The 71,932-nt window shown below is 45.2% G+C and overlaps 1 protein-coding gene across 1 annotated transcript; it reads left to right on the plus strand.

Annotated features, from left to right (window-relative positions):
- Positions 1-9,107: 9,107 nt before the first annotated feature.
- LOC142365580 (zinc finger protein 131-like) lies at positions 9,108-51,281 on the plus strand. The gene is made up of 8 exons (XM_075446477.1): positions 9,108-9,484; positions 15,374-15,545; positions 16,131-16,269; positions 25,597-25,698; positions 26,902-27,046; positions 33,982-34,667; positions 40,502-40,632; positions 50,000-51,281. Exons 3-8 carry the CDS (start codon positions 16,146-16,148, stop codon positions 50,600-50,602), a joined length of 1,791 nt encoding a protein of 596 aa, XP_075302592.1. The 5' UTR covers positions 9,108-9,484; positions 15,374-15,545; positions 16,131-16,145; the 3' UTR covers positions 50,603-51,281.
- The last annotated feature ends 20,651 nt before the right edge of the window (positions 51,282-71,932 follow it).

The raw sequence follows: 71,932 nt of genomic DNA on the forward strand, positions 1-71,932 counted from the left end.
CAAGAGTCAGCTAGAGAAAGTTAACATTATGTTCATAGAACACCGTCAGCTGCTTTAGAAACGTACCTACCCAGTGTTATCCTAAAAGTTACCTCAACTTTTACCTGTTTACTGTGCCTTATACTTTTTCAGGTTTATAGCATATACTTTTTAAAACTATAAATATAATGTAAGATATAGAATAAATATAAAATAAGAATATCGATAGAATTTTTAAGACTTTAAGATAATATTTTAAGATTATATTATATATATTTCAGATTATATTTTAGCTAATTTACAAATGCATTTGTTCAAGGCGTCTTATATTTGTTATCGTAAGATCTTAATATTTATATTTTTAAGTTATAGTTAAGATTAATTAAGGTTAAGTCTAACATAATATTTAATTTTAAGTCTTAAGTTAAATACTAAGTTAAGTATTACAACTTTATATTTCATATTAGCCTATTTAGTTAAGCATAAGGAGGGGGAAAATGTGGGTAGTTAAGGCTTGGCGGTCTGAAGATGTCGCGCTGTACGGAAAGGTAGTGTCCCCCCCCTGTCCTAATAGCCAATAGCGTTTAACCCGTGAAGTAAGCAGACGGAAATGATGCTGTAAACCTAGGCTATATAACGCTGTGTTATTTATCAATAAACGCCATTTGCCGTCCACCACATTGGTGTCTGCGTGCTGATGACCCGAGCGGCCGAGGGGTGGGTCGCCGAGCCGTCCCTGAACCAGGTCGCCACGCCAACAAAGGCGACAGGTATCTGCGACCCACACTCAGAATGCAGTGGGTATGCCTACAGTCGGCTAGATAATTGCACGCCTTCTAGAAGTATTAAATGCTTATTGGTTGAATAGAATGGAATAGCTTTAATACTAGAGTATATAATATAACTTTTGTGAATACTAACTGTAATACTAACTAACTGTAATACTAACTGGTGAAAAAAAAAAAGACAGACCATCACTAGCCTCAGATTTCCAAGTATTTCCTGTTCTCCTGAAAACTTCACATTTTTTCTGAAAATTATAATTATTAAGTAACATACATTTCTTTGTGTGTGTTTTGGATGAAATAAGTATAACAGAAGTCTCCAATCTTCTGATATTACAGTCCTATATTTTATGTTCCACAGATGTAGTCCTTGAAGGTAACAATGAAGGCAAAGTATTATTTCTGTAGTACGCTGGCAATGGGCCAGCAAAGATTGGGGACCATTATATCTGACAAACATATTACCCCTACCTTGACACTGGCAATTTTCCTATTTTTCCTACAGCTTTGGTCTCCTAGGTTTTGGGTGGTTGGGGGAAAGGTCAAAATCAGAGTAGTAGAACTGCAATAGCATTCCAGAATAAAGGCCACAGTATGCAACACAGAGCAAATAAAACAGTGTTTGAAAGAAAGAGGAGAAGTGAGAGTAGAGAAGAAGATATGATGACATCTTACCTGAGGACACCTTTGGAAGTCACCTGCACAAGCCATCACATTATTCCACATCACTCCAAATAGCAAAGACATGAAAAAATCTGTCCTGCAAAATTCACTAGCAGACATTATTGGTTGCTTCCATGAAATTGCCTTTATTTCATATGTTCACATGTGCCTGGATGGATCTCTTGGCTTGTCTGAGAATTCACACCGAACAGGCTTCATATCATGTTCTTAAACTACAGGCAATAACAGCAATACTCACTTTTGAATCTCCTCACCATCCAGTTCCAAAAGCATTGGCTCAACTTGTGGAACTTGAGAAGTGACTGAGTCCTGGTCCTGACAAGAAATTGTCATCACACCATGCCTCAAAATCTCTCCAGTCAATAGAGGTTTGCATGGCTGCTCATTTGTAAGGACTCTTGTAGACCTACAGGAGAGAGAGAGGTCCCAGTTTGGCATTTTACTTTGGTAAGTCCTCATCTCTAGCTGACCTTCATTTTCATTTTTTTTCTGGCTGTCTCTTGGCAGGAAGACATGTTCAAAATATTACTCACATACGTCTTATATTATTTACTAGTTATTATTTACATATCAGGCATATAACAGTCTTAAGAACTGAATTTAAGGAGGCGGTAGTATCCCCAGTAGAGCCCAGAGTCAGTGTCTCATGGTGGAACAGCTGAGCAGCTCCCACACCCATCTTTGACTATCAGAGTTTTAACCAGCCCTCTAAACTGCAAGCTGAAGTTTTCTGAACTTTTGCTTGTCGGCAAAAAAAGAAAAAAGAAGAAAAACAAAATAGGGATTTGTGCTGATCCTGCATCACAGTCATTGCCAGATTTCTTGTAAGAACTCAAGAAGAGGAAACGGAATATGAATGTGAAGTGAAAAAAACTTGTAGCACTTTAAAAATCATGGCGATAAAGCTGCAGAACATTCTATCCAACACAGTTAGCAAGCATTCAGAAGGAGAGACAGTCCAGAAAACTAAATGCATAAGTGATCCAATGACTGCAATAATAGTAATAATTAACAATAAATGCCTTTTAATTATATTCCCCTTTTCATTGCAAAGACTTCATGATGTCTTGCTTGTAAATGCTTTAAGTTAATGATAAAATTTCTGTTGATTCTTTAACACAGACACATGCCCGATGTAAGTTACAAAATATATACTTAAAGGATCATGTGGGATTTCAGATATCTCGTTCTCCTGAAGCCAAATGTAGGACTTCATTCTTCATTGTTCAGGCAAATCATTGTGCAGTCAGTGGCTCAGGCACTGTTTGAGGCTTACAATGTGAATCGTTCATGAGGCTGGTCTTAAGAACTTAAATGACAGAACGGACAGAGGCCGGGTGCTCTTTCAATAGCACGTATGCTTTGGTACCTGCTCCATCTGTGTGGCTGCTAAGGGAGTACTTAAACTGCTGTTATAATCAGCACAGTTACAGTCAATGTGCCACATAGCACCAAAGCTGCCCGGTGGAAAAGGACCTGGGGATGCTGGTCAACAGCCAGCTGAACATGAGCCAGCAGTGTGCCCAGGTGGCCAAGAAAGCTAAGAGCATCCTGGATTGTATCAGGAATAGTGTGGCCAGCAGGACCAGGGAAGTGATTGTGCCCCTGTACTTGGCACTGGTGAGGCCGCACCTGGAGTACTGTGTTCAGGACTGGGCCCCTCAGTACAAGAAGGACATTTACGTGCAGATGTGGCACTTCGGGACATGGTTTAGTAGGCATGGTGGTGTTGGGGTGACGTTTGGACTTGATGATCTTAGAGGTCTTTTCCAACCTTAATGATTCTATGGTTCTATGAGATGCTGGAGCGTGTCCAGAGAAGGGCAACAAAGCTGGTGAAGGGTCTAGAGCACAAGTCTTATGAGGAGTGGCTGAGGGAACTGGGGTTGTTCAGTCTGGAGAAGAGGAGGCTGAGGAGAGACCTTATTGCTCTCTACAACTACCTGAAAGGAGGTTGTAGTGAGGCGGGTGTCAGTCTCTTCTCCCAAGTAGCAAGTGATAGGACACAAGTCTAGCCTCAAGTTGTGTCAGGGGAGGTTTAGATTGGATATTAGGAAATCTTTCTTCACCAAAAGGGTTGTGAAGCATTGGAACAGACTGCCCAGGGAAATGGTGGAGTCACCATCCCTGAAAGTATTTAAAAGTTTGCACTTAGGGACATGGTTTAGTGGTGGATTTGGCAGTTTTAGGTTAATAGTTGGACTCGATGATCTTAAAGGTCTTTTCCAACCTAAATGATTCTATGATTCTATGGTATTTCACAGATGGATGGAAGGCTGTGCTAGAAAGAAAAAAGTTCTTGAAGGAAAAAATCTTCCCCTAGATATTGAAAAGAATTATTTCCAGGTTGCCCACTTCCCACTTAATTGCTCTTAATATTATCTTAATTGCATGTGGAATGTTTTCCTGATTGTCTCTAGGTTCTGAAGTAAACTTTAATCTGTAGTGAATGTTTTATGAACCTATCAGTCAGATGTTATTTCTCCCAGCAATAATATAGTCCATAGGTCTACAGCTTTCTAGGAAGATTACATGGCCTGAAAGGAGTAATCTAAAATTATCTGATAATGTTTCTGCATGTATAATACATAGAACTGCAGCACTGATAGTGGGCTAGGTCAAAACTTTTTATGCCAGTTTAGCTTTAATCCTTTCCAGACATTTCTACTCATGATGCACAATGCATACCCATACAAAAATGGCATGGTATATATTTATTTTAACAATAAACATCTGTAACTTTTTAACACAGGTTTTCCTTAAGAGGTTTCCCACACAAATACTGACCTAACCAAGACCTGCTGAATTTATATTGGGAGTTGGACTAGATGATCTTTAAAGGTCCCTTCCAACTCACGCCATTCTATGAATCTGTGATTCTATATTCTAGGATAAAAGGAAAAAATAGCAAAGTACTTAACACCTACTGTTATTTAAGCACTAAGCCACTATACAGTTCTTTTAGGCATGCTTCTCATAACTCTGCAGAATCCGAATCACTATGGTTTATGAAACTGATAAACACTAAGTTCTCAGACTTGCTTCTTCTTCCAGATATTTAAAATAATATAAAAGAAAATATTTGGATAAGAACACTATAATTCAACCATCCTCTCTTGCAGTGTTCACCAGACACTGATCTCCCTGATTTCACTAGTCAGCTGATTTTTGTGGGATTACATAAATATGAAACTTGCACACAGTAGATCAGATTTAGCATGGAGCTTGTAGGGCAACAGACAATACTGAGTAGATGTAAACACACATCCTGTACTAGTTGTGCATTTCCTCTGAAAACATAAAGATAACAAAGGAACAAGTTGACATCTTTGTGTCACAGATGTAAGGTTTAAGGATTTTTAACATCAATTCACAATTCAGCATGTTACAGTTTTCAAGCACTGCATTTTACAGTTATCACTGTTGTTTTGACTTTCATTAACTATATCTTCCCTCTTGAAATAGTAACAAGGGGAGGAGAATTAACAGAACAGTTCTCTATCATGCTGTCTGCGGCACAACCCATATTTATTTTCCTTTAAAAAATTTAAACAGTCACTGGTATTGTTTCACTAGGCATACCTATCAAAGGGGCTCTACAGAAATGTTTTTCTCTTGCATAATAGAACACATCTGGTTTGCTCTAGGCATGACAGTAAAGTCCTTTCATGCACGGAACAAGTCATTGTGGAACGGAGACATGTTGAGTCTTCCAATACAGAGAAGATTTCTTGAAAATGATTGATATCACTACAGGAACAAGCAGTTGATTTCATAAGACTTTTTTTAACAGGAAGGCCATATTGTAGCTATTGGAATTCTGCACCTCCCTGGGTGAATCATTTGGTTGTAATGCAGGGCAGTGTAGTGGGAGATCTGGGTGTGTATGAGTGCACTAAGCAGCTTTCAAAACTATTTGGTGAGCCAGACAGAACTCTCCAGCAAGCTGGGTGTAGGTCACAGGCTGCTAGGTGGATAGCCTTGCACTAGATAAGCTAATGGTCCCTTTTGGCCTTCGTTTATAATCTGAATCAACTGCTTTTGGAAAATAGTTATCTACTCAATTCTGAACATAAGCATGCCTTCTGAATTCTTGGTTTCACATCTGCAGTTTATTAATTCCTTCATTTCTTCAGACAATAGAGGTTTTTTATTAAAGAGGGGAAATGTATGATTCACAGTTTTCTATGATTAGTTTAGTATTCATTTTTGTCTGTTTGCTACTTCACAGCTCTCCCTGGGAGAGGCTACCAACACTCAGTCTGGCTGAATGTTCTCTACCTTCTTCAACACTGCCATGAGAAGCTCAGAGCTGGAGGAGAACATCTGTGCTGTGGTATTATTCCCAAACTCAGCTGAATGTTGTGTTCAGAAGGCTTATCAGGTTATCTCAATGAATACAGATTTCTCCAGAATGTCACTGAGGTGATTTTGGAAAAGGAATAAACATAGGGAGTTTTTTGCCATAGAAATGGCTAATACAGATTAAATTAGAGATATGGATAAAAATCATTTGGATGTTTGCTTAACATTTTTTTCCTTGTGTAAATAAAATGCACTATAAACCAGGTTATTTTGAGACTTACAACTAAATTATATTGTTTTGTAACATAATTCTCAGAAATCCTAGAGGTAGTGCTGGGAAACACCACACCCATCTCTAAGAGAGAAAAAGGAGAACCTGAAAAGTTATAGCTCAATCAGTCTAATTTTATATTTGGAAAGCTATTAGGAAAAATTATGAAGTGTTCATTTAAAAGCTCCCATCTAATCTGACAGAACAATTAGAAGGGTGAAGTCACAGGAAAAAAAGTAAAGAAACACTATGGAAAATGCCACGGAAAAAAAAAGCAAATGGTCAGAAAAAAAATAATGAAAAATAAGCAAACCACCAACATTGTCTGGATAGGCAGAAGGTGCTGGAGTGAAAAATCTAAATTTTTTTTAATTTTTGTGTTGTGGTTTGGTCCTATAGTGGTAACTTTAGCAATATTTCAATTTGAGTTACAAGCTATTGGAGATATAGTTCTTCAGCTAAAAACTAGATCTATAATGATTTAAAGTGAACCTTTATATCTTTTAAATGCAGGAGGCATCAACATTCCTCATGTACTCCCATGTACCAGAAAACAAGAATGGGTGTGACAGACAACTCCTAGATTGAAAACAATTGTTTGAACAGACCTACTAACAGGAAAATTAATATTATTACATTAGCAAAGCCATTAAGCAGTAACATGTGGAAATAAAAGGGACATAAATTTGACTTCAAACTTTTTTATATTACATTACAAGCCACCAGTATTGATAAAACTGGCAATCTTTCTGAATTACTGTATTATAAAGCACTGCGCAGACTCTTAGGAGTTTCTGTATTAAAGACTATATAAAAATGAATTTGAACTTAATTTAATGTCTATTGTTTATGTTTTGTTTGATGTTGTAAGATTTCTATGCTGAATGATAATCATGTAGATTTGGCACTAGGGAAAAGTGCTGGAGAAGTTAATAAAATAAGTTCATTCACAGGAATTATGCGGGCAAGCTCATAAGAACAGTCATTGCATATGGCAGCTCTTCTGTTTTCATGACTGACAAAAGCTGTCAAAGGGATGATCATTGTGCCTGTTTTGACAATTTAAATTATTATGCTTATTTATTTGGATGAATATGTTTTCATCTGGTGACAACACATGAAGCCTGGGTGACTATGCCCTGAAGACTGTGGCCTAGAAGAGAAATTTGCATTTCATGTTGACAACATTCAGACAGGATAGCAGAGGGGCTGGTTACAGCCAGTACCACTCACTCATCTTTTCTTAAGGCACCTCAGCCAAATAAACCAGCAGCTCAGCTGGTGTTGCTCAGCTGTTTTCTTCAGCTGTGGGGACTTGGAGCTACAGGAGCAGAGCTGGGCACCATGGAAAGGAAAGCTTAGACTTGCTGAGTAGTATTTCAGTGCAGTTTTTGACGCCACTTAATGATACTCACTTCAAGTACCACTCAATTTAAATTATAAAAGAAAAAAAACATGGTGTGCATGCCCTGCATATAAGAATGGTTATATAACATAGGGAGGTTGGTTCAATGAGGGGAGCTGAAGAGAATCATGTGTATTGATTCATGCTGGTAAGGGCTGGGGGTGTAAGTGCTCCCAGGCCCCCTGCCAGTCAGGCTTCCAGAATATTTTGGCAGCTCACATTAAGTAACATAGTCACTTGCACAAAATACAGCAACATAACTTTCAAAAGCATATCTAGAAGAAGAAACATATGCATTTCCCTTCAGCAATCAGAACGCACCCATGTATTTGATCTCACAGTTGTTGTGCGATTTGGTATACTAATATAGAACTTGTTTAGCATAACTTGCTTAGCATTAGTAGCTAAATTTGCTAAAGCCTTAGGCTGCAAGCTGTGAACTTTCACCTAAATATGTTGAACTTTTATCTAGTCAAGTAAAAGAAGGCTCCAGGGCCGGTTCAAGCCAGAAGATAAGGAAGCTACATTCATTAACAGAAGCTGCAAACCTTAGAGATAAGAAACGGCCCACCTAGAGACAATGAAAGGACCAAATGAAGAATGGGAAGACCCCAGACCCTAATATTAATGCCAGTCCAAACTGTTGCATGAGGCGTGGGGAATTTAGATTGTAAGTGTATAATTGCCCAGGGATTTCTTTGTTGTGTTACCAGAAAGCAGCAAAATAACTCACTCTCTAAAACTGAAGTTTGGAGTTTTAGAAAGCAGGCATTCTTTACTGCAGCGCTGGATGCACAGGGGATAGCTCTGCCCAAATGTGCGTGCCGAAAAGACACAATTAGTAGGTATTTATGCTATGTTAATATACATATTCATTACATTTCCGAGAAATGCTTATCATATTCATGATTTTTCCAAAAACTCATTAGTATATGCTAATGTGCCTCACACATGTCTGTTGGCGCTTCTGGGTGGTCGTTGAGGGTCTTCAGATGAAGGCTCATACTCTTCATCACAGTGTCCGCTGGTTGCCCTTTGCTTCTGCGCAAACTCAGTTCTAAGATCACGTCTACCATGTCTTTCAAGGTTGCTTCGTTCCAGTCTTAAGGTCATCTTGCAGCCTCCTTATCTCTGTAGTTCCACGCATCTGCTCTCACAAGGCCGAGCTGCCTATTCAGGAGTCTCTTATCTTACAACCTTCCCAAATATTCACAAAGAACCAAGACTTGCTTTGGTTGTGCAATGATTCTGACGACCTAAAGTGATAACTTTTATCTACATCTGCTACATCTGTTACATTTGCTACATTCACAGGTATCAAACCCTGTTATGTTGGCGTGTCTAATTTCCATAACACAGTAAGGGCAGTCAAATATTGCTGACACTTTGTTACAAGGGCAATTCGCACGGACTTGTTGGTTTATTTATGAAACTGGTGAACGCACAGACTTGAGGTCTGGGAAAAACGACGGTGTTTAATCTTATCTTAATGGTGAATTTAATTGCATTTTTCTTTCATGTCCAGAAAGCAGGAGTGCCCCTCCCAGGGGCGGAACAGCTGTGGCCACCTCCCCGCTGCCACACCACCCTCCGACGGGGCACCAGGCAGCCGCCACCGACCGCTCCCCCGCCCACCGTCCTTCCTGGCGGAGTAGGGCGACCGCCGCAGCTTTGGGCTAGGACTGCACAAATTCCCGCTCTGCAGGGAGCGCCGGCGGCACGGGGGTATGCCAGCCCTGTGGGAAGGGAGCGAGGCAGGCTGCCCACCCCGCTGGGCTCCACGGCCCGCCCCGGCTGCAGCTCCTCATCGCGACGGTGACACCGCCCACCCTCAACGGCCGCTCCCCGCCACCCCCCCTCCCCCCAGAGTGCACCGAGCAGTCAAACTGCGCCCCCTGTCGTGTGAAAGGTGACTCTGCCGTCACTTCTGCCGCGTGGTGCAGGCCGGGAATGCGAGTCACGACTGGCCAACGCCTGCCCCGCTTTTCAACGTGCTGGGGAGCAGGAAGCGGTAACGCCGGAGCGAGTGCGGCAGAGGGCGAGGGGCTCCTCGCGGTGAGTACCTAGCGGAACCGCCTCCCCATCCCGCGGAGGACCGGGCCGCGACTCGGCCGGGAATTGAAAAAGGATCGATTTAATGCGCGTTTTGATGACGTAATAACGACTAACGAGGCGGTGATACTGCTAAACGCATGGCTCGGGCCGGCACCGGTCGGGTCCTCTCCTCGGGGGCGCCCTCGTGGGATACTCGCGTCTGCTGACGGTCGCCCGCGCCGTTCTCAGAGCGCCCATGCCCGGCGGGCACTCGGCGCTGGCTAGGCCTTCCACCTTCTCCCGCTCCTGGCACTCGGCGGGCGCTCATTGGCTTCTCCGCCTGGGGCGGGCTCTGCCGCTGCCTTACGACTGGCAGGGGTCACGCTGACTGCCATCAGTGTCCGCCAATGGGGCTGCGGCTGGGGTGCGGGAGGCTGCGACTGACTACTGGGTGCGCGGGCTGAAGCTTGGAGGCGGCGCGCGCGGCCGAGAGGAGCTCCGGCGGGGCAGGGCCTCGCCTCACCTATGAGAGCTCTGCGGAGCCTTGGGCTGGTGGGGATTGCAAGGGGCACTAGTGGCAGGTTGTGGTGCTGCTTTGCAGCCGCTATGGGCAGTGAGAGGCCTCTCCTGCCCCTTGGCAGTACGGCACACAGCGTGTGCTGTGCTCGGCTCGGTAGGGCGTGAGTGCCTGGGCTGCCTCTGCCTTAGTGGGAGCGAGGCTTTGTCTGTGGCTGAGAGAGGACTGAGGGGTTGGCTCGCATCCTTGCTCTGCGGTTGTTATTTTTGAAGAAAAATATATAGCAAAGTGCACAAGAAGTTCTCACATACGTGTTTATCTTGAAGCAACCACTGCTGTTACCCACCAAGCACCTCTCATTCTCCTTTCCTGAGATGGCTACAACAAGATGGCAGTGGTTTGGCCAGTGCTCAGTCTGCTGATCCATGTTGTCTGAATTGCCATAACTCTGCTCTGCCTGCCTGCATTTGTGTATGATCCATGTAGGCAAAGAAAACAAATGTCTACTGCCTAAAATAAGAGGAGTTCCTGTTGAAGTCCAGGAGTATGGAAATAATAAGATGGCTTCATTGAGGTAGATTTATAAGAACAGATCTGAAAATTGCATGTATATCATTTGAGATGCGTCCACTGTCAGAAGTTGATAAGGTTAAGTTAGTATTCATCTTCCAAGAAAATCCAGGCAAATAACTGAATTAGTCTAGTTTCCATCACTCATCAATGACCGTGCATGTAAGAGTCAACTTGAATCACTTCTGTCTGCCTTCCTTGGCTTCTTGGTTTTTCTCTGAGGACTGTGCCTTTCACTTCAAGTTTGCTGATGACACAAAACTGGGAGGAGTGGCTGATACACCAGAAGGCTGTGCTGCCATTCAGTGAGACCTGGACAGGCTGGAAAGTTGGGCGGAGAGGAGGGGCAAGTGTGGGTTCCTGCACCTGGGGAGGAAAAACCCCATGCACCAGTACAGGCTTGGGGCTGACCTGCTGGAGAGCAGCTCTGCAGAGAGGGACCTGGGAGTGCTGGTGGATGACAGGTTAACCATGAGTCAGCAGGGTGCCCTGGTTGCCAAGAAGACCAATGGTATCCTGGGGTGCATTAGGAGGAGTGTGGCCAGCAGGTCGAGGGAGGTTCTCCTCCTCCTCTACACTGCCCTAGTGAGGCCCCATGTGGAGTACTGCATCCAGTTCTGGGCTCCCCAGTTCAAGAAAGATGAAGAGCTACTGGAGAGAGTGCAGCGGAGGGCCACGAGGATGGTGAGGGGACTGGAGCATCTCTCCTACGAGGAGAGGCTGAGGGAGCTGGGCTTGTTTAGCCTGAAGAAGAGAAGGCTGCGAGGGGACCTAATAAATGCTTATAAATATCTGAAGGGTGGGTGTCAGGAGGATGGGGCCAAGCTCTTTTCAGTGGTGCCCAGTGACAGGACAAGGGGCAATGGGCACAAACTTAAGCACAGGAAGATCCGTCTGAACATGAGGAAGAACTTCTTCACTCTGAGGGTGACGGAGCCCTTGAACAGGCTGCCCAGGGAGGTTGTGGAGTCTCCTTCTCTGGAGATATTCAAGACCCGCCTGGACAAGGTCCTGAGCAGCCTGCTGTAGGTGACCCTGCTTCGGCAGGAGGGTTGGACTAGATGACCCACAGAGGTCCCTTCCAACCCCTACCATTCTGTGATTCTGTGATATTCCTCATGTGCACTACAGGGACTTTATCCCCTTCTACAGGGCGATAGGGCAGGGCCAGCCTGGTGGATGGATCCTCTGGTGTTAACTAACCAGGTGGCTTTTGCTAAATGAGAATCCCTGTGTTTGAAGGTCCCACCCCCCCATTGCTCTCAGAGTAGTTTTTAGCAGCCCATTGTATCATCCGATTTTCCCAGAGGCTGGTGCATGGTAGGGGATGTGGTACACCCACTCAATACTGTGTTCTTTGGCCCAGGTGTCCATGAAGTTGCTTCAGAAATGAATCCCGTTGTCTGACTCAATTCTTTCTGAGGTGCCATGTCTCCATAGGACTTGCTTTTCAAGGCCCAGGATGGTATTCTGGGCGGTGGCATGGGGCGCAGGGTAGGTTTCCAGCCATCTGGTGGTGGCCTCCACCATTGTAAGCACATGGCGCTTGCCTTGGTGGGTTTATGGGAGTGTAATATAGTGAATGTGCCAGGCCTCCCCATATTTATATTTCAGCCATCGTCCTCCATACCACTGATATTCAAGACCCGCCTGGACAAGGTCCTGTGCAACTTGCTCTAGGTGTCCCTGCTTCGGCAGGGGGGTTGGACTAGATGACCCACACAGGTCCCTTCCAACCCCTACCATTCTGTGATTCTTGCTCCAAAGTAGTCATGCTCTCTTTGAACATATGCTGTTCTGTTGGGCTTTTTTCTGCAATATCACTGAGTTTAAAATGAGAATATTCAGTGAATGCTGCAGCTGTATTTAGTTATGTGATAAATTCACACTTTTTTACTAGTTTTGTGTTAATTCAGGACAATAAATTGCCTATAATAAGTTGTTGTTTTCTTATTAATGATTTTTAGTGTTCTGAGAAAGACTAAAACTTTTTCAAATTTCTTAGATTTTGGATGGGGCTTGCTCTGTTATTTTGAGGGGTTTTTTTTTTGTAAGATCTTCCTACAAACATGCAATTTGGAAGTAAATTTTGGGTAGGTGGAAATCGTTAGATTTTGGGGGTCAAAATTTTATTTGGTTTAACTTTTAGGGAATTACACTTTTAACTGCAAGTCATCTATCCTTGTATGATGTGTCAAAAATGGGCAAGAAGAATTAAACAGTGAAGTAAACAGCTGACAACTTCCCACATGAGACTTTATGTGGAATACCAGATGGTGGACGAAAGGCAGGAGCTGCTGGTCATATGTCTTATACCCATCATTATATATGAGGTGAAGGCAGCAGCAGCGTTCTCTCCCTTTAACCTCACCTTCCCCCTTGCCCTCACAAGATCCTGATATGTATTTCAGCATCTGCTTGGCAAAGCAGTGACAGTGGATAGAACTAGACTTCCATAAGCAGTTGCTTCTGCTTTTCTTTTTTCATGCTCTTGGCAAATTGACTTCTCTGTGGGTCATTTTTTCTGAGATGCAAGAAAGAGTGTGTTTTGTGGTAAAAATAGGAATTCCACGATTTGCTTTACTTGATGTCTGTTAGTCATAAGAAAATAACTTTGCTTTTATCATAACCAGGAAATTCTTCTCCTCTCTACTTCTGTTGAACCCCGTATACCAGTATGTGTGTTTGTTGGAAGTGAGGTAGAATTTACACAGCTGCACAGGGGAGTTAGCAAGCATGGTGGCATCAGCTCAGATGTGGTTAGTACACTGTCCTGGGTTTGGCCAGGACAGGGTTAATTTTCACCGGACTCCAGGAAAGGGCACAGCCGGGGGGTGGGGGCTGACCCCACCTGGCCAGACAGAGCCCGGTATTCCATACCATGTGACGTCAAGCTGGGTTCCGGTGGGGGGGGGGGGCGCGGCGGGAACGCTCTCGCGGCTTCGGGGGGCGCGGCGCTGGTCCTGTTCGGAAGAGCGGCTGTCTGGGTCGTGCGGTTCGTTGTTGTGTTTTCTCCTTATCTGTATCGTTGTTGTTCCTGTTCCCTCTGTTTGCTGTTCTGTTAAACTGCCCTTATCCCGACCCACCGGTTTCTGCCTGTTTCTTTTCATTCTCCTCCGCACGCCGGTGGGGGGAGGGGCGGTCGCGTGGCGCTTTTGTTGCCGGCGGCAGCCGAAACCAAGACATACACATAAGGAACATCTTTGTGCTCAGGATTTTCCAATTCCAATTGCACACAAATATCTGCACCAGAAGTTAAGGAACACCTGCTTCTAGCACTCTGAAGATAACTGCTTCTTTGCCGCACCAGAATTTTTCATCTCTATATTCAATGTCTGGTTTGATACTAGCTGCTCTCCTGACTTTGTCTGTTATGGGTTTGCATTGCAAGGTTTTGGTAGTGGGGGGGCTATAGGGGTGGCTTCTGTGAGAAGCTGCTAGAAGCTTCCCCCATATCTGATAAAGCCAGTGCCAGCTGGCTCTAAGACGGACCCGCCGCTGGCCAAGGCCAAGCCAATCAGTGATGATGGTAGTGCCTCTGTGATAACCTATTTAAGAAGGGGAAAAAAACTGCGGGGAGAAAAAGGAAGTCGAGAGAGAGGAGTGAGACGATGTGAAACAACTCTGCAGACACCAAGGACAGTGAAGAAGGAGGGGGGGGAGGTGCTGCAGGCGCCAGAGCACAGAGTTTTCCCCTGCAGCTTGTGGTGAAGACCATGGTGAGGCAGGCTGTCCCCCTGCAGTCCATGGAGGTCCACGGTGGAGAAGATATCCACCTGTATCCCATGGAAAGGACCCCACGCTGGAGCAGGTGGATGCCTGAAGGAGTCTGTGACCCCATGGGGAGCCCGCGCTGGAGCAGGTTTGCTGGCAGGACTTGTGACCCCATGGGGGACCCATGTTGGAGCAGCCTGTTCCTGAAGGACTGCACCCTGTGGAAGGGACCCATGCTGGGGCAGTTCATGAAGAGCTGCAGGCCGTGGGAAGGACTCATGCTGGAGAAGTTTGTGGAGAACTGTCTCCCGTGAGAGGGACCTCACGCTGGAGCAGGGGCAGAGTGTGAGGAGTCCTCCCCCTGAGGAGGAAGGAGTGGCAGAGACAACGAGTGATGAACTGACTGTAACCCCCATTCCCTGTCCTCCTGCACCACTCAGGGGGAAGAGGTAAAGAAACAGGAGTGAAGTTGAGCCCGGGAAAAAGGGAGGGGTGGGGGGAAGGTGTTTTAAGATCTGGATTTATTTCTCATTATCCTACTCTGATTTGATTGGCGATAAATTAAACTCCCTTTTCTCCCCACGTTCAATCTGTTTTGCCCATGACATTAATTGGTGAGCGATCTCTCCCTGTCCTTATCTCGACCCTCGAGCCTTTCATCATATTTCCTCTTCCCTGTCCAGTTGAGGAGGGGGAGTGATAGAGCGGTTTTGGTGGGCACCTGGCATTTATCTAGGCCAAACCAAAACACTGTCTTTTGTCCATACTAAGTATAACAATATAGTGAAGGGTATGTCTCAAATTCCTTTAAGACTCATTCAAGCCTAATCACTGTCTTCTCTCAGAAACCATGTGTTCTTCAAAGTGAGTTAGACTGTGAAAAGATACAAAGTTTCTGTATTAAAGTGACTTTGAAATGTTTTTACATTTTCTATGACATCCTCAGTGCGAGAACCACGTGAATGGAAGTTGAAGATGAGTGCTGTTGCACAGATCTGAAGTCATTTTGCTGGGAGTTAATTAGTGAAATGCTTTCATTGAAAGACTTGGACTCTCTCCAGAAATTCTTTTGCATAAGCAGCACACTAACATGTGTGTCTCATCCACAGGCACAAAGTTCTGCTAAACCTCTTCAGGTTTGAGAACCTCTGCAACTCCCACCCCCAGCTATGTTTGTTGTATAAGTAAGGGAGGAAGAGCCATCAGATTACAAGCCTACATGTCTCTTTCAAAAGGTTGGCAAAGAGTATTTCGCCTCGCAGGGGGAGAAGTGTAAGAAAGGTGGGTGAATAAGCAGCTCTGCTCTTGGGTGTGACAACACATTCAATCCCTGGCAACTCCTATGTACTCAGAAGCTGAAAAGTGTTGCTTTTTTATATCCTTATTTAAAGGAAGTAAACATCTTGTGTTCACTAGATACAAAATGTGACTGAAGTATGAAAATTTTCAGAACTGTTCTTCCACCAAGTGGATTGGTAGAATTACAAGAAGTAACTTTATAAAGATTCTGACATTATGCTGCTGAGATGTTTTAGAGTAGTTAGCTGTGGAGATGTTGCATCCCTGCAGTATTTGCTTTGAGGGAGATGGGTCCCTGCTAAATATCTGTATAATAAAGAAATGCACTTACCCACTTTGACTGTTTTTCATGTGTATAAATAGAGTCATACTCCACTTCATTAACCCTAATGTTTCCTACCTGTCAGCTAAAATCAGATAAACCTGTTACCAAGACAGTTTGGTATTTCTATTGGTTTTGTAGTCCCTGAAAAGTGCTAGTTAGTTCATGTTTGTATACTAACCTGACTGTGCATAGTATTTACTGAGTGGCGCAGTATACTTACTGTCCTACCACATCTTTTGCAGACTAGTCCTTTTGCCATGGAAGACAAAGAAATGATGGAATGTATCCAGGAATTCCCTGAACACTATAAAGTTATTTTGGATAGACTGAATGAACAACGTGAGCAGGACCAGTTTACGGATATCACTCTGATTGTCGATGGTATGTATAGGCCCAAGAACCAGCTGGTACACAGAGAACTCTGAAAGCTGTGCTGGGAAGCTGTTGGGTTTGTCACAAGTCAGCTGTCAAACTGGGTTGCTAACAAATTCTTGGTTCTGTATTGGTGTGCGAGTTGCTTGCAGAGTTTCATTTAAAATCTTGGGCTGAACAGAGTCTCCAGCAGTGATTAATAATTTTGCTTCTGCTTTTCCAAACAAGGGGCTAAATATTCGCAGATAGAAGCCCACTTTGAAACTGCTGTACTATATTTAAAGTGTCGTCTAAGGATTTCCAAAACATTGTAAAAATATCTTTCCCTAACTTGAGCTAACTGTTTGCATGCAGAGAGCTTATAAAAACATTGGTTGATTATTTCAAGCTTTTTTTTTTTTTAAACAAGATTGCCTTCTTGCTTCTCTGGTATCTGCCTACTATTTTAATATATAGTTAAAATCGTAGAATCATTGAATGGTAAGGGTTGGAAGGGACCTTAAAGAGAAAGGTCCATGGAATGTGGAAAGAGGGGCAGGCCACTTGGGAAGAGTACAGGAATGTGGTCAGAGCATGCAGGGATGCGACGAGGAAGGCCAAAGCCCACCTGGAATTGAAGCTGGCAAGGGATGTCAAAAACAACAAGAAGGGCTTCTTCAACTACATCAGCAGCAAAAGGAAGGCTAGGGACAATGTGGGGCCGCTGCTGAATGAGGCGGGTGTCCTGGTGACGGAGGATGCGGAGAAGGCAGAGCTACTGAATGCCTTCTTTGCTTTAGTCTTCAGTGCCAAGACTGGCCCTCAGGAATCCCAGGCCCCGGAGGTAAGAGAAGAAGCCCACAGAGAGGATGACTTTCCCTTGGTCGAGGAGAACTGTGTGAGGGATCACTTAAGCAATCTGGACGCCCACAAATCCATGGGCCCCGATGGAATGCACCCACGAGTGCTGAGAGAGCTGGCGGATGTCATTGCTGAGCCACTCTCCATCATCTTTGAGAGGTCCTAGAGGACAGGAGAGGTGCCCGAGGACTGGAGAAAAGCCAATGTCACTCCAATCTTCCAAAAGGGCAGGAAGGAGGACCCAGGGAACTACAGGCCGGTCAGCCTCACCTACATCCCAGGAAAGGTGATGGAGCAGCTCATTCTAGAGGCCATCATCAAGCAAGCGGAGGAAAAGAAGGTTATCAGGAGTAGTCAGCATGGATTCACCAAGGGGAAATCATGCCTGACCAATCTGATAGCTTTCTACGATGGCATGACTGGCTGGGTAGATGAAGGGAGAGCCGTGGATGTTGTCTACCTCGACTTCAGCAAGGCTTTTGACACTGTCTCCCATAACATCCTCCTAGGGAAGCTCAGGAAGTGTGGGCTGGACGAGTGGACGGTGAGGTGGATTGAGAACTGGCTGAATGGCAGAGCTCAGAGGGTTGTCATTAGGGGTGCTGAGTCTAGTTGGAGGCCTGTAACTAGTGGTGTCCCCCAGGGGTCAGTACTGGGCCCAGTCTTATTCAACTTCTTCATCAATGACCTGGATGAAGAGTTAGAGTGTACCCTCAGCAAGTTTGCTGATGACACAAAACTGGGAGGTGTGGTGGATACACCGGAAGGCTGTGCTGCCATTCAGCGTGACCTGGACAGGCTGGAGAGTTGGGCAGAGAGGAACCTGATGAGGTTCAACAAGGGCAAGTGCAGGGTCCTGCACCTGGGGAGGAACAACCCCATGCACCAGTACAGACTTGGGGCGGACCTGCTGGAGAGCAGCTCTGTGGAGAGGGACCTGGGTGTCCTGGTGGACGACAGGTTAACCATGAGCCAGCAGTGTGCCCTGGCTGCCAAGAAAGCCAATGGGATCCTGGGGTGCATTAGGAGGAGTGTGGCCAGTAGGTCGAGGGAGGTTCTCCTCCTCCTCTACACTGCCCTAGTGAGGCCCCATGTGGAGTACTGTGTCCAGTTCTGGGCTCCCCAGTTCAAGAAAGATGAAGAGCTACTGGAGAGAGTCCAGCGGAGGGCTACAAGGATGGTGAGGGGACTGGAGCATCTCTCCTATGAGGAGAGGCTGAGGGAGCTGGGCTTCTTCAGCCTGAAGAAGAGAAGGCTGAGAGGGGACCTAATAAATGCTTATAAATATCTGAAGGGTGGGTGTCAGGAGGATGGGGCCAAACTCTTTTCAGTAGTGCCCAGTGACAGGACAAGGGGCAATGGGCACAAACTTAAGCATAGGAAGTTCCGTCTAAACATGACGAAGAACTTCTTCACTCTGAGGGTGACGGAGCCCTTGAACAGGCTGCCCAGGGAGGTTGTGGAGTCTCCTTCTCTGGAGATATTCAAGACCCGCCTGGACAAGGTCCTGTGCAGCCTGCTGTAGGTGACCCTGCTTCGGCAGGAGGGTTGGACTAGATGACCCACAGAGGTCCCTTCCAACCCCTACCATTCTGTGATTCTGTGATCATCTGGTTCCAACCCCGCTGCCATGAGCAGGGACATCTTCCACTAGACCAGGTTGCTCAGAGCTCCATGCAACCTGGCCTTGAACACTGCCAGGGAGGGGGCATCCACAGCTTCTCTGGGCAACCTGTTCCAGTGTTTCACCACCCTCATGGTGAAGAATTTCTTCCTAATATCTAATCTAAATGTGCCCTCTTTTAGTTTACAGCCATTCCCCCTTGTCCTATCACTACGCACCCTTGTGTAAAGTCCCTCTCCATCCTTCCTGTAGGCCCCCTTCAGGTACTGGAAGGCTGCAATAAGGTCACCCCGGAGCCTTCTCTTCTCCAGGCTGAACAGCCCCAACTCCCTCAGCCTGTCCTCATAGGAGAGGTACTCCAGCCCTCTGATCATCTTCGTGGCCCTCCTCTGGACCCGCTCCAACACATCCATGTCCTTCTTATGTTGGGGGCTCCAGAGCTGGATGCAGTACTCCAGGTGGGGTCTCACCAGAGCAGAGTAAAAGGGCAGAATCACCTCCCTCGACCTGCTGGCCATGCTTCTTTTGATGCAGCCCAGGATGCGGTTGGCTTTCTGGGCTGCAAGCGCACATTGCCAGCTCATGTTGAGCTTCTCATCCACCAGTACCCCCAAGTCCTTCTCCTCAGGGCTGCTCTCGAGCCACTCTCTGCCCAGCCAGTACTTGTGCTTGGGATTGCCCCAACCCATGTGCAGGACCTTGCATTTGGCCTCGTTGAACTTCATGCCGTTCACGCAGGCCCACCTCTCCAGCCTGTCAAGGTCCCTCTGAATGGCATCCCTTCCCTCCAGCGTGTCAACCACACCACACAGCTTGGTGTCGTCGGCAAACTTGCTGAGGGTGCACTCAGTCCCACTGTCCATGTTGCCAACAGAGATATTAAACAGCACCGGCCCCAGTACCGACCCCTGAGGCACACCACTTGTCACTGGTCTCCACCTGGACATCGAGCCGTTGACTGCAACTCTTTGAGTGCGTCCATTGAGCCAGGTCCTTATCCAACGAGTGGTCCATCTGTCAAATCCATGTCCTTCCAATTTAGAGACAAGGACATCAAGCGGGACCGTGTCAAATGCCTTACACAAGTCCAGGGAGACGATGTCAGTTGCCCGCCCTTTGTCCACCAATGCTGTAACCCCATCATAGAAGGATACCAAGTTGGTCAGGCATGATTTGTCCTTGGGCAATAGGGTACAACAGCTTACTTCTCTTTTTCTATGTGTTCTGAAGACATAAGTATTAGTTTAAAAGGAAGATGGAGATCTAAGTGCTTATTATCGCATTAGAAAAGGTGGTGTCCGATAGATCACCTAAGATTGCTTCTTATTCCAAACACGTCACGGAATCACAGAATGTTAGGGGTTGGAAGGGACCTCTGTGGGTCATCTAGTCCAACCCACCTGCCGAAGCAGGGTCTTCTACGGCAGGCTGCACAGGACCGCGTCCAGTTGGGTCTTGAATATCTCCAGAGAAGGAGAATCCACAGTCTCTCTGGGCAGCCTGTTCCAGGGCTCCGTCACCCTCAGAGGGAAGAAGTTCTTCCTCATGTTCAGGTGGAACTTCCTGTGCTTCAATTTGTGCCCATTGCCCCTTGTCCTGTCACTGGGCACCACTGAAAAGAGCCTGGCCCCATCCTCCTGACACCCACCCTTCAGATATTTACAAGCATTTATAAGGTCCCCTTTCAGCCTTCTCTTCCTCAGGCTGAACAAGCCCAGCTCCCTCAGCCTTTCCTCGTAGGAGAGATGCTCCAGTCCCCTAATCATCTTTGTAGTCCTCTGCTGGACTCTCTCCAGTAGCTCCTCATCTTTCTTGAATTGAGGAGCCCAAAACTGGATGCAGTACTCCAGATGGGTCCTCACTAGGGCAGAGTAGAGGGGGAGAAGAACCTCCCTCGACCTGCTGGCCACACTCCTCCTAATGCACCCCAGGATCCCATTGGTCTTCTTGGCAACCAGGGCACACTGCTGACTCATGGTTAGCTTGTCATCCACCAGGACACCCAGGTCCCTCTCTGCAGAGCTTCTCTCCAGCAGGTCAGCCCCAAGCCTGTACTGGTGCATGGGGTTGTTCCTCCCCAGGTGCAGGACCCTGCACTTGCCCTTGTTGAATTTCATCAGGTTCCTCTCTGCCCAACTCTCCTGCCTATCCAAGTCTCACTGAATGGCAGCACAGCCTTCCGGTGTATCCACCACTCCTCCCAGTTTTGTGTCATCAGCAAACTTGCTGAGGGTACACTCTAACTCTTCATCCAGGTCGTTGATGAAGAAGTTGAATAAGACTGGGCCCAGTACTGACCCTTGGGGGACACCGCTAGTTACCGGCCTCCAACTAGACTCAGCACCCCTAATGACAACCCTCTGAGTTCTGCCATTCAGCCAGTTCTCAGTCCACCTCACTGTCCACTCGTCCAGCCCACATTTCCTGAGCTTCACTAGGAGGATGTTATGGGAGACAGTGTCAAAAGCCTTGCTGAAGTCGAGGTAGACAACATCCACGGCTCTCCCTTCATCTACCCAGCCAGTCATGCCATCGTAGGAAGCTATCAGATTGGTCAGGCATGATTTCCCCTTGGTGAATCCATGCTGACTACTCCTGATAACCTTCTTTTCCTTCGCTTGCTTAATGATGACCTCTAGAATGAGCTGCTCCATCACCTTTCCTGGGATGTAGGTGAGGCTGACCGGCCTGTAGTTCCCTGGGTCCTCCTTCTTGCCCTTTTGGAAGATTGGAGTGACATTGGCCTTTCTCCAGTCCTCGGGCACCTCTCCTGTCCTCCAGGACCTTTCAAAGATGATGGAGAGTGGCTCAGCAATGACATCTGCCAGCTTGTCTTTGAGTGGATGAGCATTTTTAGGAAGGTACGCAGTGTCTACTAGGACAGACCTAGCTAAAGGAGTACTACCTGATCCTTAAAAGGATAGCAAGAATCTCAGAAGGAAAAGGGTCCTATAGAGCCTGGACTTGAAAAAATAAGCGAATGAAGAAAAAATTACTCTTCTGGAATCACCGTAGTTTCACTGACAAGTTTTGTGCAAGCATTATCCTCAATGTTTGTTCCTGCTCTAGTATTACCAAATCTATGTGTTGAGCTCAAAACTGATTTCTTGTGCAGCAGTGTAGTTCTAATCCATGTTGCTTCTCTTACCTCTGTCCCATGGAGCCTTATGAATTTTCATGCCTGCACCAGGGAGAAGGCAACACAGTGATGGGGAATACGCAGTCTGGAAAACAGGAAGAACAGAGCAGAACTACTTCTGTTCTGCAGGGGTGTCGTGGTTTGGCCCTGGCTGGCAACAAAGGACCACGCGGTCGCTCTATTGTCCCTCCCCCAAGTGGGGTGGGGAGGGAATCATAGCACCCCAAGTGGGGTGGGGTGGGAATCATAGCATCATTAAGGTTGGAAAAGACCTCTAAGATCATCAAGTCCAACCATCCACCCAACACCACCATGCCTGCTAAACCATGTCCCGAAGTGCCACATCTACACGTTTTATTAAACACCTCCAGGAATGGTGACTCCACCACTTCCATGGGCAGCCCATTCCAATGCCTGACCACTCTTTCGGTAAAGAAATTTTTCCTAATATCGCATCTAAACCTCCCCTGATGCAACTTGAGGCCATTTCCTCTCGTCCTATCGCTAGTTAGTTGTGAGAAGAGACCAACACCTGTCTCACTACAACCTCCTTTCAGGTAGTTGTAGAGAGCGATAAGGTCTCCCCTCACCCTCCTCTTCTCCAGACTAAACAATCCCAGTTCCCTCAGGCGCTCCTCGTAAGACTTGTGCTCTAGACCCTTCACCAGCCTTGTTGCTCTTCTTTGGACACACTCCAGCATCTCAGTGTCCTTCTTGTAGTGAGGGGCCCAAGCCTGAACACAATACTCCAGGTGCGGCCTCACCAGTGCCGAGTACAGGGGCACGATCACTTCCCTACTCCTGCTTGCCACACTATTCCTGATAGCAGCCAGGATGCCATTGGCCTTCTTGGCCACCTGGGCACACTGCTGGCTCATGTTCAGCTGGCTGTTGACCAGCAACCCTGGGTCCTTTTCTGCCGGGCAGCTTTCCAGCCACTCCTCCCCAAGTCTGTAGCATTGCATGGGGTGGTTGTGACAGAAGTGCAGGACTTGTTGAACTTGGCCTTGTTAAAACTCATACAGTTGGCCTCAGCCCATCAATCCAACCTGTCCAGATCGCTCTGCAGAGCCTTTCTACCCTCAAGCAGATCGACACTCCCACCCAGCTTAGTGTCATGTGCAAACTTCCTGAGGGAGCACTCAATCCCCTCATCCAGATCATTGATAAAGATGTTAAACAACACTGGCCCCAAATCTGAGCCCTGGGGAACACTGCTTGTGACCGTCCGCAAACTGGATTTAACTCCATTCACCACCACTCTCTGGGCTCAGCCATCCAGACAGTTTTTTTACCCAGCGAAGTGTACACCCATCCAAACCTTGGGCAGCTAGTTTCTCCAGGAGGATGCTGTGGGGAACAGTGTCAAAGTCTTTACTGAAGTCCAGGTAGACAACATCCACAGCCTTTCCTTCATCCACTAGGCGGGTCACCTGGTCATAGAAGGAGATCAGGTTGGTCAAGCAGGACCTGCCTTTCATGAACCCATGCTGGCTGGGCTTGATCCTCTAGTTGTCATTCACATGCCTGGTGAGCGCACTCAGGATGAATTGCTCCATGATCTTACCCGGCACCGAGGTCAGGCTGAGAGGCCTGTAGTTCCCGGGATCCTCCTTCCGGCCCTTCTTGTAGATGGGTGTTACACTGGTGAGCCTCCAGTCATCTGGGACCTCCCCTGTTAGCCAGGACTGCTGATAGATGATGAGAGTGGCTTGGCCAGCTCCTCCCCCAGCTCCCTCAGCACTCTTGGGTGGATCCCATCTGGCCCCATAGACTTGTGAGTGTCCAGGTGGCATAGCAGGTCGTTAACTACTTCCTCCTGGATTATGGGAGGTTTATTCTGCTCTCCATCCTTGTCTTCCAGCTCTGGGGGCTGAATACCCTGGGAATAACCAGTATGACTATTAAAGACTGAGACAAAGGCGACATTAAGTACCTCAGCCTTTTCCTCATCCTTGGTGCTTGGTGGCAATTCCCCCCCCCCCCCCCCCCCCCCCGCATCCAATAAAGGATGGAGATTCTCCTTGGCTCTCTTTTTGTTGTTGATGTATTTGTAAAAGCATTTTTTGTTGTCCCTTACAACAGTGGCCAGCCTGAGTTCTGTCTGGGCTTTTGCCTTTCTAATTTCTTCTCTGCATGACCTAATGAGACCCCTGTACTCCTCTTGAGTCGCCTGCCCTTTCTTCCATAGGTGGTAGACCGTCCTTTTTTTCCTGAGTCCCAGCAAGATCTCCCTGTTCAGCCAGGCCGGTCGTCTTCCCCATCGGTATGTCTTGCAGCACATGGGGACAGCCTGCTCCTGTGCCTTTAAAACTTCATCCTTGAAGAATGTCCAGCCTTCCTTGACCTCTTTGCCCTTCAGGACTCTCTCCCAAGGGACCCTCTCAACCAGTGTCCTGAACAGGCCAAAGTCTGCCCTCTGAAAGTCCATGGTGGTGGTTTTGCTGACCCCCCTCCTTACTTCACCAAGAATCAAGAACTCTATCCTTTCGCTAAGCCCAAGACAGCCTCCAACCACCACATCTCCCACCAGTCCTTCTCTGTTAGTAAACAGCGGGTCTAGCAAGGTACCTCCCCTGGTAGGCTCATTTACCAGCTGCATCAGGAAGTTATCTTCCACACACTGCAGGAACCTCCTAGACTGTTTCCTCTCTGCTGTGTTGTATTTCCAGCAGATGTCCGGTAAGTTCAAGTCCCCCACAAGAACAAGGGCTAGCGATTGTGAGGCTCCTGCCAGCCTCTTGTAGAAAACTTCATCTGCCTCTTCATCCTGGCTGGGTGGTCTGTAACAGACTCCCAGCAGGATGTCTGCCTTGTTGGTCTTCCCCCTCATCTTTACCCATAAGCATTTGACCTTGTCATCACAATCACTGAGCTTTATACAATCAAAGCAGTCCCTAACATAGAGCCTTGTTTTGTTTGGTGTCATAGTTTAGCCCCGTGAATCACAAAGCTGCTCTATTGCCCCTCCCCCCAGTGGGGTGAGGAGGAGAATTGGAAGAAAAAGGCAAAACTCTTGGGTCCGGATAAGGACAGTTTAACAGAACAGCAAAGGAAGCAAACAGTAACAACAATACTACTGATAAAAAGAATATACAGAACAAGGGAATACACAGGGCAATTCTCTCACCACCCGATGCCCAGCGCACTCCCAAGCAACCATTACCGCCCCCCCCCGCCAGCTCCTCCACTTAGAACCGAGCATGACATCACATGGTATCAAATACCCTGTTTGTTTGGCTAGTTTGGGTCAGCCTCCTGGCTTCTTGTGAAAATTAACCTTATCCCAGCTGAACATAGGACAAGGGGTCTTTATGCTGGCAGAAGTGATGATAAAATACATCTGTATGTAAGAGCAGCAAAAACCAAGGAGAGCTTGGATAAAACCTGAGAGCTGAGCCCAAGACATACAGGAAAAAGTTTGCACGGGAATTTCCCATAACTTAAATATCTGAAAAGAGAAACACTCTGGAGTAAGTGAGTCCTCCAGCTGATTGAGTTGCAGAGCTTCAACAAGGTCAATGATGTCAGCAAGGGTCTGCATGAGATGGGACAGGCTAGCTGCCGTGGTATCCCGTGTTACAAGGAGACATACTAAGTGACTATATGCTGATGAAATAAATTTGTAGACTGGGTGGTTCTGCAGCCTTTCTCTTCTCTGCATCTGCACTTATTCTGCACTATGAGTAAGGAAGGTGTTATCCTAAACCAAAATTTTTGTCTCTTTTTGTAGGTCACCATTTCAAAGCTCATAAGGCTGTTCTTGCTGCCTGTAGCCAGTTCTTCTACAAATTCTTCCAAGATTTCACTCAGGAGCCCTTGGTGGAGATTGAAGGTAGTCTGATTCATGCAAATAAAAACCTTCAGAGTTGTGTGCCCAGGCTCAAAATGAATGTAGTATCCTTGGTATGGGCTTAAATGCATGCTTGGTCATATCGATTAGCTTTCTAGATCTCAGCTCTTGAGTTGTTCTGAGGTAGTGTCGTGGTTTAACCCTGGCTGGCAACTAAGCACCACACAGCCAAGCTCGCTCATTCCCCTCCAGTGGGATGGGGATGGGGGATGGTAGAGAATCCGAAGGGTAAAAATGAGAAACAAACTCATGGGTTGAGATAAAAACAGTTCAATAATTAAATATTTTTTTAAATGGTAAGGAGAAGAGAAAAAACAACAAAGAGAGAGGAAAATAAAACCCAAGACAAGTGATGCAAAAGAAAACAATTGCTTGCCACCAACTGACCGATGCTCAGCCAGTCCCCAAGTAGTGGCCCCTCCGCCCGCCTTCCTCCCCAGTTTTATTGCTGAGCATGATGTCATATGGCATGGAATATCCCTCTGGTCAGTTGGGGTCAGATGTCCCAGCTGTGTCCCCTCCCAACCTTTTGTGCACCTCCAACCTACTTGCTGGTGGGGCAGTGTGAGGAGTAGAAAAGGCCTTGACTCTGTGTAAGCACTGCTCAGCAGTAACTAAAACATACCTGTGTTATCAGTGCTATTTTCAGCACAAATCCAAAACATAGCCCCATACAAGCTACTATGAAGAAATTTAACTCTGTCTCTGCCAAAACCAATACAGATAGCTATTGACACTGGAAAAAAACTTCCCCTGAAGAAAAATTAAAAAGAAAAAGATGCCTTGGCTGGCGTGCAAGAACAGGATAGATGTGGAGCAATACTTGCCTGGTAGGCAAGGAGCAATACTTCAGCTTCCGGTAGCTTGCTGCTCAGAGGTCTCTTGAGAGAGAGGTCATATTTTTATGTTTAAATTTGTACTTTTTATTATTCTATACAAACAGCTTTTTGTCCATCTTATCCTTCCTTTTATCTTTGTGATGGCATGACTCTGTAGTTGTTCCAGATTCACATGTTTCTACAGTAGACTTTTTATTTCAACATGAGCCTTTCAAGGGGGCGTCTTCACGAGACTGGCTGTCAAAGTACTGTGATCAAAATGGTGAGCAGGCAAGAGTGTAAGATTCATCAGATAGATGAGACTGAGGAACTGCTAAAAGAGGCTGTTTTTCTTGCTTGTAAACAGGTGTAAGTAACATGGCATTTCGTCACCTAATTGAGTTCACCTATACAGCAAAACTAATGGTCCAAGGTGAGGAAGAAGCAAATGATGTTTGGAAAGCAGCTGAGTATCTACAGATGTTGGAAGCAATCAAAGCTCTTGAAATCAGGTAAACACATAAGCCTCTTTTTCTTCCCAACACTGAAATGTAGAGTCTTAAGAATCCTTTTACGAGAGCTGGTTGCCAGTATTTGCAGTACTGTTCTTTATCCTAGAACCTCCTAAACTTGTGTGGGACTCTTGTGTATACTCTTCTACTGTAAGATATGGGTCAGAATTATAAAGGCTAAAAAATGAACGTCGCATTCTTTGGGCTGGAACTCAATGACAAGTGACATGGCTGGTAAATGTTGCAGACACTGTAGGGCTGTGACTTTGTGGTAACTAATACCAGGTCTCTGTGCTATCTGACTGCCCACACCTGACTGAGAGCTGGGTGTACAGTGACGATGTCTCTCAGGTAATTAGTCCACATTAACAAGTTTGTGCTGATGTTTTGATTTCATGCAACTTTCTGCTTTCAAGAGAATAGGCAGTTATTTTAAAACTTCTTGTTGCAAAATTAATCTCTCAAACTTCTTGAACAAATGTAATTGTTATAATTGGTTTTATGTGTGATCAGTACTTAATCAAATGCTGCTGTGGCACCTTTTATCCAGTATGAGGAATTGTACTCCATTACCAAACTCCAACCTGAGAAAAGCAGGTGCCATTCCCATCGTGCTGTTTTTCTTCCTCTTCCTTACCTTTCACAAAGTGCTGTCCTCGCTCCTTCTGTATGCTACACTGTTCTTCTGTCATGAAGGAGAGGGAGGGGCAATAAATGCCTCCCAGCATTATGGTTATCCTTGCATTCTCTTCTAGACCTGCTGAAAGGTCTTTGTGTTCAGACTAAGGAAAGACTGTTGCTTCCTCTTGTCCTGGGTTTGGCCAGAACAGGGTTAATTTTCACCGGAATCCAGGAAGGGACACAGCCGGGGGGTGGGGGCTGACCCCACCTGGCCAAACAGAGCCTGGTATTCCATACCATGTGACGTCACGCGGGGTTCCGGTGGGGGGGGCGGCGCGGCGCGGCGCGGCGCGGCAGGAAGGCACTCGCGGCTTGGGGGGGCGCAGCGCCGGTCCTGTTTCGGGAGAGCGGCTGTCTGAGTTGTACGGTTCGTTGTTGTGTTTTCTCCTTATTTGTATCGTTGTTGTTCCTGTTTTCCCTCTGTTTGCTGTTCTGTTAAACTGCCCTTATCCCGACCCACCAGTTTCTGCCTCTTTCTTTTCATTCTCCTCCGCACGCCGGCGGGGGGAGGGGCGGCCGCGTGGCGCTTTTGTTGCCGGCGGCAGCCGAAACCAAGACACTCTTTATCTCCCCATAGACACACTAGCTAAGGAGAGTGGCATTGACCCGGAGTTCCTCTAGTAGCCAAACAATGTTTGGTTCTTTTTTTTTGTTTTAAAAGCACCTGCTTTAAAAAAAAAAAACAAAAACACCCACAAACAAACAAAACCTTCGTGACATGGTACAGTGGAAACTTGGTTTTTGACATCAGTGTTGGTTTTTTTGAATCAACTTATTCTGTGCTTATTATGTGGATTGGTAGCAGAGCTAAATAAGTATGTTTTGGGGTTTTTTTTAACAGGAAAGATGGTATTTTGCATTTCTAGTCCTACCCTCCAACCCCACCAACACCCTTTTTTGACATTATTAAGATTAAGCACGGTATCACCAAAATAATTTTTTTTCTTTTTTAATTCAGGAATAAAACAGACCTTTGCTGTCTGCTTGAGAAATTTAAGAGACACTTGAAACTGAAAAATTATGCTCTGGTTGGTGTCACTTTGAGTCTGTGTACACCAGTAGAGCTGTTGAGCCAGGATTCAGATCAGTCCATCAAGCTAAACTGTCCAGCCTGCAATTATTTCCCACTGTTGTATAATGTTATGCAGTTTGTTGGTTATGCATCGCTAGTAAACGCTGTAATTCTTATGTTACAAGGAAACAAATGTTTTGCTTATTAAACACATGTGCAAGCCAGTCTATTCTTAGAGCTATTTCCATTGTTCATAGATTTTGAAAAATTTATTTTTGGTAGGGTTTTTTTGGTTAGAAAAACAAACGTGAGTACCACTGTCAGTCTTGGTTTTCTCCTCCACAGTAGGAGGGGGAAGAATTGCAGTACAGTGCTTCTGTCTGAGCTTTGACTGAAAGGGGTAAGCTTCCAAAAGTTCAGCTAGAGATTATTATAGAACTAACCATTTGTGTAATGCATCAGAGCTGCACATCACATAATCTAGACTAGAAAGAAAACAACCAGCTGTTATTCCTTGAATTACAGTGTGTTGTATGTGTGTATCCCCATTCAAAGTTTCACACCTGAGCCACACAACGTGCTCATGGACATTAGTCTCCTCTTTGCTAAGCAGATTATTATTTTGGTATGTGATCCTGGAGCTCCTTGCAGTAATGTGCAAAGTAACTGTCACCTTCTAGACATCAGAAATCCAGTCTAGATGAAACTATAAGTTTAGCTGCTCTGTCTTCCTGTATCTGAATATAGTAAGGTGCAATTTAATGAGCTGTATCCTGCATTAGGTCATTAGCCACTTATCTCTGCCATATGACATACAGATATTGGAGAAAAACCTTATCTCTCCTATTACTAGAAAACCTGAAAGTGATAGGGAGTAGGTTACATAAAAGGATTCATCAGGCTGAAAAGGAAGGTAAAAGCACAAATTACTCTTGTCAGTCTGATTTGAGGGGAAGATAACCACTCATTTTCGAAACTGATAATCAGTAGTAAAACCTCCAGCATGTAAGTGCTGTGGATAATCATGAGGGTGTGACTTGAAAGCATTGGCCCACTCAGCTCTGTCTGAGATGGGATACTATCCCTGACATCTTGGAGGAAGGGGGTTGTGTGTTTATGGTGCAAGGAGAAGAGGAACAGAGCTGGGGGTTGTGTTTAAGCTCAGAAAATTAAACTAGAATACTCTTTCCACATCCCAGTGGCTTTTTTTTTACCTCAGCTGTTAGCTGTGTGCTTTTCTGAATTACAAAATGTTATAATAATCGTTGTGTGAAGTCACAGCTGTAGTGTTTCTAACAAGCTGTAAGCTCTGCAGACAATTGCATGCACTCCAGAGCTTAAGAGGTGAATAGCGTAGGAAGGATTTGAATCTTATTTCTGAGTAGGCAGACCAAAGAACTCCTTCCTTTGGGGAAGTTTTCTTTCCAAGTGCAGAATTTCACAAGTTTCTTAGATAAACTTTCTTTCTTAGATAAAATGTTATTAGGCTAACCGGCCTTTCTTCTTGGTAGGTGGTTGTGGTGAGTTGACCCTGGCTGGATGCCAGGTGCCCACCGAAGCCGCTCTATCACTCCCCTCCTCAACTGGACAGGGGAGAAAAAATATGCCCACGGTCTGTGGGTTGAAGATGTTGATGAATTTATTGGGCACCAGTTGCTGAAACCAGGTCCAGTCCCATCACCACTGTGCTTTGCTCCGCTTCATCAAATCCCATCCTTCATTAGTTTTGGTGATTCTTACTGTAATACTGTTGATATAACATAGAACAACTATAGCAGTGATAACACACAGTGACAGGGTCATTTAGCAGTTAACATCGTACAATTTAATTTATTGGCTATTCTCACCCAAAATCAAATCCCTATGAGGTACACATCGGATTTCCCCATCCTTCCGCATCACCCACCAGGTGCACCCAGGTCCTTGAGCAAAAGCAATCCTGTGGACAGGATTAACTTTGCCTGAGGCAGGACCAACCCAGACTGTCTTCCCTAACATATTCCGCATGTGCACTACAGGGACTTTATCCCCTTCTACAGGGCGATAGGGCAGGGCCAGCCTGGTGGGTAGATCCTCTGCTGTTAACTAACCAGGTGGCTTTTGCTAAATGAGAATCCCTGTGTTTGAAGGTCCCACCCCCCATTGCCCTCAAAGTGGTTTTTAGCAGCCCATTGTATCATCCGATTTTCCCAGAGGCTGGTGCATGGTAGGGGATGTGGTACACCCACTCAATACTGTGTTCTTTGGCCCAGGTGTCCATGAAGTTGCTTCAGAAATGAATCCCGTTGTCTGACTCAATTCTTTCTGAGGTGCCATGTCTCCATAGGACTTGCTTTTCAAGGCCCAGGATGGTATTCCGGGAGGTGGCATGGGGCACAGGGTAGGTTTCCAGCCATCTGGTGGTGGCCTCCACCATTGTAAGCACATGGCGCTTGCCTTGGTGGGTTTATGGGAGTGTAATATAGTGAATGTGCCAGGCTCCCCCATATTTATATTTCAGCCATCGTCCTCCATACCACTGAGGCTTTACCCACTTGGCTTGCTTGATTGCAGCACATGTTTCACATTCATGGATAACCTGTGCAATAGTGTCCATGGTCAAGTCCACCCCTCGGTCACGAGCCCATCTGTATGTCGCATCTCTTCCTTGGTGGCCCGAGGTGTCATGGGCCCACCGAGCTATGAATAGTTCACCCTTATGTTGCCAGTCCAGATCCACCTGAGCCACTTCAATCTTGGCAGCCTGATCCCCCTGCTGGTTGTTTTGATGTTCTTCAGTGGCCCGACTCTTAGGGATGTGGGCATCCACGTGACGCACTTTTACAAGCAGCTTCTCTAGCCGGGCAGCAATATCTTGCCACAATGGGGCAGCCCAGATGGGTTTGCCTCTGCGCTGCCAGTTGTTCCTCTTCCATTGCTGCAGCCACCCCCACAAGGCATTGGCCACCATCCAGGAGTCGGTGTAAAGGTAGAGCACTGGCCACTTCTCTCGACTGGCAATGTCTAAAGCCAGCTGGATGGCTTTCACCCCTGCAAACTGGCTCGACTCACCTTCTCCCTCGGCAGTTTCCGCGACTTGTCATGTAGGACTCCATACAGCTGCCTTCCACCTTTCCCACAATGCGAAAAGACCCATCCGTGCACAAGGCACACTGCTTCTCATTTTCTGGCAGCTCATTATACAGTGGGGCCTCTTCAGCATGAGTCACCTCCTCCTCTGGTGATATTCCAAAATCTTTGCATTCTGACCAGTCCATGATTACTTCCATAATTCCTGGGTGACTGGGGTTCCCCATTCGGGCCCGCTGGGTGATCAGTGCATCCCAATTACTCCACGTAGCATCAGTGGCATGATATATAGAGGGGACCCTCTCTTTGAACATCCAGCCCAGCACCTGCATTTGTGGTGCTAGGAGGAGCTGTGCTTCCATGCCAACCACTTCTGAAGCTGCTCCAACTCCTTCATATGCTGCCAGAATCTCTTTCACAGTTGGAGTATAGCAGGCCTCAGATCCTCTGTATTCCCGGCTCCAAAACCCCAGGGGTCGACGTCGAGTCTCCCCTGGTGCTTTCTGCCAGAGACTGCAGGTTGGGCCATTCTGCCCGGCTGCGGTGTAGAGCACGTTTTTAACATCAATTCCTGACCGGACGGGCCCAAGCACTACTGTATGAATTATTTCTTGTTTAATTAGCTCAAATGCTTGTTGTTGCTCAGGGCCCCATTCAAAATCATTCTTCTTCCAGGTCACATGATAGAGAGGGCTTACAATCTGGCTGTAATTTGGGATGTGCATCCCCCAAAACCTTGCAATGCCTAAGAAAGCTTGTGTTTCCTTTTTTCTAGTTGGTGGAGACATAGCTGCTATTTTGTTGATGACATCCATTGGGATCTGACAACGCCCATCTTGCCATTTTATTCCCAAAAACTGGATCTCTTGTGCAGGTTCCTTGACCTTACTTCTTTTTATGGTGAAACTGGCTTTCAGAAGGATCTGAACTATTTTCTTCCCTTTCTCAAAAAACACTTATGCTTTATAGCCCCACGCAATGATGTCGTCGATGTACTGTAGATGTTCTGGAGCTTCACCCTTTTCCAATGCAGTTCTTCCTGGGCTCATTTTCACTCCCGATTTTCTCCACCTCCTCCCCCCAAGTGGTGCAGGGGGACAGGGAATGGGGATTATGTTGTCTCTGCCGCTCCTTCCTCCTCAGGGGGATGACTCCTCACACTCTTCCCCTGCTCCAGCGTGGGGTCCCTCCAACAGGAGACAGTCCTCCACAAACTGCTCCAGCATGAGTCCTTCCCATGGGCTGCAGCTCTTCATGAACTGCCCCAGCATGGGTCCCTTCCACAGGGTGCAGTCCTTCAGGAACAGGCTGCTCCAGTGTGGGTCCCCCACAGGGTCACAAGCTCTGCCAGCAAACCTGCTCCAGAGTGGGCTCCTCTCTCTCCACGAGTCCACAGGTCCTGGCAGGAGCCTGCTCCAGTGCGGGCTCCCCACGGGGTCACAGCCTCTTTGGGGCATCCACCTGCTCCAGCATGGTTTCCTTCACGGGCTGCGGGTGGAGATCTGCTCCACTGTGGACCTCCATGGGCTGCAGGGGGACAACCTGCCTCACCATGGTCTTCATCACGGGCTGCAGGGTAATCTCTGCTCCAGCGCCTGGAGCACCTCCTCCCCCTCCTTCTTCATTGACCTTGGTGTCTGCAGAGTTGTTTCTCTCACATAGTCTCACTCCTCTCTCCCGTTGCAATTTCCATTGCGCAGGTTTTTTCCCCCGTCTTAAATATGTTATCACAGAGGTGCTACCACCGTCGCTGATTGGCTCAGCTTTGGATAGCGGTCCTGGAGCTGTCTGACATTGGCTCTATCGGACATGGAGGAAGATTCTAGCAGCTTCTCACAGAAGCCACCCCTGTAGCCCCCCCCCCCCCGCTGCTACCAAAACCTTGCCACGCAAACCCAATACGGTGGTGCATATCATTCATGAGGGGCTATTTAAAACACTTTTACCTTATGTCAAAGGTTCCACCGTTTTAACCGTACTATTCTACAGCTCTAAGGAGTTCTAGATTAAGGACAAATTAGCTTCTGAAATGCATGCAGGTCATGTGTTCGTTCATCATTCAGCTTCTTTGAGAAACAGCTAGAGAGTGTTGGATGCAGAAGCTCAGTATTAGGCAGGAATTGCTACGTCAGTGCTTATGGATCTTAACTATGTTTGTGCAAATACTTTGCAGGAACAAAGAAAATTCATCACTCTTAGAATCAAATCAAACACAAGGTAAAAATAAACTGAAAAAGAGGAAGATAGCTGAAACCTCTAATGTTATCACAGAAACACTGCCATCTGCAGAATCGGAGCCTGTTGAAATTGAGGTTGAGATTGCTGAGGGGACAATTGAAGTGGAAGATGACAGCATCGAAACACTTGAAGTAGCTTCTGCAGAGCAATCTATAAAGTACATACAGACAACGGGTACATCAGATGAATCTGCTTTGGCTCTTTTGGCAGATATCACCAGTAAGTATCGTCAGGGAGAGACAAAATGCCAGATCCAAGAAGAAGGTGATAGTGCAACTGATCCCTCGTGCAAACAGGTAGAAGGTATTGAAATCGTGGAACTTCAGCTGTCACATGTGAAGAATTTATTCCACTGTGAGAAATGTAACCGTTCGTTTAAATTGTTTTACCATTTTAAGGAACACATGAAAACACACTCTACTGAGAGTTACAAGTGTGACATATGCAATAAAAGCTACCTACGAGAGAGTGCTTTGAAACAGCACCTCACCTGTTACCACCTTGATGAAGGTGGTGCCAGCAAGAAGCAAAGACCTGGCAAAAAAATACATGTATGCCAGTACTGTGATAAGCAGTTTGACCACTTTGGACATTTTAAAGAGCACCTCCGGAAGCACACAGGTAAGAGCACTGCTATGGTTCTGTACTTGTGGCTTTGGCTCTAGCATTGTGGGTTTTTGCATGTTTTGGGGAAACAGAGAATATGCTGAAGAGAACATGTGAGTCCTGAGTGCTAGAAATACTTGACTTCTAGTTACAACTAAAATGCTGGTTTGTTTCTTATTTTATTTTTTTGTTTTCCATTGATATAAACTTTGAGGGATTGAGGTGGTTAAAAATAGGCACCTAAAACCAGAAAGCACTAATGAAGCTTCTCTCTCAAGACTATTAAATCTTAAAGATTTTTTTCAAAATCATTTCTTAAAGCATGTTTTCTTCTTCAAAAGTACCAAACTGAGTAGTTACTCTTATTTTCACAATTCTGCTAGTAAATGTTTCTGTTGAAATACGATCTGAACTGTGAGCTTCTCGGTGGAATACACAGTTTAAAGGGTTTCTTTAATTAACAGAACTTCTGAGCAAATGTCTATTAATGCATTAGGCATAAAATACCCCCCTAACAACTCTCTCTTATACCATCTTGTTTGTACCATTTTCTTTGTTAATTAACACAGCAAAACATTTCTAGTTACTGTAGTAGACTCTTCTTACTGTAAAATCTGCCTCTCTGAAATCTGGATAGTATCTTTTGAGTAAAAAATGACTTGTGCTCCTTCTTCTATATAATATGGGAGGTTAAGGTGCTATTTCTTCATCTCGCTGAAAAGTCTGTACTATCTGAATAGGTACTGAACATTATATAGATAGCTCTCTGAATGTAGAATATATGTTGTCCTGATCTTTCAGATGTTTTTGTTTAATATGTCAGTCATGAGTCATCAGTAAGAATTTAATGGAGGGTAGCAGTCCTATTTCTTTCACAGCTTGCTGTTGTTGCTAAAGCCTTTTAATTGGAACGTCTTTGCATCTGTGTATGGGACTGCTGAGTATTGATATATGTCTACTCCCAATAGCCCCTTAAAAGTTGCATTTATAAAAAGTCTTTGGAAAATCCTTACTCCCTATGAAGTAGGGAGTGTTTCTCCATTATGACCAAGCCAAATACAACCTACTTAACAAAAGTCTTTTCAGAGAAAAGTTTGTGGCGGATTAACAGAGTAACCCAATTATCACAGTACGTTGGTTGCTGTTGTGACAAAGGATTTGGGGGATGAAGCAACTTAGCATATCACAGGAGATGCAGAGTACTTTCTAAATATTTATTGATACAAGTATAACACACAGAATCTAATTACTTCCAGTTCAGCATTTTGAAAGCCTTAAGCTTAAAATTAAATCAGATACTACCATTTAACTGTGCTCTCCTAAGGTCAGTGGAAAAACTTCCACTGAGCCAAAGGCTTTCTAAGTTCTTAATTCTGTATTCAACCAGTGCTATACGAAAATGAAATTAAAAGGCCAGGGAGAAAATGTCCTACAAAGTATTTGATCCTGTTGCTGCTTAATCACAACACCAGCAATAACATGAAACTAGCAACTGGAGCAGAAACAGACACCTTATCAAGGTTGGTAATTCTTTTTGATGTAGGAACTTGACATTACCAATGGCTGTTATCTTTGTCTCAATAAAAGAAAGGAAGGAGAACTATGGAGTTTCTTTCTCACACGTGCGTACAGTGCCTTAAGCAGCTTCTGAATCTCAGGAAAAAAATCCTCAAAATTGTCTTGTATGTCGTGTAACTGAACGTACTAACAAAGTCATCTCCAGAACTTATAAAGAGGGAAGTTTTTTGGCCTGATCTAATGATTCTCTTTTTTTCCCTTTATGAGAATGAATGAGATTTCACTTGCCAATCGTAAGTAACTCATAAGACAGAAATTCTGCAAGGCTGCGCTTAAATAATATATATCTGCTGAGTTCAGTAGCTTTAATTTGTCTTACACAAGAAGAGCAATTTCCTCATACAGAAATCAATCTTAGAATGAAGCTACTGCTCTCAATATGCTTGTCTAATCCTGGTATTTTGCAAAGCTTATATCCCAGAAAGAGACACTGAACAGCTTTGATTCCCTCTGAATTTACTGGGAATTTTGACTGCTGAATATTTCTTAAAGTTAGGCCTTCTTAATTTTTTTTTCTTTGTTTTCCTTTTATGGAGAGTGTGTGTGTGCTCACATGAGAGAAGGTGGAAGTGAAGGAGTTGTGACGTGCTCCAAGCAGCCAAATTAATCAGCCCTTGTCTGAAAACCCTATAACTCAAGTAATTTGTATGCAGATTATACAAACTTCTTAAGAAAAATTAATCAAGGTCTTTGCCATTCTTCATAAATCTAAAATATGTCTTACAGGAAGTATACTTTGAACTGCAAATAACATCTTCCATAGGAGTGGATAAATGGACTCTTTACATACCTTGATCCTAAATGATCCTAAGAAGTTCATTTGATAAATGCCTGCCTTGGGGGGGGGGGGAAACAAGCAAAAAACCCCAACTAGGCTAACTATTTCTCTCTAAACCAAATCTAAATAACGATATGGCAGCTTTATGGTTATGGTTGAATTCCCTGGTATTTCTTACATATTAGGCAAATAAAAGTCACTGTGTTGTTATGAATGTCTTTTGGTTAAAAAATATTTATTTTGGGCAATCTCCTTCCTGTGGCTGTAGGATTATAAAGGACCAGCACAATATTGGACTGTCTTAGGTCAGAATTTCTGTCCTGTGAGTTACTTATGATTGGCAAGTGAAATCTCACCCGTTCTCATAAATGGAAAAAAGATAATTGTTACATCAGGCCAGAACCCTCCCTCTTTATAGAATCTCACTTAGATGAGACTAAACTTGTAGTTGGATGACACCTGGAGGAAGAAAAGCAAGTTGTCACCTTTAGCAGAAGAGTTTATTCCCCAGTTCGCCAGTGCATTTCTCAAGCTAGAGGCAGGCTGACAGCTCTCTGTGTTTTCCATCGCTGCTGTGACCGGTGCAGCCGAGGTCGCAGCATTGATTTGCACTGTGCAAGAAGTCACACAATGTCTTTTGGCCTTTGGATATCACCACTGTTGTCTTTCAGTTGTCACTTTCAGATACTTTTGGCAGAATACATTGAAGATTATTGAAGAAATTGAGTAAGAATAGAGTAAATCTGTTCTTGACTGGGCGGTGCCTTGCTCCAAGTAACTTTTTAAATGTGACCAGACCGCAGGGCAGGTGAAGGTCTGTGGAGTGAGTTTTGGTCTGTGGTGTGAGTTTTCATAGAATCATAGAATGGTAAGGGTTGGAAGGGACCTTAAAGATCATCTAGTTCCAAGCCCCCTGCCATGAGCAGGGACATCTTCCACTAGACCAGGTTGCTCAGAGCTCCATCCAACCTGGCCTTGAACACTGCCAGGGAGGGGGCATCCACAGCTGCTCTGGGCAACCTGTTCCAGTGCCTCACCACCCTCAGAGTAAAGGATTTCTTTCTTATATCTAATCTAAATCTACCCTCTTTCAGTTTAAAGCCATTCCCCCTTGTCCTATCACTACATGCCCTTGTAAAAAGTCCCTCTCCAGCTTTCTTGTAGGCCCCTTCAGGTACTGGAAGGCTGCAATAAGGTCTCCCCGGAGCCTTCTCTTCTCCAGGCTGAACAACCCCAACTCCCTCAGCCTTTCCTCATAGGAGAGGTGTTCCATCCCTCGGATCATCTTTGTGCCCCTCCTCTGGACCCACTCCAACAGGTCCATGTCTTTCCTGGGCTGAGGGCTCCAGAGCTGGACACAATACTCCAGGTGGGGTCTCACCAGAGCAGAGTGGCAGAATCACCTCCTTCGACCTGCTGGCCACGCTGCTTTTGATGCAGCCCAGGACACAGTTGGCTTTCTGGTCTGCGAGCACACATTGGTGGCTCATGTTGAGCTTTTCATCCACCAGTACCCTCAAGTCCTTCTCGGCAGGGCTGCTCTCAATCCCTTCATCCCCCAGCCTGTGTTGATACCAGGGCTTGCCCTGACCCAGATGCCGGACCCTGCACATGGCCTTGTTGAACCTCATGAGGTTCACATGGGCCCACTTCCCAAGCTTGTCCAGGTCCCTCTGGATGGCATCCCATCCATCAGGCATGTCAACCACACCACACAGCTTGGTGTCGTTGGCAAACTTGCTGAAGGTACACTCAGTCCCACTGTCCATGTCGCCGACAAAGATGTTAAACAGCACCGGTCCCAATACCAACCCCTGAGGAACACCTCTCGTCACTGGTCTCCACCTGGACATCGAGCCGTTGACTGCAACTCTTTGAGCGGGACCATCCAGCCAATTCCTTATCCACCGAGTGGTCCATCCATCAAATGTCTCTCCAATTTAGAGACAAGGATGTCATGTGGGACAGTGTCAAATGCTTTGTTCAAGTCCAGGTAGATGACATCAGTTGCTCTTCCCTTATCCACCAATGCAGTAACCCCATCACAGAAGGCCACCATATTTGTCAGGCAGGATTTGCCCTTAGTGAAGCCATGTTGGCTGTCGCCAATCACCTCCTTATTTTCCATGCACTTTAGCATAGTTTCCAGGAGGATCTGCTGCGTGATCTTGCCAGGCAGAGAGGTGAGACTGACTGTTCAGAATTTCCCAGGTCTTCCTTTTTAGAAATGGGGGTTATGTTTCCCCTTTTCCAGTCCAAGTTTCCCCTTATGTTTCCCCTTTTCCAATTCCAAGTTTTGTTCTGTAATATCCTCTTGGCTCAACAATGTATTTGTTTGCTCACGCAAAGTCTATGATTTTTGATCTACAAGACTACTGGCAGTTCAGCATCTTCTGCATTACCTGTACAACAGTCTTCAAAAACATAGCCTTTTATAACCATTAAGGGGAATATTCCCACCATGTAACATTTTTCCGTGGCCTTTAGGTATATAAGCGAGAATTATAGGCTACTTGTGGATTTCTTTTGAAAAGCTAGTTAGGCACTTCTGAATATCTTTATTTCTGAAAATGCAGGTTTATTGGCTTTCCATTTCAGTAGTCAATAACTACTGCATTCCTGAAAATGTAGGCTTTTAAACTTAAGCTAGCTAGAATAGATTCTTACGTTACTCACTGAAATGTCTCAGTCTCTTTTGGAGTTCATCAAGTAGTTTGTTTCAGTAGTTATGTTGGTATCGGTACCTCCACAGATTAATTATCAGACTTTCAGAAGAAACACACCATTCCTAATTTTTTGTACTTTAATTTCCTTGAATTTCATTGCATTTGTGCATGATGAAATTATTAAACAGAGACAGCAGTTGTTCTTTGTTACTACTTGATGATGGTAATAACAATATGGTACCTTGGATGAAAGTTTTGGGATTTGTTTTGTTTGTTTTAATACTGATGCATTGTTACTTCATGGTCATTATGTACCAACTTCTTTTTCTGGAGCTCAGTTTCAGCTCTCAAGCATAAGCTGTTATTGTTCTTGAAAATAAACCTTTGTATTATTTAAATACTTCCTTCTTTAATGTGTTACTTTGTATATACTGATGTTGAGTCTTTAATTGTTAATATTATCAGGTGAAAAGAGAGAAATAGCTGCTATTTCTTTAAGATTTTTCGTCAGAATAGTAATCTAAGTTCCATAAAAAAACAAAATGTACCTTAAATGGCACTGGTAATTTTTTTACATTGTTGTTTGTTTGTTGTTTGGGGTTTTTTTACAAATGAGAGTTATGATTCCATGTTAGGTTTTTGCCCTTTTATTTTCATAAATAAAGTTTTCATAGAATGTCTTTCTCTTCTTCTGTAGAATAATCCAGTTGGCCACATCTTTACAGCATATTTATCAACCTACACAAAAGGGAGAGGGAAAGAAGGGAGAGCTGACCAAAAACTGGCTGGTTTTATATGCATACAAATCCCTGTGTTTGTCTTAACAGGTGAAAAACCATTTGAATGTCCGAATTGCCATGAACGTTTTGCTAGAAATAGCACACTCAAATGTCATCTTACGGCCTGTCAGTCTGGAGCTGGAGCTAAAAAGGGAAGAAAGAAGCTGTATGAATGTCAGGTAAGTAATGGAAGTAGCAGAGTCTGAGGCTAGATACCTCCTTCCTGTGCTGAGGGAGTGTGGGAGTACTGAGCAGGAAAGGCAACAAGAGTGGGCTTATGTCTCCAAGAACTACTTTTGGTAAAATAAATTATAAAGATTGCATTCAACCACAACATGAGGGTAAATTCTATATCTAAGTAGTTCCATTTAAAATACGGAATTACTGATATGGAGCTTCATAATACTTTGTTAATCAGAGAGATTCTTGTGGGTAGGTAAGTGTTCATCTCCATCTTACTGATCTTTCTGCTTCCTTTTCAAGGTTCTTGATGCACTGACCTAGGCCTTTCCTGCTTGTGAGCATGCTTCACTAAAGTCCAAAATACAAAGTACTATTTTATTTCCTATTTTATTATTCTTCTGTTTAATACCAATATATTGACTTTGTCTGGAAAGTCATTCCAACTTACGATGACAATCTGTAATGTCTTTTACACAAATATAAATGCTGTAGATGGATAGCTAGGGTGCTTGTGTCACCGAAAATCCGGGAATAAACCTCGTAACACCAATGTAGTGTTAAAAGGCAGGCATTCTTTATTGCGACGTCGGATGCACGGGGGATAATTCCGCCGAACGTGCATACCCCATACCCTTTCCGTGCAGTTTATATAGATCAAAATATGCATATTCATCTGATTACATAAGCCCTTTCTTTCATAGTCAAATCAGTCCATTTTCATACACTCCTCCCACCCGCGCTTGCGCAGTGCCTCCTAGTGGTGGTCGTCGGGGGTCCTAAGATGAAGGCTTATCCTCTTCATCACAGTTTCTGCGCAAACTCAGTCCTCTTCTGGCTCTTGTCCCTGCGGCACGGGTCGTCTTGACCAGTTCTAGGCACCTGCTGGTTTTAATTAAAACTAACTTCTTTGGGGGGAGATGTATGACTTTTTGCTTCAATTAATTCACACAATAGATAGGTACCACAAATACACCTGCAACCATTTGGTAACGCTATTTCTATTAAAAATCCCCCTTCACCATTATTGTTTAACATTAATGATTACCTAGGGACTAAACCCTCTGTTCCCAGACCTAATGTCCAGATGGGCAGGGCTGTACAAGGGACATAGCAGCATTGTTCGTGCTTTATGATTAACTAATTCCATCACCGTGGTTACATTTCCCCCCTTTGGAAGTTTTGAAATAATTATCTTTTCAATACTTCCATAATTAATTTTTTTTTAAATCATATAATGATTAAATATTATTAAAATATACTTTTTAAAATTACAACACTACACTATAGTCCACTTGTTTCGCTATAGGGTGGTGAAGTGTAACAACCGACTCACTAAGGTTTTGTCTTCTTGCAATAGCCTGAATTCGATTAAAAGCTGTTCTGTTGGTGAGTTCCTTTTTTAGACAATAATAAATGAGCAGTATTATTAAAACTACTACCAGTAAAAGCAGTCCGGTACCGACTAAAGATTTGACCCAAGAACTAATATTCCACCTGAATCCATTAAAAATTTTATCAAGCCAATTTTCTTGCATGTCTTGTTGAATTTCCCACGGGACTGATTCTCCTACCGCCCTTGGGATTGGAAGACATGCAGTTATTTGGGTCACATTTTGTAAATTTGCAAATTCTTTTATAAGGCCGATCGGAAGACATGCCAATTGATACCCCAAACCTTGGTATTATTTCTTTCAACAATATTTTAACTACTTCTCTCACTTTGTTGGTGCGACAAGGAAAGGCTTCTGGCCATCCAGAAAAAGTATCAATTAATACTAATAGATACCTGAATCCATTCTGCCTGGGCAGTTCAGAAAAATCAACTTGCCAATAATCTCCTGGGGTGTTACCCTGTGTTGTTACTCCTAGGGGTGCCCTTTTCCGATTTAAAGGATTATTTTTGAGACAAATTGGACACTTAGCTACTATAGATTTCATTACTCCTGTCATTCCTACACACACTGCAGATGATTTTAGGCTCTAGACTATAGCATCTACACCCCAATGTGTCTGTGCATGTTTTTCTTTCGCAAGTTCTAACATGACTTGCGGGGTTACTGTTACCCGCTTTTCTGGCGTTACCCACCACTCTTCTGTATTTTGTGATGCCTTTAATTGTTCTGCCAATTGCTCATCCAATTTACTATATTATGGTTTCAGATTCGGGATTTTTATTTGTTTTACTGGTACTAGTGCAAGGATACCTCGTTCCGCAGTCTCCTTTGCTGTTTTGTCTGCCAGTTGATTACCTATGTTTACAGCTGTCTGACCAAATTGATGAGCCTTGCAGTGCATCACTGCCACTTCCTTTGGTTTTTGCGCTTCTTCGAGGAGCTGAAGGATTTCTTCTTTATGTTTTATCGATGATCCTTGGGCTGAGAGCAATCCTCTTTCTTTCCAGATGGCTCCATGAGCATGAATCACACCAAATGCATATTTGGAATCAGTCCATATATTTACCCTTTTTCCTTCTGCCATTCGCAAGGCTCGCTGCAACGCCACCAGTTCTGCTTTCTGTGCCGAGGTATTTGCAGGTAGCGTTCCTGACTCCAGTACCTCGGTGGTGGTGACAACAGTGTATCTGGCCGTTCGTCTTCCCTCTTTGACAAAGCTGCTTCCATCCGCGAACAATTTGAAATCAGGATTTTCCAGAGGCTCATCCCTCAGGTCCGGTCTGCTGGAATAGACTTGTTCAACAGTTAGCAGACAGTCATGTTCTAGATTTTCTGTTGGATTTTTCGTTGACAGAAACATTGCTGGATTTACGATGGTTGTGGTTTTCAGTTCCACATCATCTTGCTCTAGCAAGACAACCTGATATTTCAGCATTTTGCTGGGGGACAGCCAATGACCCCCCTTTTGTTCTAGAACAGTTACCACCATGTGTGGTACATACACCACCATCTTTTGGCCCATAGTCAATTTTCAAGCTTCCTGAATCAGCAATACCGTCACTGCCACAGCGCACAAACATCCCGGCCATCCTTTACTCACGTTGTCAAGTTGTTTAAAGAAGTATCCTACTGGCCGCTTCCAGGATCCCAGACGTTGTGCCAGTACTCCAAGGGCCAGGTGTTGCCTCTCACGGACAAACAGTTTTCCAAATATTGTGGGGCTATTTTTAAATCCTTGTGGAAGTACAGTCCATGTCAGTTGCACCTTTATCCTGTTGCAGGGCTCTCCCATTCAAAAGCAAATATGCTTTGACTTTGTGCATCCAGAGGTATGCAAAAGAAGGCATCCTTTAAATCTAGTACAGTAAACCATTTATGCTCCTCTTTCAGGGATGTCAATAAAGTATAGGGATTGGCCACTACTGGGTGTATATCTTGAACTATTTGATTTATAGCTCTTAGATCCTGGACTAGTCGATATTCCCGTCCCCCAGGTTTCTTTACCGGTAATATAGGTGTGTTATATTCTGACTCGCATTCTACCAAAAGTCCACATTCCAAAAATTTTGTGATTAACCCGTCCAATCCTTTTCGAGCCTCCCCCTTAATAGGATATTGTTTTTGTCTTACCGGTTTGGGTCCAGGTTTTAAGGTCACTTTTACCGGTTCTGCTAATTTGGACCGTCCTGGAACTTCATTTGCCCAAACCAAGGGGATTACTGCGTTTTCCACCTCTTCTGGAATTTGTTCCTCCTTAAAAGAATCCTGTAACATAAACACCTTTGCCTCTACGGCTTTTGATTCTGGTATCAATAATTCAATTTCCTCATTTTTTTTTAAAGTTATTTGTGCCTCTAATTTGCTTAATAAATCTCGTCCTAACAAAGGCAATGGATATTCAGGCATATATAGAAACTGGTGAGTTACCCACTGTTTTCTCAATCTAAATTTCAACAGCTCTAAGAAAGGTTAATTTTCTTTTTACCCTGTCGCACCAACAACATCTACAGATTTATGACTACATTTCCCTTTACATGTGTTTAATACCAAATAAGTGGTCCTTGTATTTATTAAAAATTTTACTTCCTTATTCTCTAGCTTTAGTGTGACCAGGGGTTTAGCTAGGGTTGACTCCCCCGGTCCTCTTCATGATTTCTTATCTAAAGTCCTCAATTTAATCGCGCGAAGAGTCCTGCTACTTCTTTCCACGACCTTAAATCAGTTATTGAAAATGGAACCTTTACTGTCACCGGACCAGTATTTCCTACTGCCTCTCAGAGGGGAGCCTGGAGGGGAGCTGGCTCCGCTACCCACCCTGTCCTTCCCCGCGTTCTTCCCGAAACCGGGCTAAATCCTCTCGCACCCTCCCCCAGAGGGGAGGTGGAAGGGCTAACGATCTCGGATTCCTCTTTCTGATTATCCCCCCATCTCCGACGCGGTGCCACCATTAGCTCGACATCATCTTCCTTAGACTCAAATTTCAAACACTCTTTCCCGACGCTACAAGCGGCACAGCATTTTTTTGAACCTTTTTTACGTTTTCCCTTTCCCAAAGCCATTACCATAGAACTATGCGGATGTATCCCACACTGCCTTTGCCATTTCGGATGATTTCTCAGCGAGAAAAACAAATCTACGTATGTCATTTCTTCCCATTTACCTTCCCTTTTACAAAACAACATCAATTGCAAAATGGTATTATAACACAGTGTCCCGTCCTCCGGCCACTTCTCCCCGTCATCCAGAGTATATAACGGCCACCAATGATTACAATACTCAAATAACTGTTTCCGAGTTAAAGGGTCCCCCCCCAGCTCTTTCCAGTGTTTTAAAATACATCCCAAAGGCGTGCCCCTTGGGATGGGTCTTTTACTCGGAAAGGTGCCCATCCTTCAAATGACCAGTGGTAGTGATTGTGCACTATATCACAAACACTAATCAGAGGGACCCCAACCCTTGTTGGAGCTCCCTTTTGGGATCCCAGCCCCCTGCTGAGATCCTGGAGACTTCAACCCGCTGTTGAAGACCTCCCCCTTGGGCCCCGCTCCACCGGCTTTCACCGAGCAGAGACTTTCCACAAAGGTACCTTTTAGCCCAACTCTACGAGGTTTTCACCACGATTTACGAGCAGGCGTATATTACACTTAAAGAATGCCTTAATTAAATTCCAGGGGACTTACTTGGAATCCTTCGGTCCGGGGATCAGAGGTTCTCCTCGAGAATCCCTCGATGCCGGCTGGAGGTCCCGTGATCCCGCGGATCCGTCGGTTTTCACAAGCAGAGTCCCATCTGGGTCGCCAGAAACTGTCACCGAAAATCCGGGAATAAACCTCGTAACACCAATGTAGTGTTAAAAGGCAGGCATTCTTTATTGCGACGTCGGATGCACGGGGGATAATTCCGCCGAACGTGCATACCCCATACCCTTTCCGTGCAGTTTATATAGATCAAAATATGCATATTCATCTGATTACATAAGCCCTTTCTTTCATAGTCAAATCAGTCCATTTTCATACACTCCTCCCACCCGCGCTTGCGCAGTGCCTCCTAGTGGTGGTCGTCGGGGGTCCTAAGATGAAGGCTTATCCTCTTCATCACAGTTTCTGCGCAAACTCAGTCCTCTTCTGGCTCTTGTCCCTGCGGCACGGGTCGTCTTGACCAGTTCTAGGCACCTGCTGGTTTTAATTAAAACTAACTTCTTTGGGGGGAGATGTATGACTTTTTGCTTCAATTAATTCACACAATAGATAGGTACCACAAATACACCTGCAACCATTTGGTAATGCTATTTCTATTAAAAATCCCCCTTCACCATTATTGTTTAACATTAATGATTACCTAGGGACTAAACCCTCTGTTCCCAGACCTAATGTCCAGATGGGCAGGGCTGTACAAGGGACATAGCAGCATTGTTCGTGCTTTATGATTAACTAATTCCATCACCGTGGTTACATTTCCCCCCTTTGGTCACTATACGTAGCTGACATTTGAAAAGCTCTTCAGAAGAACGTTACTTAACTTCTGAAAAGCTAGAAAATATGAGAGCTGAGGTTGGTTGTAGCATTTTTATTTGCAATTTTGCTACTCCACTGCTGTGACAGTCTCAATAACACACTTCCCCCTCCCCCCCACTTAAAGTTTTCACGTTATTCAGTTCACAGAATGGCTGTGGTTTGATGTTAAATTGGGTTGCGTAGTAAAGAAAACTGCTGGATATTGGCTTTATTTGTTGCACAGAAAACAGAGTGATCTTATTCACAGAAAGCAGTGAATACTGCAGGAGATGAATGAATTCTGTGTGTTGTTAATCAAATCATTTAATCAGAGGTTTCACTGATGCTTTTGCATCATTTAGTTGTTATGCTTTACAGTGATGGGCTATACCCCCTTACTTTTGTCTGATAAGCACCAGTTAATTACTTCCTTGGTTATCTCTTCGGCTCTTGACACCTCAGTCGAGAGACGCCTCAGTCCATTTGTCTTTCGTCTTGCATTTGACAAGTCCAGCAAGGCCATCGATTACAGTGACCCTTTGGTTTAATTGCTTCACCTCATAGCTTTCTCTGTTACAGATATTGGGAATGTGGGTTAGTGTTATTTCAGCCTGCAGCAACTACAGCAATTCTTGGATAAATTTTTCTTGATTTTTTTTATCTTTAGAACTAAATTTGAATAGTGTTCAATAAAAAAAATATTTGCTTACTGAACAAAGAGGAAAAAACTCTAATTGGCTAATGTAGCTGCCAAGCCACTCTCCATGATATTTAAAAAGTCACAGCAGTCGGGCGAAGTCCCTGGTGACTGGAACAAGGGAAACATTGTGCCCATTTTTACAAAGGATAGAAAGGAGGACCCTGGGAACTACCGACCTGTCAGCCTCACCTCCGTGCCTGGGAAGATCATGGAACAGATCCTCCTAGAAGCTATGCTAAGGCACATGGAGGACAGGGAGGTGATTCGAGACAGCCAGCACGGCTTCACCAAGGGCAAGTCCTGCCTGACCAACCTAGTGGCCTTCTGTGATGGAGTGACTACATCAGTGGACAAGGGAAGAGCTATGGATGTGATCTATCTGGACTTCTGTAACGCCTTCGATCCGGTCCCCCAAAACATCCTTCTCTCTAAATTGGAGAAATGTGTATTTGATGGGTGGAATGTTCAGTGGATAAGGAATTGGTTGGAAGGTCGCAACCAGAGGCCAGTGGTCAACAGTTCGATGTCCAGATGGAGATCGGTGACAAGTGGTGTCCCTCAAGGGCCATATTGGGACCAGTACTGTTCAATATCTTCATCAATGACATAGACAGTGGGATAGAGTGCACCCTCAGCAAGTTTTCAGGTGACACCAAGCTGAGTGGTGTGGTCGACATGCCTGATGGATGGGATTCCATCCGGAGGGACCTGGACAAGCTTGGGAAGTGGGCCCATGTGAACCTCATGAGGTTCAACGAGGCCAAGTGCAGGGTCCAGCATCTGGGTCAGGGCAAGCCCTGGTATCAACACAGGCTGGGGGATGAAGGGATTGAGAGCAGCCCTGCCGAGAAGGACTTGAGGGTACTGGTGGATGAAAAGCTCAACATGAGCCACCAAGTGCGCTCGCAGCCCAGAAAGCCAACTGTGTCCTGGGCTGCATCAAAAGCAGCGTGGCCAGCAGGTTGAGGGAGGTGATTCTGCCCCTCTACTCTGCTCTGGTGCGACCCCACCTGCAGTACTGCATCCAGCTCTGGAGCCCTCAGCCCAGGAAAGACCTGGACCTGTTGGAGTGGGTCCAGAGGAGGGCCACAAAAATAATCCGAGGGCTGGAGCACTTCTGCTATGAGGAAAGACTGAGAGAGTTGGGGTTGTTCAGCCTGGAGAAGAGAAGGCTCCGGGGAGACCTTATTGCAGCCTTCCAGTACCTGAAGGGGGCCTATAGGAAAGCTGGAGTGGGACTTCTGACGAGGGCCTGTAGTGATAGGACAAGGGGTAATGGCTTTAAACTGAAAGAGGGTAGATCTAGACTAGATATAAAGAAGAAATGTCTTATAGTGAGGGTGGTGAGGCAATGGAACAGATTGCCCAGAGAGGTGGTCGATGCCCCATCCCTGGAAACATTCAAGGCCAGGTTGGATGGAGCTCTGAGCAACCTGATCTAGTTGAAGATGTCCCTGTTCACTGCAGGGGGGTTGGGCTGGATGATCTTTATAGGTCCCTTCCAACCCAAACCATACTGTGATTCTGTTCTATGATTCTAAATCAAAATTGTGCTCGCTTGATGAGCGCTTTTGGTTCTCTTCATTGTATGCCTTGTACTGAATTAGGCTCCACATGGCAAGAACAGTAATTATGTGCTTGGGCATTACTGGTAGTTATTACCTTTATGTATGACTAAGTAATTTTGAGTGCTTGTCTGTAAGGTTAGTATTTTAAGAAGTGTGTGTGCAACTTCTTTCTAAAGCATGAGACTGGGGAGGAACAAAAAGCATGTCACTAGCATCACAAACATGGTTTTAAGATTTCAGCAGCAAAATGGGGATATGCAGCTCCATTACACAGACCTGTTCCTTGAGTTATTCCCTGTCAGATACTCCATCATCCTTCTGTGCTGTTGCTGAAAAATGAGGAGATGGAACATTCTGTTTCAAAAATATTTGCCAACAGTGAAATTCATGTTCTTTGCTTCTTTCTGCAGCCAAGAACACTTGCATGGTCAAAGACCCCTGAGCCTGTTTCTTTACTCCAAGCGCCTGACTCTACCCCACTCCTCTCTCTTCTATCCTGGCACCTCATTCATTTCTGCAGTCTTTGTGTGTTGTTTTCAGGCTACTTACCTCAGTGCCAGCTAAAGGAAATGTGCTCAAGTGCTTTGTGAAAATAGTATGTCTGCAGTCAAAGCAGTACTTTTAGCTGGAAGAGACTTAAAGGGATGGAGTTTTAAGAGATTTTTATCTGCTGAAATCACTCAAGTATTTTTTTGAAATGGCAAAATGGGAGAGTTTAGTCTAGCCAGGTAAATCTCACAATGCTATGAAAAAATGAAAGCTGATAAGGAAAAGGTGGCTAGTAGTACTGCATCTAGAACTTCAGTAAAAGGACAGTTTGTATTACACTTTCATCATACAATATTATTACCTAAATAGCTTTCCACCCAAAATTCTAGCACCAGACATTTATTGGGGGATGAATCTTTATGTGAATTTCCCATAAGGTTAAAATAAGAAAACTTTCAAATGCTGTACTGACTCATAAATTTTGTAGGTGTCCTGTGTATGCACAACTCAAAATGGCACACTGTTTCTTAAAAATAAATAAATACCAGGTCTTCTGTTCATCTGAAGCTGACTTCTCAACTTTTACCTCTAACATACATGGGTTTTTTTTAATCCAAGTAGCAAGAAGCTACACTATGTGAAGCTATGATCTGAAATAGGCACTATACTTTGTCATATTTCTGTTGGCACTGTTTAACTTACTGTATCTTTTGTTTCAGGTTTGTAACAGTGTGTTTAACAGCTGGGATCAATTTAAAGATCACTTGGTAATACACACCGGTGACAAACCCAACCACTGTACCTTTTGTGATTTGTGGTTTATGCAAGGCAGTGAGCTGAGAAGGCATCTCAAAGAAGTGCACAATATTTCAGAACAAATAGTGACAGAAGAGGTTCTTCCAGTGGAAGCTGTGGAAGCTGAACCAGTAACATCAATGACTATAATAGAACAAGTGGAGCAAGTCCATGTCCTACCAGTAATTCAGGTACAAGTGGATCCCGCACAGGTAACTGTGGAACAGATGCACCAGGATCTCATACAGGACAGTCAAGTGAAAGGCACGCAGATAGATGAACTGCAAGAACAGGTGCAAATTAGTTACTTGGAAGTTGAACACATTCAGACTGAACAAGGTGCTGAAGTTCATGTGGAGCAGTTACATGTTGAGCACATAAATCAAATACAGATGGAAGAAGTACAGGCAGAACTTATAGATGGAACAGACCTGGAACAAGTAAAATATGAAAGTGTTGATCAAGGAGAAGCAGAAGAAAAGGAAACTAGTCAGGTAGATGATGTAGATAAGGAAGATCATGAATAAGCTGTAGACTTAAAAACTCAACAATTAGTGGACACAGAATGAAAAGGTGGATGACTAGGACAAATAACCACACTGTGCAGGTTTAGGAATGAAACACACAATTATTTTTGTTAGCTTTTACATTGGTTTTTGAACTGTCAGTGGTCATCTTTCCAATATGCTGTGCTTAGGAAGCTGGACCAAAGTTAGCTTTCTTCATGTACAACTAAACTTTTCTCGTGAAAAATAACTTTCCCGTTCATGTAATACCATGGAACAGAAACTACCAGAGAGATGGACAGCTTTGTGAGGATTTTAATAATGAATAACTTGTATCACTGTTACACCATCCCTGGGTATATGTAAGAGTAACTTTACCTCTTTCCCTCCTGCCACAAAAGCAAACTCTTGTTATAGATTTGCAGGGTGTCTGTGGCGGAAGAATCAGTAAAATCTGGTGGGTTCTAATGTAAGTGGCCAATTGGGTACCTGTGAATTTTCTGGGCAGACTGTTTGCTGTTTCCTAACAGCAGTCCCTAACTTTCAGGCTGGGGAAAAAACCATTCTCGCTGGAGGTCTCGGAGCACAAAAATCCTGACTGACTATTTAAATTTCCACGAAGCTCCTAGAGTGTTTAAGAACCTAGTTCAGTAAAAGGCAATGTAGGTAATGTTATAGCACTTTATTTTTGCTTAAAATTGTCAGCTACTGTTTGTTTTTTTTTTTTCATTAAATTTTGGGGGGGGGGTGAGGGAGGAAACAGATTCCACGTGGAGGCAGCAGGGCACTCTAAAAGGGACACTTTAAATTAGGAAAAGCTCAGTAGAATCTGTGGTACACGAGCTGGAAGAAAGCTACCAGCAGACTCTTCTTTTATAAACTGTCATTTTTTGAAAATGAATATTTTTAAACATAAATATAGAGAAGACTTGTCTATATGGTATCAGGTTCCCGTTTTTTTAAATGAAATTCTGACACTTGACACAAAGATGTTGTACTAAAAGTAAAAGCCATAGGTATGAGTGCTAAAATGTGGATTGAAAAGTAGGAGTGTAAATATTTTAATCAATATTAGACAATAAAACAGTACCATCCATGAAATATTGCATTATTTGCTTCATCCAATAAATTAGGAATAGCTGAGTGACTGGCAATTACAGTGCCAGATCCCAGTGGCAAGAATCAATCTCATTTTAATAACATTAATAGCTCATTACTGTAAAGTTAAGTTTGTTTAGAAAATACTTGTCTAGCTCTATGTTTAAGGATGCTAAGGACTTCTAATTCTCAATTGTTGCCTTGAGGTTAGAGGTGCCTCCATACTTCTGAAAAACTTTCTTTTCAAAGCCTTAACTAAAGGGAGGAATTTTTGCAAGGACGTTCCCTAATGCTCTTGGTAATCTTGTAGATCTTAGTTAAAATCAGGCTTTTATATTCAGTCTTCTCCAAATGCAGAATTATTTCCTGAGATTTGTGCTTTTATTTAGTTTCATTCAAAATGATTCTTGTGTTTCATTGTAGCATAGCCTTTGAGAAACTGTTGCAAAACAAACATGGATCTCAATTAAAATTTCAAACAATTCAATTAACGTAACTTGTGTTCTTTTTTTATGATGTTTTGTGTTTTCTGAGATGCAAGTAATATGTGATGAGATTCTGTGCAGGGGGAAGAATGTGGCCCAATGTTAATCATGAAAGTAAAAGTTGACTATTGTATTTATACCTGGCTTCTGATAAGAAGCCTGTCTTTTGATAACACGCAGGGGACAGGCTTGCTTGCTTAGCTACATAACTCTAATATTTTAGGTATTTGTACATATAGACACAAGGTCTGTAGCTGTGGAGTTAAAGGAACAATCTGGCTGTGTGGCTAATCAGTGAAACTAACTTTTAGGTAATTTAAGGTCCAATGTAAATTGAGAAGGTACATGGTATTGGTAACAGGGCTGTGGTTTGGTAAGCACAGTTGGGCTATTTTTTTGTTCTGTTTGATCTCTCCTTTTCAACAACAGCTTGTGAATTTGGTAGGAGAGAAATGATGCTCTGTTGTTGCACCCAGTGCTGCCCCATCCAGACTCCTGCTGAGCCTGGGTGGGAGTGCGGTGGGGGCATGAGCAATCCCCTTCTCACCCTGAGGGACAGGGTGAAAGGCTCTCCTCAGGTAATAACTCCACTGGAAAGTGTTTCCTTTTGCAACCCCCTCTTCCCTAGAATTTCCTGCCCAAATGTCTAAAGTCCAAATTGCTTCCACCGGTGGAGTCCCTCATGCCTCCTTACTGCAACAGCTGACATTGGGAGAGGGACAATTGACTTAGAGAGTCAGAAGTTCTGGTTGCTCTCTGTAACAGCCACTTTGCCATCCTCTTTCTGCCCCAAATGACACACAGACCTCTCCAAACTTTATATTACCTATGCACCATTGGAGGAGTTCTTCCCTCTAAATAAGTATATACTGCTGGTCCCCAGAGCACCCTGTGTTATGCAGGTACTGGTCTATAGCTTGCAATGGGGCAGAAAGCAGCTGCGCTTGTTGCCTGGGGCCTGCTGTGGGCCATGTCACGTTGGATGAATGCTTCAATTTATACCGAATTAAACTAATCAGCTAAAGCAGTGGGGTCTAGGCAGTGAGAAATGGAAAAGTAGGAATGAACAAAAACCTGTGAGGTGTGTCTGGATACAAAATTAAAAGTGAGCATTAAATTGAGACTGAGGTTAGGGGTAGACTTTTAGATTTATATATAATATTCATGAGAGGCCACAAGCTATTTCTGAAAGAAGGACAGGGAGGGGAAAAGGAGCTGATCAGTAGTTTGAGAGCTGCTGAATTATTCAGACAATATAAGAAAGGATTAGCTGCTTTTTTCAAAATCAGTTGCCAAAGCGCATTTCATCTGCAGGCTTATGAGGATGAAATGGGATGTCAGTCCTGTGTGAAATGGTCACCAGAGGAGGATCCTGCAGCCTTTGCTTTGTTTCACACATGCAGTGGAACTTTTAATTAGCTAATGGTGCAGAATATGGTGTTCTCTTACACAAATTCTGTAACTTGTTATTATTCTGAATGAGAAAGCAAGCAACCTGTTTATAATGAAAATGCAAATAATTTGTAGCTTGTCAAACACTTGGCAGCTCAGGCAGGTACAACAGAAGCTGGAACCCTTTCCTGACTCACCAGCTCAGATCTAGTCCAGCTTCAGCCACGGCTGGACCCAACTTTGGGAGCATGCCCCTGTTTGCATCATTGCCACAGCTTTGCATGCATTGGGAGACATGCTCGCACAGCTCCCTGACACTTTCTGCCTGATGGGGTTTTTTTCCCTAACTGGAACCTTGACATCTATAAATGTCTCTGCTGGGGCTTGTTTTTCCGATTCCTTTAAATGAGGGATGGGTGGCCTTTTGAGGATATAATTTGTACCATTAAAAGAATTGAAACTAGGAAGAGAGGTGCAGCCTGTAGCTCCTAGGGTGCAAGTCTCAAACGTGGGAGCACGAGGACCTGGAGGGTGTAAGTGGGGTGCGGGGGCCTGTGCCTGGCAGGTGACAGCCGGTCGCGGGATCGCAGCCCGCCGCCGACGGAGCTGTCCAAGGTTTGGCAGCAAAGGCGGGGGCCTGCGCGGCTCCCGACGCTCCGGCTGAGGGGGCTGTCACCTCCCCCGAGGGCAGGCGGGGGGCGTGGTGAGGCAGGGAGGCCCGTCCCCGCCGCGTGAGGGGAAGAGTGAGGTGGGCAAATGGCGGGCTCCCTGATGGCAACGAATGGCGGGCGGTTGGCAGGGGCTGCGGCGGCGCTGAGGCCCGCGATCAGGGGCGGGCCGCCTCTGCCTGGGGTTGGTCTGCTGGGAGGCGGGAAGGGGTGGTGAGGCCCTGCGGAGCCGGGGCTGGAGGCGACGGGGGGGAGCCGGTTTTCAGGTACGGCGGTGGGAACGCAGCTCCAGTGACAGCTGGCTGTGTCCCCCCGCCCGGGCAGAGATCTGGCCCCCAGAGATGGCACTGCATCAGCTGAGTGCCCCCGGGTGGTCCGCCGGCGATCGCTGCGGGAAGCAGAGGCTGAGACACTGCGTGTCGCCAGCAAGCTGCGAACATGCCTGGACTCCCCACACCCGCAGGTGCTGAGTTTTATTGTTCTGGTGCTCTTCCAGCGCAGCTGGGTCTTATAGCCTTTGCCAATGTGTGATGGGTTGACCCTGGCTGGATGCCAGGTGCCCACCAAGCTGCTCTGCCTTACCTCAGTTAGACAGGAGAGAGAAAATATAACAAAAGGCTCATGGGTTGAGATAAGGACAGGGAGAGATCACTCACCAATTACCATCATGGGCAAAACAGACTCCACTTGGGGAAATTAGTTTAATTTATTGCCAATCAAATCAGAGTAAGAACAAATCTTAAAACACCTTCCCCCCACCCCTACCTCCCTTCTTCCCAGGCTCAACTTCACTCCCGATTTTCTCTACCTTCTCCCCCCAAGTGGTGCAAGAGGACAGGGAATGGAGATTATGTTGTCTCTGCCGCTCCTTCCTCCTCAGGGGGAGGACTCCTCACACTCTGCCCCGGCTCCAGCGTGGGGTCCCTCCAACAGGAGACAGTCCTCCACAAACTGCCCCAACGTGAGTCCTTCCCATGGGCTGTAGCTCTTCATGAACTGCCCCAGCGTGGGTCCCTTCCACAGGGTGCAGTCCTTCAGAAACAGGCTGCTCCAGTGTGGGTCCCCCACAGGGTCACAAGCTCTGCCAGCAAACCTGCTCCAGAGTGGGCTCCTCTCTCTCCACGAGTCCACAGGTCCTGGCAGGAGCCTGCTCCAGCGCGGGCTCCCCACGGGGTTACAGCCTTTTTGGGGCATCCACCTGCTCCAGCATGGTTTCCTTCACGGGCTGCGGGTGGAGATCTGCTCCACTGTGGACCTCCATGGGCTGCAGGGGGACAACCTGCCTCACCACGGTCTTCATCATGGGCTGCAGGGTAATCTCTGCTCCAGCGCCTGGAGCACCTCCTCCCCCTCCTTCTTCATTGACCTTGGTGTCTGCAGAGTTGTTTCTCTCACATAGTCTCACTCCTCTGCAGCTGCACTTGCTGTTGCACAGGGTGTTTTTTTTCCCCGTCTTAAATATGTTATCACAGAGGTGCTACCACCGTCGCTGATTGGCTTGGCCTTGTCCAGCAGTGGGTCCATCTTGGAGCTGTCTGACATTGGCTCTATCGGACATGGAGGAAGCTTCTAGCAGCTTCTCACAGAAGCCATCCCTGTAGCACACCCCCCCCCCCCCCCCCCCGACTTGTCATGCAAACCCAATACACAAGCAGCCTAAGGTTGCATTCCTGTGGCATCGACAGGGCTGCAGGAAGACTCTCACTGATGTTAACAAGCCTTGCCTCGCACCTGTGCTTATGCCACTGGAGGAGTTTTAATAATTTCAATAATATTTTGTCACTGCTGTTTTAATTTGTATTTTAATTTGCCTAGAGAAAGTCTACTGGCTAAAAGGAATGATTTTTCTCAGTAAAGTTGCTGGTATAAGATCCCACATTTTTCTAATGCTGACTTTTCTTTAAAATATTCTAAACAAAATAAAGTGTTTCCAATTGCTCCCTCCAGCTGGAGGTGTAACTCTGTATGATATCATTTGCTGGGGCTGTAATCTGATTCATGAAAATTCTGTTATATCCTGGTGCGTTGTTCTGAAAAAGGAACAGAAAAACCCACCTGCTTTCAGGGGCCACACTGAAAGAGTGGTGCTTCATGGGCAGGCTCGCCCGAGGGGCTCACAGATGAATTACACAGAGGTGACGGGAGAAGAGGTTCTTTTGCTGTTAAAATTGAGTAAACAAGAGACGGTGCCAATGTGGATGTTTTTTAATTGTTATTTAAATGCAGATTATTTGAAAGACACATGTATTTTATCTGACACCCTCTTCTTATGCTAGGGCTAATTGGAGCCTAAAGCCAAAATATTTTCAGTCTAAGAAATTCCATACTGTGTTTAATATAAGAAGCATATGAATAATTCCACGAAAGAAGCCAGGACATGCTTCAGTGTTTTCTGGATTGGGGTATTATTCCTTATATAGTGTAATCTGTTCATATAGCTTTAGAGTGGCTGGCACAGTTATTGATAAACAGAACAGTATGTGTCACAAGAAATTAGTAGTTTCAGGGCTTTCTCCTTTCAGGATGTAGACTGAAGTTTCAGTTGATTCACACCAAATAGATTTGTAAAATCATGGGTGCATATATGTTAGGGTGTGTTTAGATTGTCCCTCTGATATAGGGCAGAAAGGCTTCCACACTGGGTAAACGATCCCACTTTTGGGAAAGCATCTCTCCACAGTTAAGGAGGAAAATACAGTAAACTAAAACATACTCATTTTCAGGGAGAGAAGGGTGTTTGTGCACATGTGTGTAACAAACCAGATTTTTAAAAGTATCGTTCTATCAAAAAAGGTCCTAAACTATATATATCTCTATGTCTTTATTCCCTATTACATCTGTTACTAACATACTAACATTACCAGAGAGAAAGAATAATTTTTTTCTATTTTTTTTCTTCTTGCCACTTGTTTAAACTACTTTTTCTTGCACTAGGTAATTTCTTTTTAAGTATTTTCTCAGATCTAAAACAGTTCCAGGGGCTGAGCAACCCCATTGCTGTAAATGACAGGGAATAATTTGGCTGAGTTTATTTTTCCTGACACTTAAATATTATCATCAATCTTCTAGTGCATTTAATTCAGCTGATACTTCTTTTCTAAACAGTATCTTATCCCACAAATAGATGTGAGGACTTAAGGATTTTAGTTAGTTCTAGACAGTTGGTCTCTTTGGGAATCAGGAACTAAAGATACCCAAATATGCTGGTTTTACTGTTCTTACAGTTGCTTGTTTGGGATCTTTTGAGATTGTTGTTTTAAAAATTGCAGCTTCTAGGGTATTTTTTAAAATGTCCAGTTGTGGGGTCCTTAGCTTTGTCCTATGAAAATACCCAAAATTATTTTGTAAACTACCATAGGGCCTGCACTATTACAAATATAAATAATTTATTATAGTACATTCTGATCTAGTAATTCTGTTTTGAAGGCAATTTAGTTGCACTGGAAAAGAATTAGTTGCCCATATTGTAGCAAAATTACAATAAACTGATCAATTAGCCCTTTGCTAAAAAGGGTTTTTCTTTGGGTTCTGTAGGTTGAACTTCATGGGAGGATTTTTTGGACTTCACCACTGGGGAAATGAGACGCTCTTGGAAGTGGACGCATTGCAAGTTCCCACTCCGTGAGATACAGAGTGTTGACCCAAGCAGATACGACATTGTGGCAGCTGTAGTGCTTTGCCTGAGGGAAGCACAAATGATGGAGGTGTTTGTAAGATATATGTTCAACATGTGCTCTTTGTGGGGGGATTTTGGTTTTTTGCTTTTATTTTTTTTGGAGACGAAGTTACATTGGGGTGCGGAACATAACAAATGAGAGCACATAAATTTGAACAATGCTGACAAGCGATGGGATTAGCTCCTTACAGCTGGAAACACCACAAAACTTTTGCATGCGCAGTCTTGGCCTCTGGCATTATTCCAGAGCTCCATAAGTTGGAAGTGCTTGCTTTTCTTCCTGATTTTTACTGTGAGGTGGGGAAGAAACACCATCCTTTGAAATTCTTGTCTAACAATGAGAAAATCTCCAGCACAGCTCTTACAATCATAGAATCGTAGAATGGTAAGGGTTGGAAGGGACCTTAAAGATCATCTGGTTCTAACCCCCCTGCCATGAGCAGGGACATCTTCCACTAGACCAGGTTGCTCAGAGCTCCATCCAACCTGGCCTTGGACACTGCCAGGAAGGGGGCATCCACAGCTTCTCTGGGCAACCTGTTCCAGTGTTTCACCACCCTCATGGTGAAGAATTTCTTCCTAATATCTAATCTAAATGTGCCCTCTTTTAGTTTACAGCCATCCCCCCTTGTCTTATCACTACACACCCTTGTGAAAAGTCCTTCTCCATCTTTCCTATAGGCCCCCTTCAGGTATTGGAAGGCTGCTGTGAGGTCACCCGGGAGCCTTTTCTTCTCCAGGCTGAACAGCCCCAACTCCCTCAGCCTGTCCTCGTAGGAGAGGTATTCCAGCCCTCTGATCATCTTCGTGGCCCTCCTCTGGACCCGCTCGAACACATCCATGTCCTTCTTCTGTTGGGGGCTCCAGAGCTGGACGCAGTACTCCAGGTGGGGTCTCACGAGAGCAAAGGGGCAGAATCACCTCCCTCGACCTACTGACCACGCTTCTCTTGATGTAGCCCAGGATACGGTTGGCCTTCTGGGCTGCAAGCGCACATTGCCAGCTCATGTTGAGCTTCTCATCCACCAGTACCCCCAAGTCCTTCTCCTCAGGGCTGCTCTCGAGCCACTCCGCCCAACCTGTACTTGTGTTTGGGATTACCCTGACCCAGGTGCAGGACCTTGCACTTGGCCTTGTTGAACTTCATGCCGTTCACGCAGGCCCACCTCTCCAGCCTGTCAAGGTCCCTCTGAATGGCATCCCTTCCCTCCAGTGTGTCAACCACACCACACAGCTTGGTGTCGTCGGCAAACTTGCTGAGGGTGCACTCAGTCCCACTGTCCATGTCGCCGACAAAGATATTGAACAGCACCGGCCCCAGTACCGACCCCTGAGGCACACCACTCGTCACTGGTCTCCACCTGGACATCGAGCCGTTGACTGCAACTCTTTGTGTGTGTCCGTCGCGCCAGTTCCTTATCCAACAAGTGGTCCGTCTGTCAAATCCATGTCCTTCCAATTTAGAGACAAGGACATCATGCGGGACAGTGTCGAATGCCTTGCACAAGTCCAGGGAGACGATGTCAGTTGCCCGCCCTTTGTCCACCAATGCTGTAACCCCATCATAGAAGGCTACCAAGTTGGTCAGGCATGATTTGCCCTTGGTGAAGCCATGTTGGCTGTCCCCAATCACCTCCTTGTTATCCATGTGCCTTAGCATGGTTTCGAGGAGGATCTGCTCCATCATCTTGCCAGGCACAGAGGTGAGACTGACTGGCTTGTAGTTCCCCACGTCTTCCTTTTTTCCCTTCTTAAAAATGGGGGTGATGTTGCCCCTTCTCCAGTTGGTGGGGACCTCCCCAGACTGCCACGACCTCTCAGATATGATGGAGAGTGGTTTGGCAACTTTGTCTGCCAGTTCCCTCAGGACCCGCGGATGCATCTCATCAGGCCCCATGGACTTGTGCACCTTCAGATATCCAAACACCCTCTTCTGGGTGTTTGGATAAAGCTAGCCCTTCGTGTGTAAATATCTGTCTTTTAGGACATTTAGCAAATATTATTAGCTCAGCCTCTGTTCTTGTAAAGAAGGTAAATGCCTTTTTTTCCTTTTTTTTTTAAACTTTCTGTATTTTATTATGGTTACACAGATTAAATAATACTACAAGCAGGCAGTAGTGGAACTGAAAACACTGTCCAGCTTCCTGACTTTCTTTCCTGAAGCATAAAACCAAAGACTCTTCTCCCCATAGCAAGGAAAACAAGCTACTGAGAAAGATAACTCCAGAATAGGAATTGGTGTGTCTCTTGCCTGAATTATGAGAGGACTCTACCTAATGTGGGAAGCATAGGATAATAGTAGTTTTACTATGTTTATAAAATAAATACATATTTGTACACTCAGTACCCTTGAAAATTAATTGAAAAACACTATTGTTTTCTAATAAATTATACATTTCTGATAACATCCAAGGATGTTTCATTGCTTCCAGCATTCATTCATAAATTGAGCTCTCTCCTTTTGGTTGTGAATTGGTATTTTAAGATGCAGAGAGAGTTAGATATTATACCAATCTAGATATCTGCAATGAAATCATTGTAAGGATATCTGTGCTAGTGATAAATCTTGTTAATGCTGCATGGAGACAGATCTGCTGGGAGAGGATTAATGGGATACATTTTCTACTGGAAGCATGTTAATCTGTGCAGTTTAATCCAGTTTCCAAATTTGATCAATATGGAGCTGCTAGATAACAGCTGGTTTAAATGCTCTCTATTCCTTTCTCTTAAAATAGCGCCCAGAGTTTAACTGATGCACATCCAGTCTTCTAGGAAAGACATGGTATTAAACCACGGAGCAATTTGTTGCTGTAATAGCAGTGTATGACTTGACTCAGTGTCCCAAGGCCAGTATCTTTCAGGTGTTTATAGTAAGTCATTGTTCTCAGTCTAAATTATGATGTCATTTATGTTTTAGAGATTGCATCAAAAGTTTAAGGAATCTTTAGTCCCTCATTAAGATAGTCTGGTTATTACACTGTGCAACAATGAGTGCTGATACTATCATGACTTTTAAAGCTTTTGCTGCAAAATGAGGAAGGATTTAATCTGGAAGGAAGTTAGAAAATGTGAATATTCCCTGCAAGGCGATTGGAGCGTGCTTGATAACTTGTCTGGCACTGAACAATTCAGGATAACTACTCCTAGTTTGAACTGATCCTCAGTTATGTATGCCTCATTAAGTTGAAATTGATATGTTATTACGTCCATAGTTTTTCCTATAATTTACTGAGATGTACTTGTGAACTTCAGTGTTTGTGAAAGCTTTCATGAAGTCATGTAACCAAGCCCAGTTCATGTGTGCAAGGTAGCCTTTTTGAGACATTGTATTTATGTAAAATGACAGCCCACTCCACCACAATAGGCCCATTTAGAATCATAGAATCATAGTAAGTTTTGGGTCGGAAGGGACCCCGAGAGGTCATCTAGTCCAACCCCCCCGCAGCGAGCAGGGACACCGCTAACTAGATCAGGTTGCTCAGAGCCCTGTCCAACCTGGTCTTGAATGTTTCCAGGGGCCTCCACTACCTCTCTGGGCAACCCGTTCCAGTGTTTCACCACTCTCATTGTAAAGAATTTCTTCCTTATATCCAGCCTAAACCTACCCTGTTTTAGTTTAAAACCATTACCCCTCGTCCTGTCACTGCTGTCTCTACTAAAAAGATTGTTCCCATCTTTCCTATAGGCTCCCTTTAAGTACTGAAAGGCTGCAATCAGGTCTCCCCACAGCCTTCTCTTCTCCAGGCTGAACAAGCCTAACTCTCTCAGCCTGTCCTCATAGGAGAGGTGCTCCAGCCCTCGGATCATTTTTGTAGCCCTCCTTTGGACCCGCTCCAACAGTTCCATGTCCTTCTTGTGCTGAGGGCTCCAGAGCTGAACACAGTACTCCAGGTGAGGTCTCACCAGAGCAGAGTAGAGGGGCAGAATCACCTCCCTCGACCTGCTGGCCACGCTTCTCCTGATGCAGCCCAGGACACGGTTGGCCCTCTGGGCTGCCAGCGTACATTGCCGGCTCATGTCCAGCCTTTCGTCTGTCAGTACCCCCAAGTCCCTCTCGGCAGGGCTGCTCTCGATCCTTTCATCCCCCAGCCTGTATTGATAGCGGGGATTACCCCGACCCAGGTGTAGGACCTTGCACTTGGCCTTGTTGAACCTCATGAGCTTCACACAGGCCCACCTCTCCAGCTTGTCCAGGTCCCTCTGGATGGCATCCCGTCCTTCTGGTGTCTCGACCGTACCACTCAGCTTGGTGTCATCTGCAAACTTGCTGAGGGTACACTCGATGTCGCTGTCCATGTCATTGATAAATATATTGAACAGCACCGGTCCCAGTACGGACCCCTGAGGGACTCCACTCGTCACTGGTCTCCATCCGGACATTGAGCCGTTGACCACTACCCTTTGGCTGCGACCATCCAACCAATTCCTTATCCACCAAACAGTCCACCCATCAAATCCATGGCTCTCCAATTTAGAGAGAAGGATGTTGTGGGGCACCGTGTCAAAGACTTTACAAAAATCCAGATAGATGACGTCCATTGGTTTTCCCTTGTCCACTCTTGTTGTTGCACCATCATAGAAAGCCACTAGGTTGGTCAGGCAGGACTTGCCCTTGGTGAAGCCATGCTGGCTGTCTCGAATCACCTCCCTGGCCTCCGTGTGCCTTAGCATATCTTCTAGGAGGATCTGTTCCATGATCTTCCCAGGCACAGAGGTGAGGCTGACAGGTCGGTAGTTCCCAGGGTCTTCCTTTCTACCCTTTTTGAAAAGGGGCTCAATGTTTCCCTTTTTCCAGTCACTGGGGACTTCCCCTGACTGCCGTGACTTTTCAAATATCATGGAGAGTGGCCTGGCAACTACATCAGCCAGTTCCCTCAGGACTCTGGGATGCATCTCATCAGGTCCCATGGACTTCTGAACGTTTAGGTTCCTCAGGAGGTCCCGAACCCGGTCTTCACTTACAGCTGGAGGGATTTTACCCTCCTGGTCTCCTTCATGCCATCCATCAACTCGGGAGGGGTGAGGAGAGAGGTTGCCAGTGAAGACTGAGGCAAAAAAGTCGTTGAGTACCTCAGCTTTCTCCTCATCTGCTGTTACCAGTTTGCCGGTCTCGCTCATGAGCGGGGGTACGCTTTCTTTGACCATCTTTTTCCAGCTGACATACCTGTAGAAGCCCTTCTTGTTATTTTTCGCATCCCTTGCCAAGTTCAGCTCCAGCTGTGCCTTGGCCTTCCTGACCCCATCCCTACACAACTGGGCAGCTTCCCTATACTCTTCCCAGGAAGCCAGTCCCTGCTTCCACTGCCTGTGCAGTTCCCTCTTCTTCCTTAGTTTGACCAGCATCTCTTGTCTCAGCCATGCCAGTCTCTTCCCTTCTCTGCCCGACTTCTTACACTTGGGGATCGAGAGCTCTTGCGTTCTGCGGAATACATCCTTAAAGACCTGCCAGCTCTGTTCTGTTCCCCTGTCCCTGAGGACCGTTTCCCAGGGAGTCCTTCGGACTATCTCCTTGAAGAGCTGGAAATTTGCCCTCCTAAAATTTAGGGTCCTGACTATGCTCTTCGTTATTCCCATTTCCCTCAGTAGCATTAGTTCCACCAGTGCGTGGTCACTGCAGCCAGGCTGCCTCCGATCTTGACATCCCCAACGAGCTCACTCGCACTGGTGACCACCAGGTCTAGTATCGCATCCCCTCGGGTAGGGGTGCTTATTACCTGGCTTAAGAAGTTGTCCTCAATGCATTCTAGGAACCTGCTGGATTGCCTACAGCTTGCCGTGTTGCTTTTCCAGCAGATGTCGGGGTGGTTGAAGTCCCCCAGTAGGACGAGAGCCTGCGAGCGCGAAGCCTCCTGGAGTTGGAGGAAGAACGCTTCACCTGTCAGCTCCTCTTGATCTGGCGGCCTGTAGTAGACACCGACCACTAGGTTCCCTTTGTTGCCTCTCTCTCTGATTCTTACCCATAAGCTTTCGACCCGCTCGTGGTTATTCTTCAGGGACAGCTCTTCACTCTGTAATGTTTTCTTGATGTAAAGGGCAACGCCCCCAAACCCTCCTTCCTCGCCTGTCCCTTCTGAACAGCCTGTAGCCATCAAGAGCTACATTCCAGTCGTGGGATTCATCCCACCAAGTTTCCGTGATGGCAATCAGGTCGTAGCTTTCCAGCAGCACAATTGCTTCCAACTCCTCCTGTTTGTTTCCCATGCTGCGTGCGTTTGTACAGAGGCATTTCATCTGAGCTGTCGGCCTCGTTACCTTCATAGTAGAGCACCCCTTTTTTCCCTTGAGGTGTTTCATGGGTATTTTCTTTTTGGCACCTGATACCTCAGGCGCCTCCAGCTCCCTTCCGCAAGACTTCCACATTGCTGCAGTGTCCCTCGCATGCTGCTGGGCAACGGGTTGAGGGCTGCTACTAGCCCCCCCCACCTCTCTAACCATTGTGTATCATCCCGTAGCCTGTCGCTGGCAAGCCTGATAGGTTCCCCTTCCCCCTTCACCTCTAGTTTAAAGCCCTGTCAATGAGCCCCGCAAGCTCCTGGGCAAAGATCCTCTTCCCCCTTTGAGAAAGCTGGCTCCCATTTGATGCCAGCAAGCTTGGTGCTGTGTATGTCGTCCCATGGTCAAAGAACCCAAAGTTGTGGCGGTGACACCAGTCACGGAGCCATGTGTTAATAGACTGAGTCTGCCTATGTCGCTCAACGTCTCTGCCCACCACTGGAAGGAGCAATGAAAGGATAACCTGTGCTCCAGATTCCTTTACTAATCGTCCTAGGGCTTTGAATTCTTTTTAAATTACCCTCGGGCTACTTACTGCAACTTCGTCCGCATCCACGTGGAAGAGCAGCAGAGGATAATAGTCTGAGGGTCGGACCAGTCTAGGAAGTTTCCTAGCAATGTCTTTGACCCATGCTCCCAGGAGGCAACAGACTTCCCTGAGAGGAGGGTCTGCCCGGCATATCGGACCCTCTGTTCCCCTCAGCTGGGAGTCTCCTACAACTATGACTCGTCTCTTCCTCCTTGTGGAGCTGGTAGTAATACGAGAGGGAGGTCCTTCTGATCTTTGTGCCTCCTCCGATGTGGATGGGTCAACCCCTGCACCATCCACCGTCTTGTCCTCCACATCTAGAGCCTCATACCTATTATGCAGAGGCACCTGTGGAGATGTGGTGGTCAAGGGAAGGGTTCGCCTCCTGCCCCGATTGCGGACCCGCTTCCACTCGCTGTTTTCCTTTGCGTCCCTTCCTTCAGCCTGATGGGGGGAGGTTACTAGTGCACTTTGGTCCCGGGCCTTTTTTACAGGTTGTTTCTGGGTAGACTCCTGGGTTGTCAGGGCATGGCTCCACCAGTCGATCTCCTGCTCGGCCTCCCTGATGCTCCATAGCCTATCTACCTCTTCTCTTAGCTCTGCCACCAGGCAGAGTAGATAGTCCACCTGGTTGCACCTTATGCAGTTATTCCCTTTGCTGTTGTCCGTCTCCAGCGCTAGCTGGTGGCACTCACTGCAGCCAGAGACCTGGACAGCTGCGTGCTTTCCAGGGACCTCAGTCTGGGTTGAGGCTTCCTTTCTGACCAGCAGAGAAGAAGCAGCCTTCTGACGGTGGGGTGCCATGGCTGGGCTTCCTTCCTGCAGATGAGTTTCCTGAGCTTGCCTCGGGAGCTGGGGGAGGGCCTCTGCCTTCCCTGCACGCCCTGCCTGCATGCCCTGCCTGCGCGAACTGCCGCGTCACACCCTTCTGACACGCCACACCCTGTTTGCCCATCCTGTTCGCCGCGCTCCTGGTCGCTTGCGCTCCCTAGGGTTTGCTCTTGTACTCAGGAGGGTCACCCCTCTGTCACCGCTGACTCTGCCCCCGCTGAGTCAGAGCTGCCTGCTCATTAGGCACTGACTCCTGCCTGCTCTGAGGGGGGGGGGGGTGCCTTCTCCCTCCCTGCGCTTTTGACTTTGCGATTCTGCCGCTTCAGGAAAGGGTTCTCCGGCGCGGTTGTCCACTCCGGAGCCCTTCGCCTCAGTGGCTTTGCTGAAATGGCGATATAATGTTGGTTTTTATATAGCACAATGGAAAGAATGGGCTTTTCTGAGTCCTGCAGGAAGTGATTGCGCTGGCAATGTCTTCTCTGACCTGCTACGCCACCATGAATTGGGTTAATTCTGGGCTGAGAGAGGGACAGCATGAAACTGTGCTACTAGTTATAGAGGGAGAATCCACCAATGCTCCTTGTTTTCAGTTTTGTTTTTTTACACGATGGAGTTGTGTAAGTTTTTTTTCTTATCGGTTACAGGTTCCACAGAATCCTGATTTAGAAGCTTGGTTTTGCAGAAGTCAAGTTGCAGACTCTCTGTCAGTTCAAGCCCAAGTCTGGTCCAGTATTCAGAACAAAAATTCGGGTACAAAACTTATACTGTAGAATTGAGCCTGGGGCTCTACTTTTAAATAAAGTTCTTCTTCTCTGGCCAAACATGGCATAATTGCACCAAAGGAAAGTTGATTACTTACCATCATCAATATATGTAACATTTAAAAATGGGTAGTCAGTGTTTAAATCCCAGTGGCTCGTTTTCATTAGCATTTAATAGGGAAGTCTTGCTTTTCCAAATGCAGTGAAACAAATAAGAGGAGCAGGAATAAACATTAAGAAACCGTTTATATACTTGCTGCTTCAGCCTGGTGATAAGCCTTTTAGTCCTCTCTCTTCCCCCCCCCCCTCCGCCCCCTTCCCTGGAGTGTCATGCTGTAGCATGTACTGGCAGCCTTGGGCTGCTCTCCCCAAGGTTCCCTCATCTGCCTATGTAGGCAGCTCTTTCCACTGTGTTTGCCTACCCTATGTTTGCTTCATCCACAAAGCATATGGATGTCACTGATCTCACACCCATGTCAATTTTATTAAGGTTTTGTTGACCTTAAGCATAGAAAACGTTCTTGACAAAAAGTACTTGATTTAGATCTGTAGAGTGAATAAAACCTTCTGCTATCAGTCATTAGTGTCAGGTTTTCATCTATAAATTGTTTTTGTTGATTTTATTGTCCTTATAGTTTATACCTTCATAATGCCAAAATTGTACTTTTTACTAACAGCTTGTCCATCACTTTACTCCCAACACTCCTGCACTGTACAGTAGAATCGCCTCTTAGTTTTACAGCTGCACCTCTGAGCTGGGAGTGATGCCTGGAATGAGCTCAGGTGAGGGTCAGTCTCTGGATACCCCCTTAGACCCATCACCCTGGTAGGTGCCTGGCTCCATGAGGCGGTGGGCTGCTGCATGCAGCAGCCAGGTCTGTGTTTTCTCTCCCAGCACCCGTATTCAAGTCCAGGATAGCTCTATAGTTTCATCATTTTACTATTTTGTAAGTCAAAAAATGTAAGATTATTGCTTCTGTGTCAGTGTTGTTTCCTTTTGGATGCTGATAGGCTACTAAATGTCACAGCCCGGAGGCCTGAGTTTATAATTACAGATTTGCTTTATTGTAACATCTTTGGAAATATCTATTCTTTAGGCAACTATTTATCACCTAGTTAAAGTGGTGCTTCTCTTGGAGCACAATATTTATTGATGATTTAGTTAATTTTTGTATTTTGAAAGTGTTGGTATTCTTTACGTACTTGTGTTTGCATACATGTTTTTCTTCTTTATAATTGGTGTTTGACATTTGGAAACATCCTGAGACATGTGCTAGTGTAAGTGATTGCCCCTACCCCAGCTTACATTGCAGAGGGAAGTGAAGAGTGGGAAGCAATGAGACTGTGCAATGGTTTTTCTTGAATTCTGGTTTCTAGAGTTACAGTAGCTTAGGGTTTTCCTTCTGAGAATGGGGTGGAAGGAGAAAATACTTCTCAAACAATTGTTTTAATCTCCTGCCTGTAGCTTTGACGTGAATTTCTAATGTGTCTTACTAGAGAGTAGTTTTGGGAGTAAAAGTGAAAATAGTATTTAAAAGCTTCTAATGGCCTGGAAGGTATAAATGTTGATTTGTGAACACAATGTCAGCTGCTGTTTCATATTTTCCATTTTAGTAGCTTCTTGAAGGTGTTACCTTCATGAAGACAGTAAAGCACAATATTGTAGGCCCTAATAGTGTGCGCAGGTTATCTGGATAAAGAGCTAAAGCTTCAGAGGGAATGGCATCTGCTGTGGTTACTTCTTGTTTAGGTTTCTACTGTACAATTCTATCCTCTCTTGAAAAGCACAGCCTTAGGATGAGCCAGGCAGTAAATCTTTTGAGCCTTAGTACTCACTCTCAGCAGTGCACAAGGTTGTTTGAGCTACCAAAGAGTGTGCCACAGGGGCACGGGGATTTGAATTTTCCAGGAATGATCAGCAACTCTGAGTATCATGCCTTCCACTCTCGTGAAGAGTTGCCTGGATTGGTGGTAGAGCTGTAAGGGATTTACCGACATCTTGTCCTTTGTCTTGTAGTCCGTAGCTTGTTTATGTGTGGGTGCATTGCACAGCTACACCACCACACTAAACACGGACATTGCAAACCATTTTTCCCATAGCACAGCATGAGATGTAAAATAAAACAAAAGATTCAACAGAAAATTAATATTCCAGATGTTTTTATATACATTAGTTACTGGATAGGAATTCTTAAGCCATTTAGTCCACAGTATCCTGTGCTTCTGAAGCCTAACTTCTAAAATTAATTCTTCCTCTTTCTCTTATTTTATGGCTCAAATCCTATGCTCTACCTTGAGGGGAACACCTACAGAGAGTATTTTGAGTTCTGGAAGGACTCCCTTTCCATTAAACTACCCATTGATTTACAACACACTTTCAGAAAAGGAAACAGGACAGCAGACACCAGTTTGTTGCAATAATCCACATAGCTGTAATGCATCTGTGAACTGGAAGATCCCTTCTTCTGGAAAAAAAAACAAAGTTTGATAGCTTGAGTTTCGCATCTGGAGCAAAATGTACAAAAATATGTCCTTTAACATGTATTCCTGACCACCTTCTCTCTTTAAACATTAGATTGATCCCACTGACTAGATAAACATAACTAAGTCTGACTCACAAAAGCCTTATTGTCTCTCTACAAATCCTTTTTAATGAAAGCTACTATCCACAAACTCTAAAAGCATCTATAAATTTTCTTTAGACTGAGAAATATACTCACCTTGGTGTTTTTTTCCAGTTTTGCTCAATATTTAAAATTTCTCTCTCTCAAGTTAAATTTATTATCAGAATGCGATGACCAAAACTAAATAACTTGGGCACCCTCACAATCAGTTAAAATATATTCAAACACTGTAAGTTACCTAGAAAAAGCCAGGTTAAAGACTTCTCCCATACTGATGCAAGGATGCATGTAACAGTTGTTTATACGAGCAGTTTACCTAAAATTTTCTTAGGTTTTATGACAGCAATTCATTCTGTAAATTAATTCCGTCATAAGATTTGTGATTCTAGGTTTAGTATTCATTTCTTTCATTCTGCATGTCATCAGCACTTCAACATTTTTTCCAGTATTACTTGGAATTCCTTTCTCACTTTAAATCCCGCAAAAGAAACCAGCTACTAAAATAAATAATTTCTGAAACCTCGTTCATTCCCACAATGTAGAAGCATTGGAATTCTGTCACATTTTTGAGTATTACTACATTTTCTATTTGCCTTTATGTTGCAGAGTCATTGTGAGTTCCCAGAAGCTTTCTACAATGGCATGACTGGCTGGGTAGATGAAGGGAGAGCCGTGGATGTTGTCTACCTCGACTTCAGCAAGGCTTTCAACACGGTCTCCCATAACATCCTCCTAGGGAAGCTCAGGAAGTGTGGGCTGGATGAGTGGTCAGTGAGGTGGACTGAGAACTGGCTGAATGGCAAAACTCAGAGGGTTGTCATCAGCGGCGCTGAGTCTAGTTGGAGGCCGGTAACTAGTGGTGTCCCCCAGGGGTCAGTACTGGGCCCAGCCTTGTTCAACTTCTTCATCAAGGACCTGGATGAAGAGTTAGAATGTACCCTCAGCATGTTTGCTGATGACACCAAACTGGGAGGTGTGGTAGGCACACCGGAAGGCTGTGCTGCCATTCAGCGTGACCTGGACAGGCTGGAGAGTTGAGCGCAGAAGAACCTGATGAGGTTCAACAAGGGCAAGTGCAGGGTCCTGCACCTGGGGAGGAACAACCCCATGCACCAGTACAGGCTTGGGGTGGACCTGCTGGAGAGCAGCTCTGTGGAGAGGGACCTGGGTGTCCTGGTGGACGACAGGTTAACCATGAGCCAGCAGTGTGCCCTGGCTGCCAAGAAAGCCAATGGGATCCTGGGGTGCATCAAGAAGAGTGTGGCCAGCAGGACGAGGGAGGTTCTCCTTCCCCTCTACACTGCCCTGGTGAGGCCTCATCTGGAGTACTGTGTCCACTTCTGGGCTCCCCAGTTCAAGAAAGATGAGGAGCTACTGGAGAGAGTCCAGGGGAGGGCTACGAGGATGAGGGGACTGGAGAATCTCTCCTACGAGGAGAGGCTGAGGGAGCTGGGCTTGTTTAGCCTGAGGAAGAGAAGGCTGCGAGGGGACCTAATAAATGCTTATAAATATCTGAAGGGTGGGTGTCAGGAGGATGGGGCCAGACTCTTTTCAGTGGTGCCCAGTGACAGGACAAGGGGCAATGGGCACAAACTGAAGCACAGGAAGTTCCGCCTGAACATGAGGAAGAACTTCTTCCCTCTGAGGGTGACGGAGCCCTGGAACAGGCTGCCCAGGGAGGTTGTGGAGTCTCCTTCTCTGGAGATATTCAAGACCTGCCTGGACAAGGTCCTGTGCAGCCTGCTGTAGGAGACCCTGCTTTGGCAGGAGGGTTGGACTAGATGACCCACAGAGGTCCCTTCCAACCCCTACCATTCTGTGATTCTGTGATTCCGTGAAGTTATTCTGCACTCTCCTCATCTCAGTCTTTCTTGCCCCTTCTTTGCGCCAGTATAAAGCTTGTGCTTCTTAAACCAAGTCAACAGTCTAATTCATATTATGACCTGTCCAAACATTAATTTGTTTAAAAAAAATAATCAAAAAAACCCCAAGCAGCTCCCCAATGTAATTCTCCATTCAGCTACACAAAAACAAAGAACGTAGCTTTGTTTAGGCAGCAGTAACACCTCTGTATTTTACAGGTTTGACATGGTAGCTAAACTTTAACACTTCAAGTATATTTTTAGATGCTGGAGAAGGAGTTCACAGTTCTTTACTAAAAAATGCAAGTGTTGTGATATTCATATAACTGAATGCATTATAAAAAAATGGCACCTTTTTTTTTCAACCTCAACATGTGATCCTACTTTCAAAAATGCTTTGTACAAAACTTTTTTTGTTAAGCCCATTTTAAAGTCTCAATAAATATTAACCAAATGCAAATCTGAAATGGTCTTTGAAAAATGAAAGTTGAAATACTTCACTGAACTACAGTTTTATTTTAGAACATGCAGTACTTCAAATATGTGCATGAAAATAAGTTATATGAGCAATACCAGGGAAGGTTAACCTTCTGACAAACAGAGCAGTTTCATTGACAGACTAGATTAAAGACAATTAAAAACACCTATGTCAATATCCAAATCCACTGAGGGCGAATTTATCACCATCACAAGAGTCAATTTCCAGGAAAAGGAAAGCTTGTATTAAAGCTTCCAGACAAATACAACTTCCTACAGAGAAGTCTAGGCTGCAGAATTCCTTTCAGTAAGTCTATGCTGTTTAACATATTTAATAGGTGTCTTCCATTTTTAACAGTAAAATAGGGTTGTGGAGCCAGCTGATTACAAGCCATTATTCATCACCAACATCTCTTAGCCGAAGAATCTAGTTTAAAAAAAAATAATCTGTATCTATGAACTGTATTTTGTCATTTCTTATTTTTTTTTTAATTTCTTATTTTTTACAGATGACAGAAATTAAAGCCACGGTCTACCACATTAGATTTCTGTTACCAGCTGAGAGGTCAAAGACAAACCAAACAATGTTTTCTAAGGTTTACCATTTAGTTGCTACAGTGTTATGGAAATTACACATGCCAGTCAACATAACAGGGTTTGACTCTAGATTTTGGC

The sequence above is a fragment of the Opisthocomus hoazin genome, chromosome W (genome assembly GCF_030867145.1).
Source record: "Opisthocomus hoazin isolate bOpiHoa1 chromosome W, bOpiHoa1.hap1, whole genome shotgun sequence".
NCBI classification, from domain to species: Eukaryota; Metazoa; Chordata; class Aves; order Opisthocomiformes; family Opisthocomidae; genus Opisthocomus; species Opisthocomus hoazin.

Coding starts and splice junctions, on each gene's coding strand:
- LOC142365580 (XM_075446477.1), top strand. CDS start 16,146: ATGGAAGACAAAGAAATGATGGAATGTATCCAGGAATTCCCTGAACAC. Junction 27,047..33,981: donor ATCAAAGCTCTTGAAATCAG/GTAAACACATAA, acceptor AATACTTTGCAG/GAACAAAGAAAATTCATCAC. Junction 34,668..40,501: donor GCACCTCCGGAAGCACACAG/GTAAGAGCACTG, acceptor TTGTCTTAACAG/GTGAAAAACCATTTGAATGT.